Source organism: Rhinoraja longicauda, unplaced genomic scaffold, assembly GCF_053455715.1.
Source record: "Rhinoraja longicauda isolate Sanriku21f unplaced genomic scaffold, sRhiLon1.1 Scf000563, whole genome shotgun sequence".
Lineage (NCBI taxonomy): Eukaryota > Metazoa > Chordata > Chondrichthyes > Rajiformes > Arhynchobatidae > Rhinoraja > Rhinoraja longicauda.
Genome location: NW_027601779.1, coordinates 3408 through 75000, shown reverse-complemented (window position 1 = coordinate 75000; position 71593 = coordinate 3408). Strand labels below are relative to the sequence as shown.

General features: G+C 47.4%; 2 protein-coding genes and 1 long non-coding RNA gene across 3 annotated transcripts; all 3 read right to left on the bottom strand.

Moving 5' to 3' along the window:
* Positions 1-135: 135 nt before the first annotated feature.
* On the bottom strand, positions 136-5836 carry LOC144591089 (uncharacterized). The gene is made up of 2 exons (XM_078395410.1): positions 5749-5836; positions 136-3596 (listed from the first exon to the last, which is right to left on the bottom strand). Exons 1-2 carry the CDS (start codon positions 5834-5836, stop codon positions 136-138), a joined length of 3549 nt encoding a protein of 1182 aa, XP_078251536.1.
* A 9486-nt stretch (positions 5837-15322) lies between these two features.
* On the bottom strand, positions 15323-19885 carry LOC144591087 (uncharacterized). Its single transcript, XR_013546690.1, has 3 exons — positions 19627-19885; positions 17354-17479; positions 15323-15498 (listed from the first exon to the last, which is right to left on the bottom strand). It is a non-coding gene; the product is annotated as an uncharacterized LOC144591087 (long non-coding RNA).
* Positions 19886-31966: 12081 nt separating this feature from the next.
* LOC144591088 (uncharacterized) lies at positions 31967-41151 on the bottom strand. Its single transcript, XM_078395409.1, has 3 exons — positions 41064-41151; positions 32968-35742; positions 31967-32913 (listed from the first exon to the last, which is right to left on the bottom strand). The coding sequence occupies exons 1-3, from the start codon at positions 41149-41151 to the stop codon at positions 31967-31969; spliced, it is 3810 nt and encodes a 1269-aa protein (XP_078251535.1).
* Positions 41152-71593: the final 30442 nt, after the last annotated feature.

Here is a 71593-nt window from a genome sequence, read left to right as displayed (position 1 = left end):
TAGTGACAAGCCACGGACCAGAGGGGTGGCAGCTAGCGGGTGAGGGTTGGGCAGCATTGAGGAAGCAAGGTGTGGTGTGAGAGGCTGTGGGAAGGTGAAGCAGGAGAAGGAGGGGGAATTAGAACAATGGATTGTTTATGGGTTGAGTGAAAGTGGTAGCAGTTTCTCATTGTTTGCTACCTTTTGTATTAACTCTGCTCGTTCCTTTACTTCCATCAGTGTCTGAATTCGCTCCATGAACCCAGGCTTCGCCTCTTCTTTCTCAGACTGAATAATGAGGTCAATGTAAGCTGGGGTGGATAATGGGTTTGGTCTCAGAGCTATTTCTTCAAGTCGTCTAATGCTGCCCGATAATTGTTCATTCAGCGCCAGAATTGTGTTCTCAACCTCAACAAACTCCTGCTCAAGTGATTCCATAATATTCTGCTGGGTCATCTTCGCACCACGGGTCTTCTCGATTATATCTTTCTGAAATATCAGTGGCAATAAAGGAGTTCTTTCCAATGCTTTATAAATATCCAGCTCGGTCTGGTGTTGGTCCAGAGCTTGTCGCGTTTTCCTTAGTTCTTCCAGTTTGGCGATACCAACTCGGATCTGCTTCTGCAATCCCACCACTGCAACTTCTAACTGCTTACGTTCCTTCAGAACCTCGCTCGTTAAACTCAAACTTCTGGTTCCCATTGTGTTCAGAGCTGTGAAGAATTTATTCATACTGTTTGCTCCCATCTTCCAAAACATTACATCAAAGTTATCATCGTTCACTCCCCCTACTCCGCTGTCATTGGATCTGCACTCGGTGCCACAGTTTCCAGAGGTTGGACGTTGGGCAAAAATGGCTGAATTGTTAAACTTGAAGTGTACTGGCAGATCCGTTTTGTCTTTGGGACACGGTACCTCAGCTAATTTCAGGGCATCCAGAACGGGGGGAAGCTGTCCGTCTGCGAACGTCACCAGGATCTGAATGTTCTCTGCAATATCTTTGCCAAAAATAGAAAGAATTGAATCAAAGGCATATTTCTGTGTGTGAGTCAGGCGAGGCAGGGAGGCTTGAGCAACAAAGCACACGGCGTCGATCTGATCAACACCCTGTGGGGAAGTGAAGAACTCACGGATTTGCTCAGTGATCTGTTGATCCCGGCCGATGCCCCTGGTGTCTCCGAATCCTGGCGTGTCAATGATGGTCAGAGAGTAATCGATGTTAAATCCTTCCTGATGGTGGAGCTGGTAGGCAGTGATGGAGGATGTCTGACTCTCAGCCTGGGACTTTCCTGTCTCTTCCTGTATTAACTTGTATCTGAAGTTGTCTCCCCATTCCACGCCCAAGATGTAATTGATCATCCCATTGATGAGGGATGTCTTTCCTGACCCAGTTGATCCCAGAACCATAATTGTCTTCATTGTGTGTTTTTTGGTGGGTTTTCCGAAGGAGCATTTCATAAGCTGTTTGAATTTATCAGCTACGTCCTTCTTTAGTTTGAGCTTGTAAATAGAAGGGTTTCCTTTGGATATTAATTGAGCTTTTCTGCGAAGTTTCAGGGCTATTCTGTTTGGTACATTTTCTATTTCTATTAGAACCTCGTCACTTGCTGCACTAGATCCTGTTTTTCCACACTCAGCAGACACTCGGAATCGGTAGACAGTCGTGGGTTTCAATCCCTCTAAACGATAGTAGCATTGTGTGTCTGTTGTCTTAACTTCCTCCCATGATCCACCTTTCTTGTTGAAATTAACTAACGGTTCTTCTCTATATTCAATGCTGTATCGAATTATGTTAACATCAGCTCCAATCTGACTTGGTCTGTCCCAGTGCAGTGTTGGATTGGGTGAACAATCCTGGAAGTCCGGATTACCAGGTGGGCTTGCCGGCCGGGTGAAGCTCTTGTAGCTCTCACTAGCCTTGCTGACCCCTACCTTGGTCACTGCTCTGTATCGAATGTGATACTCCTGGTGTGGCTGTAACCCAGGTATTGTGAAGGAGTGGCATTGACCAGGTGTGTCCAGAATTGTCCATTCCTCCTGCTGGCTAACTTTGTACTCTACCTTGTAGCCCACAATCTCACCGGCACCACATCTTGGTGGCTGTAACTGCAGCGTCACACTGTCATGAGTTGTTCCACTAACCGTCGGTATCTCTGGCTGTGACGGGGGTTCAAAGCACTGGTTCTCCAGAAACCCTCCCTCGTACAGGTAAATGGACGCTCCCACTTTGCTGTCATTCTGCACAGAACTTACAATGAATTTTACTTTCTCGTCTGCTCTATTTTCTGTGGCAAAATCCAGGAACGATCGGAATTGCTCTTTCATTTTCTGCGAGACAGACCGTGAATTAAACCAGTGCTCGCTGTGTCCTGTTGCACAGGCTCTGTCAGCAGGATTGGGTACCTGCATGTTCTGAGCTGTGAGAGATTGGAGGTGGTTGTTTGCCTGTGACAGGTAGAAGTCCTCCCGATATAATGTTGTAAATGTGAAGCAGACAACATAATCTGTTGCTGGATCCATCAACTTGTCATCCAACTCGCCCTTTGATTTCGCAATTGGTACATCTTTAAATACGCTGAGGTAACGTCTCATTACCTTCCTCTCTCGTTCCTTGTCATCCAGCCACGTGGTCAGTGCCTGGTGTTTGAATGGTGACTGTTCCCTGTTCTTCAGTATATTCTCCAGTAATCCTTCCTCCTCCCCGCCGCCCCGAATGGATGGCAGAACCCTCGCCAAATTCTCCTGGAAAACTAGTGTGTACTCCAGACACATTTCTCGAAAATGCAGTATCCTATTCCCGATCTCAGGAAACTGATCGGCGACGCAGTCTTTCATCAGGTCTTTGCTCCTCATCATGGCCTCACTGAGCTGTTCCATGACACTCTGACAGCGATTGACCAGTCCCGCACTGATCCCCCTCACCAGCTGGGCAGCTTTTGAGTCGAGTTTATTGAGCGGATAGAGCCAGACTGTGATGGGCACTGAATGCTCTCCATCAGGGCCGAGGAGGTATGGGAGGGTTGCGTAGATATTGATGGCATCTTTGAAGGTGGTGGGGTTGTTCTTCAGTGAGAAATCCCCATAAAAGGTGCAGCTAAATTTCTCAGAATGAGACTTTTGTTCTTTTGTCATTTTTACGGAGGCTTCGCTCTGAATCGCAATCTTAGGGAGATGTTTAACCATTGCCCCCATGTTACCCTGAATATCCTGTGTGTTCTCTGCTGATGAAGCCATTTGGTCAAACACAAAGAAGGCCTGGGCCCCATAGAGCACTGCTGTAATGACATGGGTCGCTGAGCCCTCATCAAACACACTCGGGTAGGTAATATTCTGTCTCCCTAAGTGACTCATTGTCAGTTGCTCAAACCTGGTTGTTGCTTTGTACTGAAGGGTAACTCGTGCTTGTTGCTTAGATTCCTTTGTGTCACTGAGATATTTTGCCGACCCTTTCACCTCCACTAACCCACCCAGGAGACTCACCTTCAGTGACCCTGACACATTGAGAGCAGCAGCTTTCTTCTTCATGGAGTCTGATGCAATGATGTGAAACTCGGTGCTGGGCTTATCACGACGATCAAGGTTGCTCTGCAGTGTCTGTAAGTCCCACAAGGTGACACCTATAGAATAAAACATTAAAAAAATTAGGGAAGTTGTGTGAGTTAATCTAAGTGAATGATGTTTATTTACTAATTTTTTCTCTCATTGGGTAGATTCTCTGCATTAACCCCCTCTTGATTGAAAGGATGTTCGAGAACAGGTACTTCTTTGTCGAACTGGGTAGTAAGAAGAGCAGATGGCGGAAACTCAAGAACGGACTATCACAAGGAAGTGTGCTTGCACCAATACTCTTCAAAATCTAACCTAACGACCAACCTAGAAATGAAGGTACATGTCACTTTATCTATGCAGCGACCTTTGTGTAGCTGCTCAAGACAGTGACTTCAGTGCAGCTGAAGAACCACTCCCAAATTCCCTCAACATACTAACACCTCATTATGAAGAGAACCACCTCCGGTCAAACCCATCAAAGACACAGTTGTGTGCATTCCATCTGCGCAACCGAGAAGCCAAACACTGACTGAGCGTCACCTAGTCTGGTACCCCTCTTGAAAACTGTGATCACCCAGTATATCTCGGAGTCACCTTAGAACGTTGTCTCTCCTTCAAGACCCATGTTGAAAAGACAAAAGCTAAAATCTGTGCAAGAAACAACATTGTCAGCAAACTTACTGGAACTAGATGGGGCGCAATTCCTGACACTATACGATCAACTGCCTTGGCTATTTGCTACTCAACAGCTGAGTATGCATGCCCAGTCTGGGAAAGATCAGCCAATGCTGAGAAGATTGATCCAGCCATCAATACCTGCCACCCTATCAACAAACATCAACTGATAGCCTATTCATACTATCTGGTGTAGCGCCACCACAGATTCGTTGCAGTGCAGCAAGCAATAGAGAACGCCATCGCCAGACCACAGGTGGATGACATCCCCTATCTGGCCATGAACCCGCAAAGAGTCGGCTAAAGTCCAGGAAAAGCTTCCTCAACGAAGTTGAACCAAATACTGAAGCTGAAGGTACTAGAGTTGCATTATGGGAAGAGAGATTAGCCATTCTCCCATCAACGACATCCATATCCATAAGTGCCAAAGAAGAACTTCCTCCTGGGGCCGAATCAAGCTGGGCTGACTGGAAATGCCTCAGACTAAGAGCTGGTACTGGTCGTTATAAAGCGATTCTCAAGAAGTAATACTCTGAAGACATCATCTGCATATGTGGCACTGAACCCCAAACAATGGAGCACTTATTGAGGTGTCCTCTATTAGAGCACGAATGCAAAGCTGAGGACCTCGCAGAGAACAATGATATTGCTAAGAGTTGTGTTCAGTTTTGGATGAAACACAATATCTAGCATGTGTGGACACGATAAGAAGCTGCTTAACCCCCACATTAACATTTTGCCGCCATCTTATCTGAGTTATTCACCTTGTCGTTTCCATCCCTTTCACACTTTCTCTGCGACTAAATTGTTTTCCCTCTTTCCTAGATGTGACGAGGATTCTCTGATCTGGAACATTTCTGGATTCTCTCTTGTAAGATGCTGTCTGATCCCACTGAGGCTAACACCTAACGTGTGATCCCTGTCTGGGACTCAGCTGCCTCCTCCCTCATCTCCCAGTGCCATCTTCGATACTGGCCATTAGAGCCACCCACTTTAATGCGGCGGGGCGAAGGCAGCGGCCGCCGGAGGCCCGCGGTAAGATGGTGGCGTCCACTCCATGGCCGACTCCGCCGCCGCCCGCTAACCGGACCGGACGCCCGCTTCCCTCTCCCTTCCTCGGGCTCCCGGTCTCCGGCTCCTCGATCAAGCGAACCCGGGGAGCCGCGAAAGGCTGCGACCGGGACCTGGGGCTGCGGAGCCCGCTAAAGTGTAGGCTCTACAATACAAAAGGTAGATGGAAAGTTGTACTCAATTATGGTTGTCACACCTGCCATTGTTTCCTCACAGCAGGGCGCTACAACACTCCCAAAGGCCGTACCATTCACTGTGAAGTTCCTGCCCAACGTTGACTCCCAAAATGCAGCAACTCGTAATAATGTTGAAATGTACCTTACCGCAGTTCAGGGAGTTAATTCACCAATCACCTTTATCCCACCGCAAAATGCACTGAATCTAACAGAGTTGTAGTCACTCTAGTCCGATTGGTAACCTAAACGTATGGCACCGCCTTGACAATCGCTTATTCGTCTGATAACATTCCAGTACCTGGGATCAGAGTGTCCGAGCGGCAGTCGTACAGCATTCCCAACTGGAAAGGACGGCCCAGAGTGGCCAGTTGGAAGGTTTCACTCATCACTGCACCGGGATTGGTGACTCAGAAAACGCCACTGACCTGAAACAGAAAGTGGGATGAAATATAACAAGCTACCTAGCAACGCAAATATAACGTAGCTACCCAGCAACGTGTTCTGATATAGCATCCAGTTGCACCGGTGATGCTCTATCAGAGAGAACTCAGAATCAGCGAAACTCCGATAATCGAGTATCGACACCCTTATTAGTTAATTAAATCCCCTCTGTCTCCAAATCTTTGGTGAGGCCGCGTTCGTAATATTGTGTGCGGTTCTGGTCTCCCCATTACGAGAATGATGTGAAGGCTTTAGAGCGTACAAAGCAGGGTTTCCAGAATGATGCTTAGATCAGGAGGTATTAGATACAGGGAGACGTGGAACAGACTAGGATTGTTTTATTTGGAACGCCGGAGGTTGCGATATAATTTTGCACCGCTTTTGTTTTCTACGTATATTGTTTAAAATTCTGAAGAATGTAAAATTATTTAAATAAACGAAAAACACTCGTCCACCAATGTCTGCAGGATTCAACCTCTTGTAACTCTACACCAACGCAGTCCTGGTCTCCCAGATACATCAGCGTAAGTAAATCAACGCCGACCCCTCCAGCAACGTGTTCTGAAACAGAAAGCTTCCATCGGAAGCGATAAGAGCAGATACCGAGGCATGGGTGTGTTCTAACTGGAAGCGTATTTCGATGGCGAAAGCAACATGAAACCAATTGAAACAATGCATCATGTATCCTCAGAGATCACAGTCCTGCTGTTCACTGCTGTAAAAAGCAACACGCCTACAATCCCTGCTTTAGCCGGTTATGTAGAGATATGTGAAGCTAATTAGTCTGAAGAAGGGTCTCGACCCGAAACGGCATCCATTCCTTCTCTCCTGAGATGCTGCCTGACCTGCTGAGTTACTCCAACAGTTTGTGAATAAATACCTTCGATTTGTAGAAGCATCTGCAGTTATTTTCTTACACTAATTATATTGCAAAGTTCTGATCATGTCACCACACGGAGTTACTATACACTGAGTGGAAGGACCATGGTCAGTGCTATGGTGGCGACGAATCAATGCATTTAGCAGTCAAAATCCAGCATGCACAGAGTTGGATACACACACCCATGATAGAGATACCCCTCCTCCCCCCCCCCCCCCCGTCAAATGCGCAGAACACAAAGTGCTGAAGGAACAGGAAGCAGGAAATGGACAGATGACGGACAGAGTTTCCCCAGCGTTATTATTTATAAGATTCCCGCAGGTTTACATTTTTGTGTTTCCTGGGAACATGCATCTGATTCACTCACCGGTCGAGGAAGCGTCTGTCTGCAGATGTAGGGGGGTTGCAACGTTGACGATGGGATGAACGGTCTCGCTGGGAGCCCCCTCCTGCACTGTCAGCGCTGAAGTCAGACCCTGAACCTCACTGGACTGACCACAAGCCCCGCGCTGGGAACTCCGATGTGCCCCGACGTCTTTAGCAAATCCTAGAGTCGATTCTAATGCCAGCGGTGATATCTGGAGGGGAAGGATATTCTGAACCTGTTCAAGTGCTGCCGCGGGTTTCTCTCCGGACCCTGGACTGAAATGCGGAAGGTATTCTGTGAGTTTCAGTGTTACTGACTGGAGAGACCGAGCAACTACTCACGTAGCATCAAACCACAAATGCCACTAATAAGATCTTCGGCGATAGAAGCAGAATTGGGCCATTCGGTCCATCGTCTACTCCGCCATTCAAACATGGCTGATCTATCTCTCCCTCCTGATCCCATTCCCCTGACACGGGTACTAATGGAGAATCTATCTATTTCTGCTTTTAAAATATCCATATACTTGGCCTCCACGGCTTTCTGTGGCAAAGATTTCCACAGATTCACCAACCCCTAACTAAACAAATTCCTCCGCATCTTCCTAAAGAAACATCCTTTAATTCTGAGGCTCTAACCTCTAGTCCTAGACTCTCCCACTAGTGAAAACTCTATCCAAGCCTTTATTTTCTACGTTTCAATGGGCCCCCTCCCTCTCCTCAACCTGCTAATCTCCAGCGCACAAACGCTCAAACTGCAGCGAACAGTGCCGTCAAACGCTCATCATATGTAAACCCACTCATTCCAAATAAGGGGAGTACGTGTGATACGCGACAGGAGGGGTAGCAATCTGACGGGAGAGTTGTGTGGACGCACTGACCCTCCATAGCCACTATACTCATTCGGCGCTGCCAACAACTAACGAGTGTTGAAAGACTGGAGCGACTAGGCTTGTATACACTGGAATTTAGAAGGATGAGAGGGGATCTTATCGAAACGTATAAGATTATTAAGGGGTTGGACACGTTGGAGGCAGGAAGCATGTTCCCAATGTTGGGGGAGTCCAGAACCAGGGGCCACACAGTTTAAGAATAAGGGGTGGGCCATTTAGAACAGAGATGAGGAATAACCTTTTCATTCAGAGAGTTGTAAATCTGTGGAACTCTCTGCCTCAGAAGGCAGTGGAGGCCAATTCTCTGAATGCATTCAACAGAGAGCTAGATAGAGCTCTTAAGGATAGCGGAGTCAGGGGGTATGGGGAGAGGGAAGGAACGGGGGACTGATTGAGAATGATCAGCCATGATCACAATGAATGGTGGTGCTGGCTCGAAGGGCCGAATGGCCTACTCCTGCACCTATTGTCTATTGGTCCTGAGCCACTATCCACCTCATTGGACAATGTCGCAATATCTAGACTGGACTTTATTTAGCACTAAATATTTTTTCACGTTCTTCCCTTTGTCACGTATAAGCTCGCTGCGAATGGCTCGATTGTAATCATGTATTGTCTTTCCGCTGACTGGTTAGCACGCAATAAAAGTTTTTCACATCCTCGGTACACGTGATAATAAACTAAACTCAAGTTAACAACTCAGATTTAGGTTACTTTGAATCAAGTTTATTTTTGAAATAAAGAAAAACACTCGCCCACCAATGTCCATCATTTGTTTCTCTATTCAACTCACTGCTCTGGGATCCCGTGCATGTCCGAGATATCAGCATGGGTAAACCAACACCCACCCAGATACCTGTTCTTAAACACGAAACCTCCATCTGAACCGACAAGAGTGGAGACTAGTTTATTCCCAGGTGTTATCCGGCAACCGAACCATCGTCTCACCAGCTGGAATGCGGCCCCGACCTACGCCTCCCTCATTGGAGACATTTTAACTATCTTTAATCGGACTATCGGACATTATCTTGAACTGAATACCTTTTATTCTGCATCTGTGCACTGCGGGCGGCTTGATTGCAATAATCTACAGTCTTGTCATTGACGATAGTACGCAACACAAAAGATTTACGCTGGTATCTCGGTACGCTTGACGGAAAACTAAACTAAGCAAGGCAGGGATGTGTTCGAACTGGAAGCTTTTTTTTGCATGGTGAAAGCAGTGTGAAATCAACTGAAATAAAAGAAACATGCACCCTCAGTCGGCGCAGAAGCAGAGATGGTTGAAAGCCATCTTGAGAAGATATCACCAACAACTTCTCTTGGACCACCCAGACTGAAGCAATGGCCAAGGAAGCACACCAACGCTCTACCTGCTCAGATGGCTGAGGTCGTTAGCTATGTCCCCAACAGATATTACTAACATCTAAAGGTATGCAGTAGAACGCATTTTATCGGGATGCATCTCAGCATGGTTTGGGAACAGCGAGAGCGCAAGACCGCGAGGAGATTGCAGAGAATGATGGACGCAGCCCAGTCCATCACTTAAACCAACTCTTCCATTGACTCCATTTACACCTCACACTATCTCAGCAAGACCAGTAGCACAATCAAGAACGAGTCGCGCCATGGCCACTCCTTCTACTCTCTCCCATCGGGCATAAGGCATAGAAGTATAAAAAGGCACACACCCAGATTTAAGGACAGTTTCTTTCCAGCTGTTATCCGGCAACTGAACCAACCTACCAACAACTAGAGAGCAGTGGTGAGCGACTATCCACTTAATTGGAGACCCTTTGACTACCTGTGATCGGACTTTACTGGACTTTGTCTTACACTAAATGTATCCCCATTTGTCGTGTTTTTCTGAGCAATGGATGTGGATGGCTCAGTTGTAATCATGTACTATCTTTCCGCTGATAGGATAGCACGCAACACGTTTTTCACTGTACCTCTGTATACATGTCCATAAACTAAACTCAAACTCAACTCAACAATACAGTTGGATCCACACTCACAATATTTCACACTGAATGATGAGCATTTAAATAGTCCGTTTAAAAAGAGCGCCAAAGGGACGCTCGCAGTCAGTCAGTAAGGGTCGGGAGAGCAGGAGCAAGGCCGACCGTTGGCTGAAAGAAAGTCTGTGTTAATTGCAGGTAAAGGTCCATTTAAAAAGGGCGCCAAAGGGATGCTGGCAGGCATCCAGTGAAGCCCATACCTCCAAGCACGTCAGAGGAAGGCAGGATAGGGGTGAGTACGTGGATTGGCTGAGCAATTAAGTTAGAAGTTTGGTAAATTGGCCAATTAGTCAATTTAGTGACTGATATAAACAAGGCTTGCACAAGGGGTTGATATAAGGTGGTTCCCTGTCGAGGGAAGTGCCCTGTGAGGAAAGTGCGAGTCAGTGCCCTGTGAGAAAAGTGCGAGTCTTCGGCTGCGAGTCTTCGGCGAGGACGCTGCACCTGTTTTTCAGCCTGATTTGCTTTTAGCCACTAAAGTAATGGCAGATAGGGTGGTGCCGTGTGTTTCCTGCAGGACGTGGGAAGGTAGGGACAACGCTGGAGCTTCTGGGAGCTACACCTGCAAGAACTGTGTCCGGGTGCAGCTCCTGAATGGACGTGTGGTGGAGTTGGAAAAGCAGCTGGATGACCTCAGGGCCATTTGGGAATGCGAGAGTTTCCTGGACAGGACCTACTGTGAGGCTGTCACGCCAAGGGTCCAGGTCGAGTGAAGGTGGGAGACTGTTTCAAACGGGAGTGAACGTGGACTACAGGAGACCCCGGTGGCTGTGCCTATTGCAAACAAGTACACCCTCTTGAGAGCTGTCGGGGCAGAACACGCTTCCAGTCTGAGCGGCGGACAGGTTGGTGGCTCTAATCCAGGCAAGGAGACTCAACCGGGGAGACCGAAGTCAGGAAGAGCCATAGTAGTGGGTGACTCCATTGTCCGAGTTACGGACAGTAGATTCTGTGGCGACAGGCGGGACTTGAGGATGGTCTGTTGCCTCCCTGGTGCCAGGGTTGAAGACATCACGGACCGGCTTCAGAACATGCTGCGAGGGAAGGCGATCAACCGGAAGTAGTTGTGCACGTGGGCACGAACGACGTCGGGAGGAAGATGAACTGCAACGTGAGTTTAGAGAGTTCGGAAGAAGACTGAGAAGTAGGAAGTCGAGGGTGGTTATCTCTGGACAGTTACCTGTACCTCATACTGGTGAGGGCAGCAACAGAGAGATCGGGGATATGAATGTATGGCTGAGGGGCTGGTGCAGGGAGCAGGGATTTCAATTTCTTGACCACTGGGATCTCTTCTGGGGTAGGGGCGACCTGTACGGAGAAATTGCAAAGGACTCGAATAAATGGGAAGGGAAGTTCTAGATGGGATAAGAGAGTAAGGTCAGGGCCAATTGTGACCGGTGTGAGAGGGGAGGTGAATACCGAAGTTAAAGTGTTGTATTTAAATGCGCGAAGTATAACAAATAAAGTGGATGAGCTTGAGGCTCAGTTAGACATTGGCAAGTATGATGTTGTGGGAATTACAGAGACATGGCTACAAGAGGACCAGGGCTGGGAACTGAACATTCAGGGGTACACAACGTATAGAAAAGACAGACAGGTGGGCAGAGGGGGTGGGGTCGCTCTGTTGGTAAGGAATGATATTCACTCCCTTGCAAGGGGTGACATAGAATTAGGAGATGTAGAATCAGTATGGATCGAAATGAGGAATTGTAAGGGTCAAAAGACCCTAATGGGGGTTATCTACAGGCCCCCAAACAGTAGCCTCGACATAGGGTGCAAGTTGAATCAAAAGCTAAAATTGGCATGTCGCAAATGTAATGCTACGGTGGTTATGGGAGATTTCAACATGCAGGTAGACTGGGAAAATCAGGTCGGTAATGGACCCCAGGAAAGAGAGTTTGTGGAGTGCCTCCGAGATGGATTCTTAGAACAGCTCTTGTACTGGAGCCTACCAGGGAGAAGGCAATTCTGGATTTAGTGTTGTGTAATGAACCTGATCTGATAAGGGGACTCGAGGTAAAAGAGCCATTAGGAGGCAGTGATCATAATATGGTAAGTTTTAATCTACAAATTGAGAGGGAGAAGGGACAATCGGAAGTGTCAGTATTACAGTATAGCAAAGGGGATTACAGAGGCATGAGCCAGGCGCTGGCCAGATTTCACTGGAAGGAGGCCCCAGCAGGGACGACGGTAGAACAGCAATGGCAGGTTTTCCTGGGAATAATGCACAAGTTGCAGGATCAATTTATCCTAAAGAGGGGGAAAGATTTTAAGAGGCACCCGTGGCTGACAAGGGAAGTCAAGGACAGCATAAAAATAAAAGAGAGGAAGTATAACATAGCAAAGAAGAGTGGGAAGCCAGAGGATTGGGATTCTTTTAAAGAGCAACAGAAGATAACTAAAAAGGCAATACGGGGAGAAAAGATGAGGTGCGAGGGTAAGCTAGCCAATAATATAAAGGAGGATAGTAAAAGCTTTTTTAGGTATGCGAATAGGATAAAAATAGTCAAGGCAAATGTGGGTCCCTTGAAGATAGAAGCAGGGGAATTTATTATGGGGAACAAGGAAATGGCAGACGAGTTGAACCGGTACTTTGGATCTGTCTTCACTAAGGAATATAGAAACAATCTCCCAGATGTTCTAGTGTCCAGAGATCCTAGGGTGTCGGAGGAACTGAAGGAAATTCACATTAGGCAGGAAATGGTGTTGGGTAGACTGATGGGACTGAAGGCTGATAAATCGCCAGTGCCTGATGGTCTGCAACCCACGGTACTTAAGGAGGCCTCGGCTCTAGAAATTGTGGACGCATTGGTGATCATTTTCCAATGTTCTATAGATTCATGATCAGTTCCTGTGGATTAGACGGTAGCTAATGTTGTCCCACTTTTTAAGGAAGGAGGGAGAGAGAAAACGGGTAATTATAGACCAGTTAGTCTGATAACAGTGGTGGGGAAGATGCTGGAGTCAATTATAAAAGACGAAATTGCGGAGCATTTGGATAGCAGTACCAGGATCGATCCGAATCAGCATGGATTTACGAAGGGGATATCATGCTTGACTAATCTTCTGGAATTTTTTGAGGATGTAACTAGGAAAATTGACAGGGGAGAGCTGGTGGATGTGGTGTACCTCGACTTTCAGAAAGCCTTCGACAAGGTCCCACTTAGGAGATTAATGGGAAAAATTTGAGCACATGGTATTGGGGGTAGGGTACTGGATAGAAAATTGGTTGGCAGACAGAAAGCAAAGAGTGGGGATAAATGGGACCCTTTCAGAATGGCAGGCGGTGACTGGTGGGATACCACAAGGCTCGGTGCTGGGACAGCAGCTATTTACAATATATATTAATGACTCAGATGAAGTGATTAAAAGTAACATTAGCAAATTTGCAGATGATACAAAGCTGGGTGGTGGTGCGAACTGTGAGGAAGGTGCTATGAGGTTGCAGGGTGACTTGGACAGGTTGTGTGAGTGGGCACATGCATGGCAGATGCAGTTTAATGTGGATAAGTGTGAGGTTATCAACTTTGGTGGTAAGAATAGGAAGGCAGATTATTATCTGAATGGTGTCAAGTTAGGAAAAGGGGACGTACAACGAGATCTGTGTGTCCTAGTGCACCAGTCACTGAAAGCAAGCATGCAGGTACAGCAGGAAGTGCAGAAAGCCAATGGAATGTTGGCCTTCATAACAAGAGGAGTTGAGTATAGGAGCGAAGAGGTCCTTCTGCAGTTGTACAGGGCCCTAGTGAGATCGCACCTGGAGTACTTTGTGCAGTTTTGGTCTCCAAATTTGAGGAAGGATATTCTTGCTATTGATGGTTTACTATGTTAATTCCCGGAATGGCGCGACTGTCATATGTTGAAAGACTGGAGCGACTAGGCTTGCATACACTGGAATTTGGAAGGATGAGAGGGGATCTTATCGAAACACACAAGATTATTATGGGGTTGGACACGTTAGAGGCAGGAAACATGATCCCAATGTTGGGGGAGTCCAGAACCAGGGGCCACATTTTAAGAATAAGGGGTAGGCCATTTAGAACGGAGATGAGGAAAAACTTTTTCAGTCAGGGAGTTGTAAATCTGTGGAATTCTCTGCCTCAGAAGACAGTGGAGGCCAATTCTCTGAATGCATTCAAGAGAGAGCTAGATGGAGCTCTTAAGGATAGCGGAGTCAGGGGTGTAGGGAGAAGGCAGGAACGGGGTTCTGATTGAGAATGATCAACCATGATCACATTGAATGGTGGTGCTGCCTCGAAGGGCCGAATGGCCTCCTCCTGCGTCTATTGTCTATTGTCTATTGTCTCTTGCCGCAACCGCTGGAAGATCACATCGGCTCAGGCAACATCTATGGGGGTAAATGGACAGACTATGTTCCCGGCCTCCCTCAATTGGAGTTCCTGCTCCGCTTGTTTTTGCTCAAAATTCCCGCATGTTTCGTTTCTTGTGTCTCCCTGGTGCACGGATCTGTTTCACTCGCCGGTCGAGGAAGTGTCGGTCTGCAGCTGCAGTGGGGTTGCAATGATTACGATGGGACGAATGGTCTCGCTGGGAGCCCCCTCCTGCACTGTCAGCGCTGAAGTCAGACCCTGAACCTCACCGGACTGACTCCAAGCCCCGCGCTGAGAGCTCTGGTTAGCCTTTGGCAAATCCCAGCCTCGACTCTAACGCCAGCGGTTATGTCTGTCGGGGAAGGATATTCTGAACCTGTTCAATCGCTGTCGCGGGTTCCTCTCCGGAGACTGGACTGGAATGCGGAAGATATTCTTTCACTTTCTTTGCGGAGAGCCCACGCAGTTAGTCACGTAGCATCAAACCACACAAGTGACACATAAGGGATGGTGGATGTGGGGGATGTGGGGGGTGGGGGGGGGGGGAGAGAGGGGGGGGGGGGGTGGGGGAGCAAGCTGACGACAGAGATGTGTGGACGCACTCACCCTTCACAGCCACAATAATCAGACGGCCCTGCCAACTACTAGAGAGCGGTTCTGGGCCACCATCTACCTCATTGGATACCCTCGGACTATCTGTAATCGGACTCTACTGGACTTTATTTTACACTTAACATTTTTCACGTTCTTCCTTTAATCATGGATGTGTACACTGCGAATGTCTCGGTGTATATTCTTTCCGCTGACTGGTTAGCACGCAATTAAAGTATTTCACTGTACCTCGGTACACGTGATAATAAACTAAACTCAGATTTGGGTTTCTTAGAATAAAGTTTATTTTTGAAATAAAGAAAAACACTCGCCCACCAATTTCCACCAATTGTTTCTCTACTCCATCCACTGCTCTGGGTATCCTCATGGGTAAACCAACACCCACCCAGAAACCTGTTCTTCAACACGAAACCTCCATCTGAAGCGGCAAGGGAAGAAGAGACCAGTTTATTCCCAGGTGTTCTCTGGCAACTGGACCATCGTCTTGTTAAAGTTCGTTTTTCTCTAGACGGACAACAATGCAACAGTTAGTGGTAAAAGAGTAAAGTCTTTATTACGCCAGGCAGGAGTGGGGAGGTCTTCCGACACCCAAGCTCAGCTCGTGTCCCACTCTCAGAAACAAGGGACAAAACGGTATAGTTACATATTTTTCTTATCCGTGAATGAGGTGGCACCACTCACATCATGCCCACACAAGGTAGAGAAATAAATAAGACCATGTCCATATAAGGTATTAAGAAATCATCAGCAGGTCCTTTTTTTTCAAAATAAAGCAATCTCATCTTATTCTTGATATTTCTTTTAGCAAAGCCAACGAAAGGTCAGTTTTTTCCTTAATAATGCAATCTCAGCCTATTCTTTTTTTCAGCAAGGCCAACTAAAGCTCAGGATTTTTTAAAGTACATGCTGCACTTCTCGCGGTTAGACACAGCTTTATTTTTTCTGCTTAGCTGCACTTCTCACGGTTAGACACAGCTTTATCTTTTTCTGCTGAGCTAAGCAAGTTACAACGTGCAAGAATAATAATAATAATAATAAACATTTATTTTATATAACGCTTTTCCAAATGCTCAAAGACGATTTACAAAAACAGTCATGACATAAAAACAAACAGACGAACTGTCCTGACGGAGAAGCGGCGAACAAATAGCGCCAGCGTCCTCTCACGTCAGGGTCCGGCAGGAGACAATAAAGAACACAAGACACACAATGACAATTTTAACACAAACAGCCATCACAGTGATTACTCCAAGCACACCCTCACTGTGATGGAAGGCAAAGAAAAGTCTTATCTCCTCCTCATTCTTCTCCCGTGGTGCCACGAGGCGATCGAGGCTCCCGACTTTTGAAGCCCCCACCGGGCGATGGAAAGTCCCAGGGCCGAGCCGAGCCGAGCAGGCCGATGAAGGTCCTGAGCCCCCACCGGGCGATGGAAAGTGCGGCGGCCAGGCCACGCAGGGCGATGAAGGGCCTGCGAGCGGGTCGATCAAACCTCGCGCTCCGGGGCGGTCGAAGCTGCTACGGCTGGAGCTCCCGAAAGCCGGTCGCCAGCCAGGGACCTGCGAACTCCAGATGTTGCGGTCTGCAGGGCCCACGGCCGAAGCCTCCGAGATGGTAAGTCCAGGCCCTGCGACCGGAGTCTTCAAGGTCGATCCCAGCTGGAGGCCGCCGACTCCACGGTGTTCGGCCGTAGCGCCAACGGAGATACGACATGATGAAGGCTGCAACCATTTTGCGACCTGTTACTTTTGTAAATACTTAAACTCTTTCAGTCTCACCTGCTGGAATACTGCCCCGATCTATCTCTCCTTCATCGGAGATATTTGAACTATCTTTAATCGGACTATTGGACTTTATCTTGCATTGAATACCTTTTGTATAAGAAAATAACTGCAGATGCTGGTACAAATCGATTTATTCACAAAATGCTGGAGTAACTCAGCAGGTCAGGCAGCATTCATTCTCTCCCGAGATGCTGCCTGGCCTGCTGAGTTACTCCAGCATTTTGTGAATAAATTGAATACCTTTTGTTCTGTATCTGTGCACCATGGACGGCTTGATTGTAATCATTGATATCTTCTCTTTGCATGGATAGCACGCAACAAAAAAAGCTTTACACTGTACCTCGGGACGCTTGACAATAAACTAAACTAGGCAATGGTATGGATGTGTTCGAACTGGAAGCTTTTTTGTGGATGGCGAAAGCCATGTGAAATCAACTGAAATAAAATATAACGTGCACCCACAGACGGCGTCAAAGTAAAGGAGGTTAAAAGCTTCAAATTCCCAGGAGAAGATATCACCAACACCTTCTCTTGGACCACCCAAACTGTAGGAATGGCGAAGAAATCACACCTACCTCCTCAGATGGCTTAGGAAGTTCGGCATGTCCCCAACAACTCCCATTAACGTCTACAGATGCGCGGTGGAAAGCATTTCATCGGGATGCACCACATCATGGTTTGGGAACGGCTCCATCATTGACCTCAAGGAAATTGCAGAGAATTATGGACACAGCCCAGACCATCGCACAAACCAACCTCCCTTCCATTGACTCCATTCACACTTCACACCACCTCAGCAAGGCCAGTAGCACAATCAAGAACGGGTCGCACCCTGGCCACTCCTTCTACCCTCTCCCATCGGGCAAAAGGCAAAGATGTATGAAAAGGCGCATTTCCAGATTCAGGGACAGTTTCTTCCCAGCTGTTATCCGGCAACGGGACCAACGTACCAACAACTAGAGAGCAATCATGAGATACTATCCTCTTAATTGGAGACCCTTTGACTATCTGTGATCGGACTTTACTGGACTTTCTCTTACACTAAATGTTATCCCCTTTATAGTGTATCTCTAAGCAATGGATGTGGATGGCTCGGTTGTAATCATGTATTATCTTTCCACAAATAGAATAGCACGCAACAAAAGTTTTTCACTGTACCTCTGTACACATGACAATAAAGTAAACTCAAACTCAACTCAACTCACACAAAGAGTTGGATCCACACTCCCACTATATTTCACACTGAGCGATGGCCATTACTGAAAGTGCTGGATGGACAGATCGGCTCAGGCAACATCTATGGAGGGAAATGGACAGACTATGTTCCCGGGGTCCATCAATCGGCGTTCCGGCAACACTTGTTTTTTGCTCAAAATTCCTGCATGTTTAGTTTCTTGTGTCTCCCTGGTACACGGATCTGTTTCACTTACCGGTCGAAGAAACATCCGTCTGCAGCTGTATTGAAAATGCAGTGATGATGATGGGACGAATGGTCTCACTGGGAATGCCAAGGTTACTTGAAATCAATATTCGTACCACTGGACTGTAAGCTGCCCAGGCGAAATATAAGACAAGATGCTGTTTCTCCAATTTGCGTTTAGCCTCACTCTGACAATGGAGGAGGCCTAGGACAGAAAGGTCAATGTGGGAATTGGGAGGGGAATTAAAGTGTTTAGCAACCGGGAGATCAGGTTGGTCCAGGCGGACTGAGCGAAGGTGTTGAGCAAAATGTGCACCCGGATAGTAGACAGTTAATTGAAAGACCCAGAACAGTATTAATGGGATATTGGTGTCCAAGTCCATTGCTTCCTGAAATTCTCAACACGAGCAGATAGAATGAAGAAGATGTTATGCTTGCTCTTATAATTTTCTGTACTCCTCCGACTCTCCAGAGAAAACAATCCAAGCTTTTTCCAAAGAATGAATATTGATTTCTCTAAGTTCAATAATCCTTGCATTCTCTTTCTCTCTCTCTCTCTCTCTCTCTCTCTCTCTCTCTCTCTCTCTCTCTCTCTCTCTCTCTCTCTCTCTCTCTCTCTCTCTCTCTCTCTCTCTCTCTCTCTCTCTCTCTCTCTCCTCTCTCTCTCTCTCTCTCTCTCTCTCCCTCTCCCCCTCTCCCCCTCTCTCCCTCTCTCCCTCTCCCCCTCCTATCACTTATCACCGGATGACGTTATAACTGCATTTGGAGACATTGACTGACTGAACAGTAAATGTTTACAGATGAATGGAAATAGTCCTGCCCCTAATCAGATGTGGAAAGCTAAAGTTCTGAGGAATGGAGAACTGAACAGGCACAGCGGTAGAGTTGCTGCCTTACAGCGCTTGCAGCGCCGGAGACCCGGGTTCGATCTTGACTGCGGGTGCTGTCTGTACGGAGTTTGTACATTGTCCCAGTGACCTTCGTAGGTTTTCTCCGAGATCTTCGCTTTCCTCCCACACTCCAAAGACGTACAGGTTTGTAGGTTAATTGGCTTGGTATAAGAATAAGTTGTCCCCAGTGTGTGTAGGTTAGTGTTAGTGTGTGGGGATAGCCAGTCGGTGCGGAATCGATGGGCCAAAGGGCCTGTTTCCGTGCTGTATCTCTAAACTAAATTAAACTGAAATAGAATATCTGGCCAAGCAGTTGTGATTGGAACAGAGAATTAGTTGGTGGCAATTTGTTCAATAACTCCCCATCATTGCGTTTAGAGAGGCTATATGCAAATTGGAGGAACAGCATCTCATATTTCGCTTGGGCAGCTTACACCCCAGGGGTATGAATATTGATTTATCTAACTTCAAGTTACCCCTGCATTCCCTCTCTCCCCATCCCTCCCCAACCCAAATCACACCAGTTTTTCGTTCTCACCTCGCAAACAGTGGCCTGTTTCCTTTATCATTGTTATTTTTTTGCATATCATTCATTGATTTGTTCTACATCATCGTCCATATCTCCCGTTTCCCTTTCCCGCGACGTTCAGTCTGAAGTAGGGTTTTGACCCGAAACGTCACCCATTCCTTCTCTCCAGAGATGCTGCCTGTGCCGCTGAGTTACCACAGCATTTTGTGTCCATCTTCGGTTTGAACCAGCATGTCCAGTTCCTTCTTCCACATCAATATATCTCTCTTTCCACTTTGGAGTACGAGAAGAAAAAAGAAACAATGAAGTTTTCAGCACTTCTCATTATAACCGTGTAAATAAGGTATTAATATCTGATCATTTGAATAGTTAAACCCAGATAGATGACATTTGTCGCCAGAGATTTGCTGCACCAGCAGAGGGCGATCTACTGCTGCCTATTTACAGCAGCAATCAACACTGACGCCCCACAAATTTAACATTTTGTGTGCTATTCCCTGTCTACAAATCATGAATAAATATGACCTGACGAATTAGGTGGAGCTGTGCATTTGATATCATATTAAGCCTTTACTTGCTCATGAACAGCTTTTTTTGAAAGTTTAAAGCACTTTATCTTACCTTAATCGATTTTATCTTACCTTAATCGACTCTCCCCGCCCCTCTCACCTCACTCCCCCCTCCACTTCTCTCCCTCCTCCCCTCGCCCCCCCCCCCCCCCCCCCCTTTCCCTCACTCCCTCCCCCACCCTCCCCCTCGGGGCTTGGGTCGGCCCGCCGCGGACGTTTCACCATCCGGCGAGGCCTGAAATAGGCCGTAGGATTTTCACCGCCCGGCGGGGGCTTCAATGTCGGGAGCCCCGACCGCCCCGATGTGGCAACTCCAACAGCCTGACCGCGGGAGAAGACGGCAGGGGAAGAGAAAAAGACATTCTGGCCTTCCATCACAGTGAGGAGGGGACTGGAGGAGACTCACTGTGATGGATGTTTCTTTTGTTTTGTGTTGGTTTATGATTGTATGTGTTATTGCATTTTTATTGATTATTCTTATTGGTCTTATTGTTGAACTGCGGGTAATTTTTCATTTCACTGCACATTTATGTGTATATAAATAAATTGACTATTGACTATTTACTTGCTCATGAACAGCTTTTTTTGAAAGTTTAAAGCCCTTATCAAACCTTAATCGATTTTATTTCGGGGAGATTAGGAATGTTTTTAACTGCCTGCTTTCCTCCAATTTAATTATCTAGTTTTTTCATTTACTCGACCGTGCCAAACGACTGCTTCATTGGTGCAGCACCCTCTCCCCCGCACTCTCCCCGCCCCTCTCACCCCCCTCCCCCTCTCCCCGTCCTCCCCTTTCCCCCTCTCCCTCCATTCCTTCCTCCCCATCTCCCGCACTCCCTTCCCCACCCTCCCCCCTCCCCGTACCTCCCTCTCTACCGCCCCCGCCCCTCAACCCCTCCCCCATTCCCCCCTCTCCCACCCGCCCCACCTCCCCCTTCCCCCCTCCCACCCTCCTCCTCTCCTCCCACTCCCTACCTCCCCTCCCCCCCAGTGCCTCTCCCCCTCCTTCCCCCCCTCCCTCCCACCCCCTCCATCCCTCCCTCTCCCTCCCCCCCTTCCACCCCCTACCTCCCTCGCTCCCCCCTCTCTACCCTCTCCCCCTCCCCCCTAGGGTTCCCTCTACTGCATTGGGGCAACACCCTCTCCTCCCTCACCCCTCCTCCCTTCCCGCTCCCTCCCTCTCCTCCCCCACCCCTTCTCCCCCTCCCGCCCTCCCCTCCCTCTCCTCCTCCACCACTCCCTCCCCAACCCCTTTCCCCCCACCCCCACACCCCGCTTCCCACACTCTTACTCCCCCTCCCTCCCCTTTCCCCCCTCCACCCTCTCCATCCCCCACCCCTCTCACTCCCAATCCCCTCACTCCCCCTCCCCCCTGCCTCTCCCTCCCCTCCCCTCTGCCTCTCCCTCCCCTCTGCCTCTCCCTCTCCTCCCCTCTCCCCCAACTCTATCCCCTCCTTCCCACCCCCCCGGCTCCCCTCCTATACTCCCCTCCTCACCTTCCCCTCCCCCTCCTCTATCTACGCCGCACATCTGAGATACCGTGGGCGGCACGGTAGCGCAGCGGTAGAGTTGCTGCTTTACAGCGAATGCAGCGCCGGAGACTCAGGTTCGATCCTGACTACGGGTGCTACACTGTAAGGAGTTTGTACGTTCTCCCCGTGACCTGCGTGGGTTTTCTCCGAGATCTTCGGTTTCCTCCCACACTCCAAAGACGTACAGGTATGTAGGTTAATTGGCTGGGTAAATGTAAAAATTGTCCCTAGTGGGTGTAGGATAGTGTTAATGTACGGGGATCGCTGGGCGGCACGGACTTGGTGGGCCGAAAAGACCTGTTTCCGGCTGTATATATATGATATGATATGATATGATGTCCTCATTCTTTAGAGAATGGGGGTTCCATATATAACATATAACATATAACAACTACAGCATGGAAACAGGCCTGTCCGGCCCTACCAGTCCACGCCGACCATTCTCCCTGACCTAGTCTCATCTACCTGCACTCAGACCATAACCCTCTAATCCCCTCTTATCCATATACCTATCCAATTTACTCTTAAATAATAAAATCGAGCCAGCCTCCACCACTTCCACCGGAAGCCCATTCCATACAGCCACAACCCTCTGAGTAAAGAAGTTCCCCCTCATGTTACCCCTAAACCTTTGTCCCTCAATTCTGAAGCTATGTCCCCTTGTTGGAATCTTCCCCACTCTCAAAGGGAAAAGCCTACCCACGTCAACTCTGTCCGTCCCTCTCAAAATTTAAAAAACCTCTATCAAGTCCCCCCTCAACCTTCTACGCTCCAAAGAATAAAGACCCAACCTGTTCAACCTCTCTCTGTAGCCTAAGTGCTGAAACCCAGGCAACATTCTAGTAAATCTCCTCTGTACCCTCTCCATTTTGTCGACATCCTTCCTATAATTTGGCGACCAGAACTGCACACCATACTCCAGATTCGGCCTCACCAATGCCCTGTACAATTTCAACATTACATCCCAACTTCTATACTCGATGCTCTGATTTATAAAGGCAAGCATACCAAACGCCTTCTTCACCACCCTATCCACATGAGATTCCACCTTCAGGGAACAATGCACAGTTATTCCCAGATCCCTCTGTTCCACTGCATTCCTCAATTCCCTACCATTTACCCTGTATGTCCTATTTTGATTTGTCCTACCAAAATGCAGCACCTCACACTTATCAGCATTAAACTCCATCTGCCATCTTTCAGCCCACCCTTCCAAAAGGCCCAAGTCTCTCTGTAGACTTTGAAAATCTACCTCACTATCAACTACTCCACCTATCTTAGTATCATCTGCATATTTACTAATCCAATTTGCCACACCATCATCCAGATCATTAATGTAAATGACAAACAACAGTGGACCCAACACAGATCCTTGGGGCACTCCACTAGACACTGGCCTCCAACCTGCAATACAATTGTCAACCGTTACCCTCTGGTATCTCCCATTCAGCCATTGTTGAATCCATCTTGCAACCTCACTATTAATACCCAACGATTTAACCTTCTTAATCATCCTTCCATGTGGAACCTTGTCAAATGCCTTACTGAAGTCCATATAGACAACATCCACAGCCTTGCCCTTATCAATTTCCCTGGTAACCTCTTCAAAAAATTCAAGAAGATTAGTCAAACATGACCTTCCAGGCACAAATCCATGTTGACTGTTTCTAATCAGGCCTTGATTATCCAAATAATTATATATATTGTCCCTAAGTATCTTTTCCATTAATTTTCCCACCACAGACGTCAAACTAATAGGTCTATAATTGCTAGGTTTACTTTTAGAACCTTTTTTAAACAAAGGCACAACATGCGCAATGCGCCAATCTTCCGGCACCATCCCTGTTTCTAATGACGTTTGAAATATTTCCGTCATAGCCCCTACTATTTCTGCACTAACTTCCCTCAATGTCCTAGGGAATATCCCTATCAGGACCTGGAGACTTATCCACTTTTATATTCTTCAAAAGTGTACGTACCTCCTCTTCTTTAATCCTCCTAATTTCCATCACTACTCTACTTGTTTCGCTTACCTCACATAATTCAATATCCTTCTCCTCGGTAAATACCGAAGAAAAGAAATTGTTTAATATCTCCCCCATTTCTTCCGGCTCAGCACATAGCTGTCCACTCTGACTCTCTAATGGACCAATTTTATCCCTCACTATCCTTTTGCTATTGACATATCTGTAGAACCCCTTGGGGTTTACTTTTACATTACTTGCCAAAGCAGCCTCATATCTTTTTTTCGCTTTTCTAATTTCCTTTTTAAGATTCCTTTTACATTCTTTATATTCCTCAAAAACCTCATTTACTCCCTGCCGCTTATATTTATTGTATATCTCCCTCTTTTTCCGAACCAAGTGTCCAATTTCCCTGGAAAACCACGGCTCTTTCAAATTATTATTCTTTCCTTTCCACCGAACAGGGACATAAAGACTCTGTACTCTCAAAATTTCACCTTTAAATATCCTCCATTTCTCTATTATATCCTTTTCATAAAACAACAATTTCCATTTCACTCCTTTTAAATCCTTTCTCATCTCCTCAAAATTAGCCTTTCTCCAATCCAAAATCTCAACCCTTGGTCCAGATTTGACCTTCTCCATAATGATATTGAAACTAATGGCATTATGATCACTAGACCCAAAGTGCTCCTCAACACATACCTCCGTCACCTGACCCATCTCATTTCCTAACAGGAGGTCCAACACTGCCCCTTCTCTGGTAGGCACCTCTACGTATTGCTGCAAAAAACTATCCTGCACACATTTTACAAACTCCAAACCATCCAGCCCTTTAACAGAATGTGATTCCCAGTCTATATACGGAAAATTGAAATCACCCACAATCACCACTCTGTGCTTACTACTAATATCTGCTATCTCCTTACATATTTGCTCTTCCAATTCTCGTTCCCTATTTGGCGGTCTATAATACACCCCTATAAGTGTTGCTAAACCTTTCTCATTTCTGAGTTCCACCCAAACAGCCTCCTTAATCGAGCCTTCTAGTCTGTCCTGCCAAAGCACTGCTGTGATATCCTCCCTGACAAGCAATGCAACACCCCCACCTCTTGCCCCTCCGATTCTATCACATCTGAAACAATGAAATCCTGGAATATTTAATTGCCAATCGCAACCCTCCTGCAACCATGTTTCACTGATCGCCACAACATCATACTTCCAGATGTCAATCCAGGCTCTAAGCTCATCCACCTTTCTTACAATGCTCCTAACATTAAAATATACACATTTAAGGGACCCATCATTTCTTATTCTCAGTTTATTTATTTTCCCTTCTTTCTCTCCTACATATTGGGTCTGAGTGTTTCCCTTTTCTGCCTCCTGCCTCACACACTGCCTATTAGCTATCTGTGTTTGAGTCCCTCCCCCCAACCGTACTAGTTTAAAGTCTCCGCAGTTATTTTAGCAAATCTCCCCGCCAGGATATTGGTTCCCCTCGGGTTCAGATGCAACCCGTCCTTTTTGTACAGGTCATACTTCCCCCAGAAGAGGTCCCAATGATCCAGAAACTTGAAACCCTGCTCCCTGCACCAGTTCCTCAGCCACGTATTTATCCTCCACCTCACTCCATTCCTATTCTCACTATCGCGTGGCACAGGCAGTAAGCCTGAGATTATTACTTTGGAAGTCCTTTTTTTTAACTCTCTTCCTAGCCCCCTGAATTCTCCTTTCAGGACCTCTTCCCTTATCCTACCTATATTGTTGGTACCTATATGTACCACGACCTCTGGCTCCTCTCCCTCCCCTTTCAGGATATCCTGGACACGCTCAGACACATCCCGGACACCGGCACCAGGGAGGCAAACCACCATCCGGGTCTCCCGACTGCGTCCACAGAAACGCCTATCTGACCCCCTCACTATAGAGTCCCCTATTACTACTGCTCTCCTCTTCCTTTCCCTACCCTTCTGAGCAACAGGGCCGGACTCCTTGCCAGAAGCCCGGGCACCGTCGTTGCCCCCAGGTAGGCTGTCCCCCCCAACAGTACTTAAACAGGAGTACTTATTTCCAAGGGGTACAGCCACCGGGGTACTCCCTAGTCCCTGCCTCTGTTCCTTGCCCCCCCTAACAGTGACCCACTTGTCTACCTCCCGTGGTCTAGGAGTGACCACCTCTCTGTAACTCCTATCTATAATCTCCTCACTCTCCCTGATCAGACGGAGGTCATCAATCTGCCGCTCCAGGTTCCTAATACGGTCCCTTAGGAGCTCCATCTCGTCACACCTGGAGCAGATGTGGATGTCTGGAAGACTATCAGACTCCCAGATTCCCCACATCCGACACCCAGAAAAAAAAACTGCCCTGGCAGTCATACTCTCCAAACAAAGCCCCGCGCTCGGTTACTAAACCTACCGCCCGGCCGCTACTCCAACCGCTCCAACCGCCCACCCAAAAGAACTGAGTGATCTCCTGGGAGAGGCGAAAAACCGGATAAAAAACCCAGGCCAATTTGGGAAAAAATCCGGGAAATTCCTCTCCGACCCCAAGCTAGGGGATCGAAACTTGTCCGGGAGATCACACAGGTCTTACACCTTACTATCCCCACACAATCCCCACACACTACTTCCCAAGCAACACAGCTTGGTGCTGCTGCTGCTACTGCTGCTGCTTCTGCTGCTGTTGATTGCTGCTGATTGCTGCTGCTACTGCTGCTGATTACTGCTGCTACTGCTGCTGATTGCTGCTGCTACTGCTGCTGATTGCTGCTGCTACTGCTGCTGATTGCTGCTGCTATTGCTGCTGCTGATTGCTGCTGATTGCTGCTGCTACTGCTGCTGATTGCTGCTGCTACTGCTGCTGATTGCTGCTGCTACTGCTGCTGATGCTACTGCTGCTGATTGCTGCTGCTACTGCTGCTGATTACTGCTGCTGATTGCTGCTGCTACTGCTGCTGATTGCTGCTGCTTCTGCTGCTGCTACTGCTGCTGATTGCTGCTGCTACTGCTGCTGATTGCTGCTGCTACTGCTGTTGATTGCTGCTGATTGCTGCTGCTACTGCTGCTGATTGCTGCTGCTATTGCTGCTGCTGATTGCTGCTGATTGCTGCTGCTACTGCTGCTGATTGCTGCTGCTACTGCTGCTGATTGCTGCTGCTACTGCTGCTGATGCTACTGCTGCTGATTGCTGCTGCTACTGCTGCTGATTACTGCTGCTGATTGCTGCTGCTACTGCTGCTGATTGCTGCTGCTTCTGCTGCTGCTACTGCTGCTGATTGCTGCTGCTACTGCTGCTGATTGCTGCTGCTACTGCTGCTGATTGCTGCTGCTGCTGCTGCTGATTGCTGCTGCTGCTGATTGCTGCTGAAGGCTTTGTAACAGGAGTACTGGAAACAGTGTGGAAACAGGCCCTTCACCCCAACATGGCCACCTGTCCCAGCTACACTAGTCCCACCTGCCTACGTTTCGTCCATATCCCTGCAAACCTGTCCTTTCATGTACCTGTCCAACTATCTCTTACATGTTAGAATAGTCCCTGCCTCAACTACCTCCTCTGGCAGCTTGTTCCATACACCCTCCACTCTTTACGTGAAAAAGTTGCCCCTCAGATTCCTATTAAATCTTTTCCCCTTCGCCTTAAACGTACAGTATGTCCTCTGATCCTCGACTCACCTACTCTGGGTAAGAGACTCTGTGCATCTACCCGAACTATTTCTCGAACGATTTTATACACCTCTATAAGATCACCCCTTATCTTCCTGCTCTCCAAGAAATAGTTTCCCAACCTACTCACTCTCTACCCTCTAGGCCTGGCAACATCCTTGTAAATCTTCTCTGTGTGCTTTCAGCCTGACAACATCTTTCCTATAATCCACACGATCTCTCATTCTGTTTCCTCGTGTGGATAACTATCTCTCCAGACGTGATAGAGGAAATTTTGAAGATTATAAGGTAGATGAGTAGTTTTTAATCCGTTTAACCCAACAGAATGCACAGTGGCGAATCAAGATAAGAAAAATTGTCCCACAAGGCGGTGTGGCAGCGCAGCGGTAGAGTTGCAGCCTTCCAGCCCTTACAGCGCCAGAGACCCAGGTTTTCTGCGAGACTTGGGTTGTCCATGTTTGGTTTAGTTTAGTTTAGTTAATTTAGTTTAGAGATACAGCGTGGAAACAGGCCCTTCGGCCCACCGAGTCCACACCGACCAACAATCCCCGCACACTAACACTATCCTACACACTAGGGTCAATTTACAATTATACCGAGGCCAATTAACCTACAGGCCTGCACGTCTTTGGAGTGTGGGAGAAAACCCATGGAGGCCACAGGGCAAACTCCGTGCAGAGAAGCACCCGTAGTCAGGACCGAACCCGGGGTCTCTGGCACTGTAAGGCACCAACTCTACCACTGCGCCATCATGCAGCCCAAGTTGCAAAGGTCTATTGCACAGATGCTGGCCATTTGTCCCAAGTTGACGTTTATGCTTCACAAGCCCCTACTCCACACTTGTTAAATTACCTTATCAGCGTATGATAGCATTCCGTTCACTCCAGTGTACTTTACGTTTCTTATATGTTGGGTTAGTCCCTGCCTTAACTACCTCCTCTGGCAGCTTGTTCCATACACCCACCACCCTTTGTGTGAAAAAGTTACCCCTCAAATTCCTCTTAATCTTTTCCCCTTCACTTTAAACCTATGTCCTCTGGTCCCCGATTCACTTTCTCTGGGCAAAAGAGACTACACCTCTCATGATTTCATACACCTGTACAAGATCACACTATATCCTGCTGCTCTACAAAGGGTAGAGTCCCAACCTGCTCACCCTTTCCCTACAGCTCACACCCACTAACCCCGTCAATATCCTTGTAAATCTTCTCTGTATCCTTTCCAGCTTGACAACATCTTTCCTACTGTTCACACGATCTCTCATTCTGGTTTCCTTGTGTGGATAAATATCTCTCCAGACGTGATGTAGGACATTTGAAAATTATAAGGAAGATGAGTAGTTTTTGATCCGTTTAACCAAAATAAAAATGCATAGTGGGGAAGCAAGATAGAAAAAACTGGTCAATAAAGCGTAATGGCAGCGCAGCGGCAGAGTTGCAGCCTTCCAGCCCTTACAGCGCCAGAGACCCAGGTTTTCTGTGAGACTCGGGTTGTCCACGTTTAGTTTAGTTTAGAGATACAGCATGGAAGCAGGCTCTTCGGCCCACCAAGTCAGCGATCCCCGCACTTTAACACTACCCTACACACACTAGGAACAATTTACACTTATACCAAGCCAATTAACCTACATACCTGTACGCCTTTGGAGTGTGGGAGGAAACTGAAGATCTCGGAGAAAACCCACGCAGGTCACGGGGGGAATGTACAAACTCCGTACAGACAGTACCCGTGGTCAGGATCGAACCCGGGTCTCTGGCGCTGCAAGTGCTGCAAGGCAGTGTTTTGTAATCAATCCAATACAAAGTATTCAGTGAACCATAAAGCATTTATTAAACCCATGCAGAGTGAGCAATACATACTGTTGAGTTCCTGGCTTAAGCTTACAGTCTAACCAGCAAGGGAACAAGCAACAAGCTGAATATATCAGTGACTCCCGTCCTACCTAAACACTGGACTGGATTACATAGTGGAATGTGTATCATGCATACGATATGTGGTGAAGGTTATATAGACAGGGATAAATATGGTTGATCTGCAGGCAGCGACTCTACCGCTGCGCCACTGTGCATTATGCTCCATGCACGTGCAACAACAGCCCTGGTTCACCGCTGTGAGAAGCTCAGACAGGACGAAGAACTTCTGAAAGTCTGTCGAAGCCAGAAACATGCAGACTCTTTGTGTATTGCCCAGGATTTCAAGATCAATTTATTGGCACATGTACCAATTAAGGTACAGTGAAATTACCATACAGCCATACTAAGTGAAAAGCAACAAGACACACAGCCACATAAAATAAAATGTTACATAAACATCCACCACAGCGGATTCCACATTCCTCACTGTGATGGAAGGTAATAAAGTTCAATCAGCTTCCTCTTTGTGTTCACCGGCAGTCGGGGGTGTTTAACCATCCGCAGTCGCCGCTGCCAACTGTCTGAAGCTTTGCGTCAGTATGATCGAAACTCCCTGCGTCGGGACGGTTGAAACACTCCCCAGCATGGAGCTCCCGAGTCGGCCTCTTCTTACCAGAGACCGCGGGCTTCACGGTGTTAAAGTCCACAGGCCCCGAGGTTGGAGCTCTCCACAGTCGATCCTCGGCAAAGGATTGCAGCTCCGTGATGTTAAAGTCCGCGCCGCACCCGCGGCATGAAGCGCCGGGCCGGTCTCCAGGATAGGCCGCCAACTCCTCGATGTTAGGCCGTAGTGGGGACCGAGATAGATTGAAAAAAAGTTTCCCCCAACTCCCCGCCCCCTCACCCCCACATTAAAAACCCCCAAGAAACTTACTTTTAACACAGACTTAAAATAATAAAAACATTAGAAAGGACAAATGGACTGTTGGCGAGGCAGCCAGTGCCAGTACTGGTGGCGCCACCTGGTGGAATACAAAATATAAATGAGAAGTCTGCTGTGTGATGACGGATTGTACACCAAAATCAAAGAACTTCATTGTACCTAGATGCGTGACAATAAAATATCACTGAATCATTGAATTGAATCAAAAACATGATAGATGCAAAGGGAAGTCTTTTCTGCATCGTAGACATTTAAATTAAAATCTACAAGGGGTAAGCAAAGGTGATTTATTTTGTTGAACCCCATCCCAGAGCTTGGTTAGATTCTACCTGGCCATATTCTTGGTGATCACACTGGTTCTCGTGTTTAACGCTCTGTTGGTACAAGGTGAGTATTCATTCTCTGGTAAAACTTTGTCCTTGTATGTGGTGGTGTGGAGTCAGTCAGAGGGTGGTGAATCTGTGGGATTCATTGGCACAGAAGGCTGTGGAGGCCAAGTCAATGGATAATGCATGGGTCGGTGCCATGGAGATGTCCAGAGGGGACCCAGCGGCAAAAGAGCAGAGGTCCGCGCAGCCGTCGATGATGGCGTTGACCAACGGACGAGGATGGACCATGTGGAAGTGAGGACTTGCCGAGGAAAGGAATAAAGGAGGACCCGGCGTGGGGGGACCGCCATGAGGGGTGGGAGAACAATGGAGGACCCGGCGTGCATGGACTGCCATGAGGGGGAGGGGGGGAACAATGGAGGACCCGGCGTGGGGGGACCGCCGTGAGGGGGGTGGGGACAAGGGGGGACTTGCCGCACGGGTACTTTGTAAGCGCCCTTTATAGGCAACTATTTGCATACCTTGGGTATGCAAGCAAAGAATTTGACTGTGACTTGTCACATGTGACAATCAAGTATTCATTCATAAAAGCTCATTCACAGGGAACCATCTGCAGATCAGGGAGATGTCAATTCTCAACCATCTGTCTCCCCATTGCTCAAATGTGCACCTTGCTCAATGTGCGAGTGCAGAAATCGGAGCTTCTCTTTTTGGAAGGCAGATGGAAAACAGTGTAGCAAACTGTGCAGTCATGCATTTTAACAGTAGACCATAAGGCGTAGACTTTTTTTCTTAATGGGGATTGGATTCAGAAATCGGAGGTGCAAAGGGGCTTAGGAGTGCTGGTGCAGAATTCCCAAAATGTTAATTTGCAAGTTCAATCGCTAGCGCAATGTTAGCATTTATTTCGAGATGACTAGAATATAAAAACGAGGATGTAATGCTCACACTTTGAAAGGTGCTGGTCAGATCGCACTTGGCGCATTGTGAGCAGTTTTGGGTCCAGGACCGTACAATGTTTCCCCCTCTACCCTCAAGCTCTGTGCCGAACAACAGGCACCAGATTACACAAACATTTTCAATCGGTCCCTGCAAACCTGCACTCTGCCTGCCTGCTTCAAAGTCTCCACCATTGTTCCTGTACCCAGGGGTTGGGGAAGATGGTTAGGAACTGGTGCTGGGGATAGCCTGTCTCGTGAAGAAATGGGCGCTGTGATTTAGGTGAGCTTTCCGCGCAGGGACGTGGAACGGGAAGGGTTGTGGATAGATTCTTCAGGCTCTACTGAAGTACTGACGTGGTACTTGGATGAGAAGCCACTCCAAGTAGCGCCTGGTAGTGACAAGCCACGGACCAGGGGGGTGGCAGCTAGCGGGTGAGGGTGGGGCAGCATTGAGGAAGCAAGGTGTGGTGTGAGAGGCTGTGGGAAGGTGAAGCAGGAGAAGGAAGGGGAATTAGAACAATGGATTGTTTATGGGCTGAGTGAAAATTTGCACCCTCTATTGGGAACAGTTGGCATGTTTATCTTCTACATTGGGAGTGAACCAATGTTTCACATTAGAAAATATTACTTCTGGCTTTTTTCCAGCACTTTTCCCAACCATTGGACCTCCCTCATTATTTGCTACCTTTTGTATTAACTCTGCCCGATCCTTTACTTCACTCAGTCTCTCAATTCGCTCCATGAACCCAGGCTTCGCCTCTTCTTTCTCAGACTGAATCATGAGGTCAATGTAAACTGGGGTGGATAATGGGTTTGGCCTCAGAGCTATTTCTTCAAGACGTCTAATGCTGCCCGATAATTGTTCAATCAGCGCCAGAACTGTGTTCTCAACCTCATCAAACTCATGCTTAAGTGTTTCCATAATATTCTGCTGGGACATCTTCGCACCATAGGCCTTCTCGTACTTTTCTTTCAGCACACTGTATGCCTTCTTCTCCTTTTTCGTAACATAATCAAACTTGTACTTTTGGTTGAAGTGAACTTTCCAGATGCACTTGTCCGGGCAGACCGTACAGTTCCCTTTTCGGTCCATTATAGAACAACAACGTTTACGATTGTCGTTAGGAATGGCGCAGGGATAATGGCAGGTAAAGAAACATTTCTGACAGTTGGTTATATAAGTACCAGTCCTGCTGATATCTATCTTTACTGGAATTGTAACATCAATCACATATTCAAAATCTTTATTTGCATCCTGCTCGGTCTGGTGTTGGTTCAGAGCTTGTTGCGTTTTCCTGAGTTCTTCCAGTTTGGCGAGACCAATTCGGATCTGAATCTGCAAACCCACCACTGCAACTTCTAACTGCTTACGTTCCTTCAGAACCTCTCTCGTTAAACTCAAACTTCTGGTTTCCATTGTGTTCAGAGCTATGAAGAATGTCTTCATACTGTTTGCTCCCATCTTCCAAAACATTGCATCAAAGTTATCATCGTTCTCTCCCCCTACTCCGCTGTCATTGGATCTGCACTCGTTGCCACAGTTTCCAGAGGTTGGACGCTGGGCAAAAATGGCTGAATTGTTAAACTTGAAGTGTACTGGCAGACCCGTTTTGTCTTTGAGACACGGTATATCAGCTAATTTCAGGGCATCCAGAACGGGGGGAAGCTGTCCGTCTGCAAACGTCACCAGGATCTGAATGTTCTCTGCAATATCTTTGCCAAAAATAGAAAGAATTGAATCAAAGACATATTTCTGTGTGTGAGTCAGGCGAGGCAGGGAGGCTTGAGTAACAAAGCACACGGCGTCGATCTGATCAACACCCTGTGGGGAAGTGAAGAACTCACGGATTTGCTCAGTGATCTGTTGATCCCGGCTGATGCCCCTGGTGTCTCCGAATCCTGGCGTGTCAATGATGGTCAGAGAGTAATCGATGTTAAATCCTACCTGATGATGGAGCTGGTAGGCAGTGATGGAGGATGTCTGACTCTCAGCCTGGGATTTTCCTGTCTCTTCCCGTATTAACTTGTATCTGAAGTTGTCTCCCCATTCCACACCCAAGATATAATTGATCATTCCATTGATGAGGGATGTCTTTCCTGACCCAGTTGCTCCCAGAACCATAATTGTCTTCATTGTGTGTTTTGTGGTGGGTTTTCCAACGGAGCATTTCATAAGCTGTTTGGATTTATCAGCTACCTCCTTCTGTAGTTTGAGCTTGTAAATGGAAGGGTTTCCTTTGGATATTAATTGAGTGTCGTTGAGAAGTTTCTGGGCTATTCTGACTGATGTGGTTTCTATTTTTATTGAAACCTCCTCACTTGCTGCACTAGATCCTGTTTTTCTGCACTCAGCAGACACCCGGACTCGGTAGACAGTCGTGGGTTTCAGTCCCTCTAAACGATAGGAGCATTGTGTGTCTGTTGTCTTAACTTCCTCCCATGATCCACCTTTCTTGTTGAAATTAGCTAACGGTTCTTCTCTATATTCAATGCTGTATCGAATTATATTAACATCAGCTCCAATCTGACTTGGTCTGTCCCAGTGCAGTGTTGGATTGGGTGAACAATCCTGGAAGACCGGATTACCAGGTGGGCTTGCCGGCCGGGTGAAGCTCTTGTAGCTCTCACTAGCCTTGCTGACCCCTACCTTGGTCACTGCTCTGTATCGAATGTGATACTCCTGGTGTGGCTGTAACCCAGGTATTGTGAAGGAGTGGCATTGATCAGGTGTGTCCAGAATTGTCCATTCCTCCTGCTGGCTAACTTGGTATTCTACCTTGTAGCCCACAACCTTACCGGCACCACATCTTGGTGGCTGTAACTGCAGCGTCACACTGTCATGAGTTGTTCCACTAACCGTCGGTATCTCTAGCTGTGACGGGGGTTCAAAGCACTGGTTCTCCAGAAACCCTCTCTCATACAGGTAAATGGATGCTCCCACTTTGCTGTCATTCTGCACAGAACTAACAAGGAATTTTACTTTCTCATCTGCACTATTGGCTGTGGCAAAATCCAGGAATGATCGGAATAGCTCGTTCATTTTCTGCGAGACAGACCGTGAATTAAACCAGTGCTCGCTGTGTCCTGTTGCACAGGCTCTGTCAGCAGGATTGGGTACCTGCATGTTCTGAGCTGTGAGAGATTGGAGGTGGTTTTTTGCCTCTGACAGGTAGAAGTCCTCCCGATGTAATGTTGTAAATGTGAAGCAGACAACATAATCTGTTGCTAGATCCATCAACTTGTCATCCAACTCGCCCATTGATTTCACAATTGGTACATCTTTAAATCCGCTGAGGTAACGTCTCACTACCTTCATCTCCCGTTCCTTGTCATCCAGCCACGTGGTCAGTGCCTGGTGTTTGAATGGTGACTGTTCCCTGTTCTTCAGTATATTCACCAGTAATCCTTCCTCCACCCTGCCGCTCCGAATGGATGGCAGAACCCTCGCCAAATTCCCCTGGAAAACTAGTGTGTACTCCAGACACATTTCTCGAAAGTGCAGTATCCTATTCCTGATCTCAGGAAACTGAACGGCGACACTTTCTTTCATCAAGTCATTGCACCTCATCACGGCCTCACTGAGCTGTTCCAGGACACTCTGACAGCGATTGACCAGTCCCACGCTGATCTCCCTCACCAGCTGGGCAGCTTTTGAGTCGAGTTTATTGAGAGGATAGAGCCAGACAGTGATGGGCACTGAATGCTCTCCACCTGGGCCGAGGAGGGTTGGGAGTGTTCTGTAGATATTGATGGCATCTTTGAAGGTGGTGGGATTGTTCTTCAGTGAGAAATCCCCATAAAAGGTGCAGCTAAATTTCTCAGAATGAGACTTTTGTTCTTTTGTCATTTTTACGGTGGCTTCGAGCTGAATCGCAATCTGAGGGAGATGTTTAATCATTGCCTCCATGTTACCCTGAATATCCTGTGTGTTCTCTGCTGATGAAGCCATTTGGTCAAACACAAAGAAGGCCTGGGCCCCATAGAGCACTGCTATAATGACATGGGTGGCTGAGCCCTCATCAAACACACCCGGGTAGGTAATATTCTGTCTCCCTAAGTGATTCATCGTCAGTTGCTCAAACCTGGTTGTTGTTTTGTACTGAAGGGTAACTCGTGCTTGTTGCTTAGATTCCTTTGTGTCACTGAGATATTTTGCCGACCCTTTCACCTCCACTAACCCACCCAGGAGACTCACCTTCAGTGACCCTGACACATTGAGGGCAGCGGCTTTCCTCTCCATGGAGTCTGATGCAATGATGTGAAACTCGGTGCTGGGCTTATCATGACCATCAAGGTTGCTCTGCAGTGTCTGTAAGTCCCACAAGGTGACACCTATAGAATAAAACAGCGATCAAAACTGTAAAATTGGATCAACCAGTAGAAATTAATCAAAGAAAACAATGTTTATTCAGTAGATTCATTCTCTGTGTTTTGTGGTTAGAAACAGAAACATAGAAAATAGGTGCAGGAGGAGGGCATTCATTGTGATCATGGCTGATCATCCACAATCAGTGACCTGTGCCCAACTTATCCCCATATCCATTGATTCCACTAGCCCCCAAAGCTATCTAACTCTCTCTTAAATTCATCCAGTGATTTGGCCTCCACCGCCCTCTGTGGCAGAGAATTCCGCAAATTCACAAATGTCTGGGTGAAAAAGTTCCTTCTCACCTCAGTTTTAAATGGCCTCCCCTTTATTCTAAGACTGTGGCCCCTGGTTCTGGACTCCCCCAACAGGGGAACATTTTTCCTGCATCTAGCTTGTCCAGCCCTTTTATAATTTTATATGTCTCTATAAGATCCCCTCTCATCGTTATAAACTCCAGTGAATACAAGCCTAGTCTTTTCAATCTTTCCTCATATGACAGTCCCGCCAACCCAGGGATCAATCTCGTGAACCTACGCTGCACTGCCTCAATAACAAGGATGTCCTACCTCAAATTAGGAGACCAAAACTGTACACAATACTCCACATGGGCCTTACCAGGACCCTATACAACTGCAGAAGAACCTCTTTACTCCTATACTGAAATCCTCTTGTTATGAAGGCCAACATGCCATTAGCTTTCTTCACTGCCTGCTGTACCTGCACGCCAACATTCAGTGACTGGTGTACAAGGATACCCAGGTCTCGCTGCACTTCCCCCTGACCTAACCTGACTCCATTGAGATAATAATGAGCCTCCTTGTGTTTGCTGCCAAAGTGGATAACCTCACATTTATCTACATTACACTGCATCTGCCATGCATCTGCCCACTCACTCAACCTGTCCAGGTCACTCTGCAACCTCCTAACATCCTCTTCGGAGTTCACACTGCCACCAAGCTTTGTGTCGTCTGCAAACTTGCTGGTGTTACTTCTAATTCCTTCATCCAAATCATTAATATACATGGTAAATAGTTGCGGCCCCAACACCGAGCCTTGCGGCACTCCGCTCGCCACTGCCTGCTATTCTGAAAAGGACCTGTTTACTCCTACTCTTTGCTTCCTGTCTGCCAACCAATTCTCTATCCATGTCAACACTCTACCCCCAATACCATGTGCTCTAATTTTGATCACCATTCTCCCATGTGGGACCTTATCAAAGGTTTTCTGAAAGTCTAGATACATGACATCCACTGGCTCCCCTTCATCCATTTTACGTCATATCCTCACAAAATTCCAGAAGATTAGTCAAGCATAATTTCCCTTTCATAAATCCATGTTAATTGACTCCTGCATCTTACCCACCACCGATGTTAGGCTAACTGGTCTGTAATTCCCTGTTTTCTCTCTTGCTCCTTTCTTGAAAAGTGGGATAACATTAGCTATCCTCCAATCCACAGGAACTGATCCTGAATCTATTGAACATTGGAAAATGATCACCAATGCATCCACTATTTCTCGAGCCACCTCCCTGAGTACCCTGGGATGCAGACCTTCAGGTCCTGGGGATTTATCAACCTTCAGTCCCATCAGTCCACCCAATACTATTTCTCGCCTAATGCAAATTTCTTTCAGTTCCTCTATCCCCCTAGATCCTCTGTCCTCTAGTATATCCCACATATATTCTTTGTCCCAACCCTATCAGATACACAGAATCTCTTGCCTGGAGTGGGGGAATCAAGGACCAGGGGACCATAGGTTCAAGGTGAGGAGGAAAAGATTTAATTGGAAACTAAGGGGTAACTTTTTCACACAAAGAGTGGTGGGTATATGGAACAAGCAGCCAGAGGGGGTAGACGAGGCTGGGGCTACCCCAACGTTTAAGAAACAGTTAGACAGGTACACGGATAGAACAAGTTTGAAGGGATATGGACCAAACGCAGGCAAGTGGGACTAGTGTAGCTGGGTCATGTTGGCCGGTGTGGGCAAGTTGGACTGAAGGGCCTGTTTCCACATTATGACTATGACTCTATCAGAGATATTCTCTTTGTCATTTCAATCCCTCTCAAACCTTTAGATTAGTTTAGAGATACAACACAGAAACAGCGTGTCCGCATCGACCAGCGATCCCCGCATATTAACACTACCAAACTGCACACACCCGGTACAATATTCACATTACACCAAGCCAATTATCCTACAAACCTCTACGTCTTTGGAGTGCGAAAGGAATCTGAAGATCTCGGAGAAACCCTACGCAGGTCACGGGAGAACGTACATACCCCGTACAGACAGCACCCGTAGACAGGATGGAACCCGGGTCGCTGGTGCTGTAAGGCAGTAGCTCTATGGCTATGTCACCATGCCATGTCTTTTCTGCATCTAGATTGTTTTCGCCCTGTCGCAGATCTGATGAGTAATCTCTGACCTGGAACATTAACGGCTTCTCTCTTGCAGATGCTGGCTGGTATGCTGAGGATGGCACCTTACCTGTGACCACAGTCTGGGACCAAATTGCCTCCTCCCTGATCTCCCACTGCCTCTCAGATACATCAACTGGCCATTATTATTCACTTTTGTGACAGTGAGACATCCTTTCTCATAATAAAGTCCTAGAATGTTACTATCAGAATAATTGACTTCTCTGCCATGTGCTTCTCTTTGTTAAATACGGATAAGAGCAATTAATTTCAGAACCCCCGACTTGTTCTAACTCCTTGAACAGTTTTCAATTTGGAGTCATAGTCATAGATTCATACAGCTTGGAAACAGGCCCTTTGGCCCAATTTCCCCACACTGGCCAACATGTCTCAGGTACACTAGTCCGATCAACCTGTGTTTGGCCATATTCCTGCCAAACCAGTATTATCCATGTTCCTCTCAAACTTTATTAAATATTGCAATAGTCCCTGCCTCAACTACCTCCTCTGGCAGCTCATTCCACACACCCACCAACCTTTGTGTGAAAACGTTATACCTCAGATTCCTATTGAATCTTTTCCCTTTAACCTTAATCCTTTGTCCCCTGATCCTCAATTCACCTACTCTGGGCAAGATACCCTGTGCATCTACCCAATCGATTCCTCTCATGATTTTATACACTTCTATAAGGTCTTTTCTGCATCTCCAAGTAATCCTGCCCTCCAAGTAATGGAATCCCAGCCTACTCAACCTCTCCCTATAGCTCAGACTTTTGAGTTCTGGCAAATCCCTGTAAATCTTCTTTGTACACTTTCCAGCTTGACAACATATTTCCTATAACATGGTGCCCAGAACTGAACACAATACTCTAAATGTGATCTCACCAACATCACATATAACTGCAACATGACCTCCCAACTTCTATCCTCAATCCTCTGACTGCTGAAGGCCAATGTGCCAAAAGCCTTTTTGACTACCTGCAACTCCACCTTCAAGGAACCATGCACCTGCACTCCCAGACCACTCTACACTACAACACTCCCCAGAGTCCAACCATACACTGTTTCGGTCCTATCCATGTTAGACTTTCCAAAATGCAACACCTCGTATTTTTCTGTATTAAATTCTCAGCCCGCCTGGCCAACTAATCAAGACCCTGCTGCAATGGTTCACAGCCTTCTGGGCCTTATTGGTTGTCTGGTTACCCTCCCGCCCTTAATATAACCTAATCTGCTTGTGATTTTCCTTAACCTAGACACCCTCCCTACACAAATCACTTTTTCAAGTTTGTCCCCCCACGACACTTTGGACAATCCAGAGGGAAATCCTCCCTCACTATCTAAGCTGGTCTAACATTTTGTGTCCAATGTTCTATTCTCAGTAATCTGACTGCTGAAATCCAATGTACCAACAGATTCTTTGCCCCCCTATCTATGTGCAATGCTTTTCCATTCCTATCATATGCTTTCTTATATCCAACCTCCATTACGCCTTAATAACTGGGGTACTTTTGAATTGCTGTCCTTACCTTTACCTGCCATGGGAACACATTGGCCCTGATTGACTCCCACTAACCAGATGTGGAGTAACTTGCAAGTAGGTGATCCCAGTGTACTTTTTACCAGATTCTGTCTAATAATCATAGAGCAAAATTGTCCATATTGACCAACATGCCCTATCTAAGCTAGCCCATTTTCTCATAACCTTGTGAAGGAAAGAACTGCAGATGCTGGTTTAAATCGAAGATAAACACAAAATGCTGGAGTAACTCAGAGGGACAGGCAGCATCTCTGGAGAGAAGGAATGGCTTCTCTCTGGAGATGCTGCCTGTCCCGCTGAGTAACTCCAGCATTTTGTGTCTATCTTCCTCAAAATCTTTCCTATCCATGGACTTGTCCAAGTGTGTTTAAAATGCTGTAAGAGTACCTGCCTCAACTACCTCCCCTGGCAGCACATTCCATATACCCATCACCCTCCGGGTGTAAACATTGTCCCATAGCTTCGAATTAAATCAGGCTCCTCTCACCTTAAACCAAAGTCCTCTGGTTCTTGATTTCCCTACCCTGGGGAAATGTCTCTGAGCGTCCAATTTATCTATTCCCCTGATGATTTTAAACACATCTGTATGACCACCCTTCTGTGTCCTGCGCTCCAAGGAATAAAGTCCTAGCCTGTCCAATAGCCAAAGCCTTCAGGTTCTAGCAACATCTCGTAAATCTCTGCTTCTTTCCAGCTCAATGGCATGCTTCCTCGAACAGTGACCAGTTCTCCTTCAGAGTACTCCAAATGTGGCCTCATGAATGTTTTGTACAATTGCAACATAACAGACACAATTCTATGTGTCTGAAGGAACTGCGGATGCTGGTTTAAACAGAAGATAGACACAAAAAAAGTTGGGAGTAACTCAGCGGGTCAGACAGCATCTCCGGAGAAAATGAGCACCTACTCCTTTTCTCTATAGATGTTGGCTGACCTGCTGAATTACTCTAACATTTTGTGTCCAATGTTCTGTTTTCAGTAACCTGACTGGTGAAATCCAATGTACCAACAGCATCCTTTGCCCCCTTATCTATGTGTAATGCTACTTTCAGGGAAATATGTACCTGTACTGCTGGATCCATCTGCTCTACCATGTTCCTCATGGCGCTCTGAGGTCCAGTCCTCGTTTGACTTCCCAAAATGCAACATCTGGCAATGATATTGTAAATCAGCCTTCCCAGGGTTCAGCAACTTAATTTGCAAACCATCCTTATCCCATCGGGAAACTGCACTGAAACTCAGAGTCAAAGTCACCATGGTAAGATTGGCAACCTGAACGTATGACACCGCATTGACCATACTGATTTGTGTGATGACATTGCAGTACCTGGGATCAGAGTGTCCGATCGGCAGTCGTACAGCATTCCCAATTGGAAAGGACGGCCCAGAGTGGCCAGTTGCAAGATCTCACTCATTGTTGAACTGGGAGCGGACACTCAGGAAACACCAGTGACCTGAAACAGAAAGCGGAATAAAATATAACAAGCTGAGTTCCAGATATATATTAGATTAGTTATTTATATGGCTTCCTTAGATGTGGCCAAGTACCAAGAGGGGGATGGTGTCGGAAGTAACTGCAGATGCTAGTTAAAACTGAAGATAGACACAAAATGCTGGAGTAACAGCTGTACAGGCAGCATCTCTGGATAGAAGGAGTGGGTGATATTTTGCATCCCCATTGCTTCTATCCAGAGATGCTGCCTGTCCAGCAGAGTTACTCCAGTATTTTGTGTCTACCAAGAGGGGGAAATTTGACGTAGTAAATTATGCAAATTACAAAGAAGATGAGTTGTTTGCAATATTTTTGACCTAAGGTCTTGCATGATGGAGAGGCCAACATACGAATTGAATTGAATTGAAACATTTATTGTCATTCAAAATAAATTTGAATGAAATGTCGCTGACGTACAGTCATGACAGTAAAGAACACAAAGCACACAATTACATAAGTTTAACGTAAACAACCATCACAGTGACTCCTCCAGGCACCTCCTCTGTGATGGAAGGCAAAAAAAGTCATATCTCCTCCTGTTTCCACGCTGTATCTCTAAACTAAACTGTCATGTCGCGTGCATATAAAAAATGCAGTTGGTGATGTGTAGCTTTGAAACACTGTGTTCTCTCAGAGTGTTTGCCCGTGCACACTGTTAAACCCTTGCATAAACCGACTTCTTTGAGAAATGCACCACAGCTCCACGAGATGTTCTTTGTGTCTGTTCCTAACTGAGCCGTAATTAAGAGCACAGCTACACCCTATGTGAATGCCAGATTCAGGGTACAGGTTAAACATAAAATTCTCTCCAACATTTTGCGCTGCCAACAAGGTCTGACACAGGACAATCGTCAACAATGTGGCTCCTAATCGGGTAAGTGGGTTCAATTTTACCAGCCATAGAGTAGATCCTATATTGTTGTCAGGCGACCGGAAGTTGTGTCACCAAAAGAACAAAGTGGAGGAAAAAGTAAACGTGGTGACTTTGCTGGGCAAGATGGGTGAAGAGTTAAGACATTGTGTACAAATGCAGCTTAAGGCGTCAGAGACAGTTGCGATGCAATATGTAAGACAATAAGTACTAACACAGTAAGGTACCAAAATATCACTTACTCTCACGATGGGATGTGTAAGACAGGTGCTGGTACAGTGAGGTAAGACACAAGGTTAAGGGCATCACAGTGGCACAGCAGTAGTGTTACTACCTTACAATCCAAAGATCCAGGTTCGATCCTCACTATGGGTGCTGTGTGTACGGAGTTTGTACGTTCTCCCCAAGACCTGCGTGGGTTATCTCCCCGTGCTCCGGTTGCCTCCCACACGCCAAACACTTACAGGTTTGCAGGTTAATTGACTTGGTAAAATTGTACATTCTTCCTAGTGTGTGTACGATAGTGTTAGTGTGCGGCGATCGCTGGTCAGCGCTGACCCGGTGGGCCAAAGCGCCTGTTTCCGCGCTGTAACTCTAAACTAAATTAAACTAAACTACAAAGGACAGGAAACGGATACAAAGGAAGAGCACAGAGTAGAATGAGCCCCTTTACAATCACCATAAAGTTGAGCACCAGGAAGATGTGTTTATGTTAATAGACTGAATTAATGACCTCGGACAATGGCCACTGATAGTGGGTGATGATTCATTGAACTCCTATCCTCTTGCAAGACCAACTGGGTGGGGTGTCTAGTTCTGTTATCACTTCTAAAAAACTATTGTATTCGGTGTATAAAAATGCTGCTCAAACACTCTGTGGGTGAGTGGGGTCTTCGAGTGGCTGTAATATGCAAGCATACTAGTTGCAGCTCTCCCACTCCCGCTGGCGTGATAAAGACTGATATTTTACCACTTTATGGTATTGGTGTCTGTCTAGTAGAATTCGAACTTTAACACATGTGATGATAATAAACAACACTAAAACATGTATATACAGTATATTCGGGATTTAAAGTTGCCATTTTGGACTATAGATTGGAACAATTGGGGAATTATTTTAAACGTTGCTTTTGGGAACAAGAATATATTTCCGACGGTGTTAAAGATATTGCTCAAGAGTTATGGATTACTGCCTTTGCGCTTTCAGCTCTTTTGGGTAAGCTGGCTTTGATGTACTGACAGTGTTTGTGGGACTCCCAAAATTGAATACACTCTTGCATTTGTACATTGATTACCGAAGAAGTAGGGGTTTGCAATTGAACCAAAATAGTTTGGAAGTACATGCAGGAGTTAGTACGATACGATAGAGCTTTATTTATCCCAGGAGGGAAATTGATCTACCAAGAGTTATAAAACACAAAATACATTAAAAAATGAAATTGAACTGACGAGTGGAAAAGATTGGGGATGTGCAAAGATTTGGGGGGGGGGGGGGGGGGGGAGGAGAGTCAGTCTACCCCACGACAGAAAGGGGAACAGTTGTGTAGTTTGATAGTCACAGGAAAGAAAGATCTCCTGTATCGTTCTGTCCTGCATCTTGTTGGAACTAGTCTGTTGCTGAAGGTACTCATCATGTTGACCAGCGTGTCATGGAGGGGGTGAGCTGTATTGTCCAGGATGCTCTGCAATTTGAGGAGCATCCTCCCCTCTTAGACCACCTCCCATGAATCCAACTCTGCCCCCAGGCTGGAGCCAGCCTTCCTGATGAGTTTGTTAATCCTATTGGCGTCTGCGTCCTTCGCCCTGCTGCCCCAGCACACGGCAGCGGAGAAGAAAGCACTGGCTTCCACCGATTGCATGGATTTAAGAATAAGGCCATTGATCAGTGGAGGATCAAAGATTGGAAAAAGGAGAAAATGTATTGAAGGATGGAAATGAGGAAATAGGAAATAGTTAAAATCCTCCTCGAAAGGGTTGGCCTCCAGCCCAGATGGGTGGAACCGTTTAATGTTATTGTAACTGGATGTTTCTCAGACGTACCCCATTGGACATGAGAGGGATTGCAAGATGGAAATATTGCACCTAATTGAAGCACTATAAAGAATTATAACTAACACTACCAGTAATTGTGTAGGAAACAACGGCAGATAGAAAATAGGTGCAGGAGTAACAAAACATAGAAAATAGGTGCAGTCCCTCTACCCTGACCTCGTGTGAAGAAGGGTCTCGACCCTAAACGTTACCCATTCCTCCTCCCCAGAGACGCTGCTTGTCCCCGAGTTACGCCAGCATTTTGTGTCTATCTCCGACTATACTTTACACTGAATTGTGACCAGAAACAAAAATACTGGGGTTACTCAGCGGTACAGGTCACATCTCTGGAGAGTAATGGACATCGCCTCCTTCCGTATGAGATCCTCCACCGTTTTATTTTTGCTCAATGTTCCCGCGTGCTTAGTTTCTTGTGTTTCCCTGGGACATTAATCTGTTTCACTCACCGGTCAAGGAGACGTCCGCCTGCAGCTGGAGGGCGGTTGCAACGATGACGATGGGACGAATGGTCTCTCTGGGAGCCTCCTCCTGCACTGTCAGTGCTGAAATCGGACTTTCAACCTCGCCGGACTGACGACAAGCCCCGCGCTGGGATCTCTCATGTGCCGAGACACCTTTAGCAAATCCCAGAGTTAACTACAAGCCCGTTTAATGTTATTGTAACAGGATGTTTCTCAGACATGTACCCCATTGGACATGAGAGGCTTTGTGAGATGGAAATATTGGACTTAGTTGAAGTACTATAAAGAATTATAACTAACACTACCAGTAATTGTGTAGGAAAGAACTGCAGATGCTGGTTTAAATTGAAGGTAGACACAAAATACTGGAGTTACTCAGTGGGCCACGTGGCATCTCTGGAGAGAAGGAAACATAGAAAAATGAGTGCAAGAGTAGGCCATTCGGTCCTTCGAGCCAGCACCGCCATTCAGTATGATCATGTCTGATCATCAAAAATCAGTACCCCATTCCTGCTTTTTTCTCATATCCCTTGATTCCTTTAGCCCGAAGAGTTAAATATGACTCTCTCTTGAAAACATCCAGTGAATTGGCCCTCACTGCCTTCTGTGGCAGAGAATTTCACAGATTCACAACTCTCTGGGTGAAGAAATGTTTCCTCATCTCAGTCCAAACAGCCTACCCCTTATTCTTAAATTGTGACCCCTGGTTCTGGACTCCCCCAACATCGGGAACAATTTTCCTGCATCGAGCATGTCAAATCCTTTAAGAAGTGTATATGTTTCCAGAAGACACCCTCTGATTCTTCTAAATTCCAGTGAATACAAGCCCAGTCGACCTATTCTTTCAACATATGTCAGTGATGGGTGACATACGACAGAATCGGTGACATTTCGGGTTGAGACCCTTCTTCAGACTACCAATAATTGTCTGGATTTGTTTCTGTTTCTTTGCATGTTTCTAATATGCATGCATTAGGCTGGAAACACGAGTGCTCCGAATAGACCACATTTAATCAGACGCACTATTAGAATAAGGATCAAAAGGGCGGACTGGATACATTCGTAAACAGTGGTAGGAACACAACCACCTGAACAAATGGAGCCACACTACGATAGGACAAACGGTGGAATGTGTAGGGGGAAATATTGCCTGGACATTTTGGAATTGTAGTGTTTGGGGTTCACTTCCCGGAGATGAAAAGGGAGAGACACAAATGAGGTTTATGTCTTGTAGTAGTTCAGGGACCCAATTAATGTAATATGTGGAGATCGATGCTGTATGCTTTAGTTAAATGGGTATTCGACGTACCTATCACTGACCACAACTATAGAGAACCCAACCCAATTAGTTTGGTTTGGAGATACAGCGCAGAAACAGACCTTTCGGCTCACTGAGTCCGCACCGACCAGTGATCTCCGCATATTAACACTATCCAACAAACACTCGGGACAATTTACATTTATACAAAGCCAATTAACCGACAAACATCTACTTCTTTAGAATATGAGCGGAAGCCGAAGATTTCAGAGAAAACCATAGTGGTCACGGGAGAACGTACCAACTCCGTGCTGACAGCACCCCAAGTCGGGATCAAACCCGGGTTTCTGGCGCTGAAAGCTCTGTAAAGCAACAACTCTACCACTGTACTGCCCCGACGTGATGATATTACGGTTGTAAATGGTCATAGGTTAGTGGTAACCCCGAATGAAGAAAAAGTAATCTTTGTTTTCCTTTATCGTCACTTTCAGGCGACGCTTAACCTTAAAGGGTTGGCCACTCAGAATAGTGCTCTGCACTTGCAAAGGAATTAATGCATTTTCGTTAAGGGGGCAGTTATTGGAGAAGGGATTAACAAGACTAGTAGAGATAAAGGGAACAGGATATGCAGCACGGAAATCCACAGTTAATATGATATTTGTTGCAGGGAAGAGTGAACAATTAGAACAGCTGAAAGAGAAGATAGAAAAGGTACAGAGAATCACATCAATGATATTTGAAGAAACATAGCAAATAGGTGCAGGAGTAGCAAAACATAGAAAATAGGTGCCGTCCGTCTACCCTGACCTAGTGTGAAGAAGGGTCTCGACCCTAAACGTCACCCATTCCTCCTCTCCAGAGATGTTGTTTGTCCCCGAGTTACGCCAGCATTTTGTGTCTATCTCCGACTATAATTTACACTCAATTGTGATCAGAAACAAAAATACTGGGGTTACTCAGCGCCGCAGGTCGCATCTCTGGAGGGCAATGGACATCGGCTCCTTCCGTATGAGAACCTCCAGCGTTGTATTTTTGCTCAATGTTCCCGCGTTCTTAGTTTCTTGTGTTTCACTGGGACATTAATCTGTTTCACTCACCGGTCGAGGAGACGTCCGTCAGCAACTGTAGGGGGGTTGCAGCGATGACGATGGGACGAATGGTCTCTCTGGGAGCCTCCTCTTGTACTGTCAGCGCTGAAGTCGGACTTTCAACCTCGCCGGACTGACGACAAGCCCCGCGCTGGGAGCTCTCATGTACCGAGACGCCTTGGGCAAATCCCAGAGTTAACTACAAGTCCAGCGACCAACGATCACGGCACACTTACACTCTCCGAGTTACAGTAAGGACAATGTACAATTATGCCAAGCCAATTGACCTACAAACCGAAGATCTTGGAGAAATCCCCACGTAGGTCCCGGGGAGAACGTACAAACTCCGGACAGACAGCACCCGTATTCAGGATACGCCCTAAGATGTCAAGTCAAGTCAAGTTTATTTGTATAGCACATTTAAAAACAACCCACGTTGACCAAAGTGCTGCACATCTGATTAGGAAAAAAAAAAGAAACATACAGTGGTGGCGACTTGTTCAAGCCTACCGTGGGTTCTTTTCTTGAGACTGTGATTGATTCCAAGAAGCACTTCCAGTTTCAGTGTAATTTCTCAGAAACATTCAGCAATCGCAAAAATAACAATCAAGGCGGTGCACGTGATATGCAGCAATCAGCGAGGCTATCAGATCTCCCTGCAACCTCGGGCATTCCAGAGAAAACTATTCAAGTCTGTCCAACCTCTCCCAATGGCGAATATCCCCTAATCCAGGCATCATTCTGCCAAACCTCTTCTGCACCCTTTCCAAATGTCCATGTTCTTCCTGTAAGGGAGGCGACCAGAACTGCACTGATACTCCAAATGTGGCCGAATCAAAGTCCCAGAGCGACGTTGCAGAAAGACAGGCTCGACCTGCCCCACAGCGGACTGCGGAGAAGCCGAGCGGCAAAGCCTGAATGGGCCGAAGGAGCCTCGGCAGCGGTGGGGCCTAAAGGGGGGAGGGAAAGACGGGAAGACAATGAATGACCCGGCCTGGGGTTGACAAATTGTGAATATGAAGATGAGGTAAAAAAAGGGAATACAGGAGATATTGCAAAAGACTCTCGGAAGAATGGGAACAGAAGTTCTAGAGGGGAAAAGAAATTAAGGGCAGGGCCAATTGTGACCGATGTGAGAGGGGAGGTGAATACAGAAGTTAAAGTGTTGTACTTAAATGCGCATAGTATAAAAAATAAAGTGGATGAGCTTGAGGCTTAGTTAGTCATGGGCAAGAATGATGTTGTAGGGATCACTGAGACATGGCTACAAGAGGACCAGGGCTGGGAACTGAATATTCAGGGGTACACAACGTATAGAAAAGACAGACAGGTGGGCAGAGGGGGTGGGGTTGCTCTGATGGTAAGGAATGATATTCATTCCCCTGCAAGGGGTGACATAGAATCAGGAGATGTTGAATCAGTATGGATAGAAATGAGAAATTGTAAGGGTAAAAAGACCCTAATGGGAGTTATCTATAGGCCCCCAAACAGTAGCCTCGACATAGGGTGCAAGTTGAATCAGGAGATAAAATTGGCGTGTCAAAAATGTAATGTTACGGTGATTATGGGAGAATTCAACATGCAGGTAGACTGGGAAAATCAGGTTGGAAATGGACCCCAGGAAAGAGAGTTTGTAGAGTGCCTTCGAGATGGATTCTTAGAACAGCTTGTACTGGAGCCTACCAGGGAGAAGGCAATTCTGGATTTAGTGTTGTGTAATGATCCTGATCTGATAAGGGGACTAGAGGTAAAAGAGCCAATTAGGAGGCAGTGATCACAACATGATAAGTTTTACTCTGCAAATGGAAAGGCAGAAGGGAAAATCGGAAGTGTCGGTATTACAGTATAGCAAAGGGGATTACAGAGGCATGAGGCAGGAGCTGGCCAAAATTGACTGGAAGGAGGCCCTAGCAGGGAAGACGGTAGAACAGCAATGGCAGGTATTCCTGGGAATAATGCAGAGGTTGCAGGATCAATTTATTCCAAAGAGGTGGAAAGACTCGAAGGGGAGTAAGAGGCACCTGTGGCTGACAAGGGAAGTCAGGGACAGCATAAAAATTAAGGAGAGGAAGTATAACATAGCAAAGAAGAGTGGGAAGACAGAGGATTGGGACTCTTTTAAAGAGCAACAAAAGTTAACTAAAAGGCAATACGGGGAGAAAAGATGAGGTACGAGGGTAAACTAGCCAATAATATAAAGGAGGATAGCAAAAGTTTTTTTAGGCACGTGAAGAGGAAAAAAATAGTCAAGGCAAATGTGGGTCCCTTGAAGACAGAAACAGGGGAATTTATTATGGGGAACAAAGAAATGGCAGACGAGTTAAACCGTTACTTTGGATCTGTCTTCACTGAGGAAGATACACACAATCTCCCAAATGTTCTAGGGGCCGGAGAACCTAGGGTGATGGAGGAACTGAAGGAAATCCACATTAGGCAGGAAATGGTTTTGGGTAGACTGATGGGACTGAAGGCTGATAAATCCCCAGGGCCTGATGGTCTGCATCCCAGGGTACTTAAGGAGGTGGCTCTAGAAATAGTGGAAGCATTGGAGATCATTTTTCAATGTTCTATAGATTCAGGATCAGTTCCTGTGGATTGGAGGATAGCAAATGTTATCCCACTTTTTAAGAAAGGAGGGAGAGAGAAAACGGGTAATTATAGACCAGTTAGTCTGACATCAGTGGTGGGGAAGATGCTGGAGTCAATTATAAAAGACGAAAGTGCTGAGCATTTGGATAGCAGTAACGGGATCATTCCGAGTCAGCATGGATTTACGAAGGGGAAATCATGCTTGACAAATCTACTGGAATTTTTTGAGGATGTAACTAGGAAAATTGATAGGGGAGAGTCAGTGGATGTGGTGTACCTCGACTTTCAGAAAGCCTTCGACAAGGTCCCACATAGGAGATTAGTGGGCAAAATTAGGGCACATGGTATTGGGGGTAGGGTACTGACATGGATAGAAAATTGGTTGACAGACAGAAAGCAAAGAGTGGGGATAAATGGGGCCCTTTCGGAATGGCAGGCAGTGACCAGTGGGGTACCGCAAGGTTCGGTGCTGGGACCCCAGCTATTTACGATATACATTAATGACTTAGACGAAGGGATTAAAAGTACCATTAGCAAATTTGCAGATGATACTAAGCTGGGGGGTAGTGTGAATTGTGAGGAAGATGCAATAAGGCTGCAGGGTGACTTGGACAGGTTGTGTGAGTGGGCGGATACATGGCAGATGCAGTTTAATGTAGATAAGTGTGAGGTTATTCACTTTGGAAGTAAGAATAGAAAGGCAGATTATTATCTGAATGGTGTCAAGTTAGGAGGAGGGGGAGTTCAACGAGATCTGGGTGTCCTAGTGCATCAGTCAATGAAAGGAAGCATGCAGGTACAGCAGGCAGTGAAGAAAGCCAATGGAATGTTGGCCTTCGTAACAAGAGGAGTTGAGTATAGGAGCAAAGAGGTCCTTCAACAGTTGTACCGGGCCCTGGTGAGACCGCACCTGGAGTACTGTGTGCAGTTTTGGTCTCCAAATTTGAGGAAGGATATTCTTGCTATGGAGGGCGTGCAGCGTAGGTTCACTAGGTTAATTCCCGGAATGGCGGGACTATCGTATGTTGAAAGGCTGGAGCGATTGGGCTTGTATACACTGGAATTTAGAAGGATGAGGGGGGATCTTATTGAAACATATAAGATAATTAGGGGATTGGACACATTAGAGGCAGGAAACATGTTCCCAATGTTGGGGGAGTCCAGAACAAGGGGCCACAGTTTAAGAATAAGGGGTAGGCCATTTAGAACGGAGATGAGGAAGAACTTTTTCAGTCAGAGAGTGGTGAAGGTGTGGAATTCTCTGCCTCAGAAGGAAGCGGAGGCCAGTTCGTTGGATGCTTTCAAGAGAGAGCTGGATAGAGCTCTTAAGGATAGCGGAGTGAGGGGGTATGGGGAGAAGGCAGGAACGGGGTACTGATTGAGAGTGATCAGCCATGATCGCATTGAATGGCGGTGCTGGCTCGAAGGGCTGAATGGCCTACTGCTGCACCTATTGTCTATTGTCTATTGTCTATTGTCTATTGACAGCTACTATACTTATTTCAAGCAATTCCGATCTATCTTCCAAAAAAGTTTTTTTTTTAAATGGATTCAATTATTACTAATTTTATTTGGGACTACAAGACTCATAGAATAAATAAAAGGCATCTATGTAAGTCTAAAACTAATGGAGGAATTGCTTTACCTAACTTCTTATTTTATTATTGGGCGGTTAATATTAAAAATATAACCCGCTGGTTGGATGACACTGATCAACAACCGGATTGGTTAAAGATGGAGAAAGAGGATTGTTTACCATTTGATATTGGTGCGATCCTCTTAGCTCCAATAAATTTAAATTAAAAAACATATGGAGGTAATCCGATTATACACAGTGTTATCCGTACCTGGAAACAATTAAATCTTACTTTAAAACTGAGTAAATTATCTGCTTTCCTCCCTATTGCGAATAACCCTTCTTTTAAACCGTCTGTCTTAGATAGAGGATTTGCTCAATGGAAAAGTTATGGAATTAAAAGGGTGGGAGATCTTTATCATAAGGGAACTTTTCTTTCTTTTCATGATTTACAGCAGAAGTATGGATTACATGTTAATAATTATTTTAGATATTTACAACTTAGAGATTATGTAAAATTACACATGCAAGAATATAAATTTAGAGGTCCAGAAACTCTTGATGTATGCCTGAATCGACATTATAATTCAAATAAATTAATATCCTTTATTTATAATACTCTCCTAGATACTGACATTCCGTCATCAGAATCATATAGACGAGCCTGGGAGGACGAATTGAACCAACTCATAATGCAAGATATATGGGATGAAAGTTTACAACATATACACCAATGTTCATTAAATACTAGACATTCCTTAATACAATTTAAAATAATACATAGATTACATTATTCGAAGACGAAATTAAATAGGATTTTTCCTAGTATCTCTCCTATTTGTGATAAATGTCAATTTCAAGAAGCTAATTTAACTCATATTTTCGTAACTTGCATAAAAATGCAAATTTTCTGGCTGGATATTTTTAAATAGTTTCTAAAGTTATCAACAAACAATTGGATATGGATCCAAAATTAATTATATTAGGATTATCAGAACATACTACAAACTTTACAACAAGTCAGGTACATTTTCTTGATTACAGTTTAATAACTGCGAAAAAATTAATACTTAGATTTTGGAAAAAACCAATAACCCCCACAATTAAAATGTGGACTACAGAAATGAGAGACCCTGCATTTGGAAAAAATAAGATTTGCCTAAATTGACAAACCTGATTTATTTTTTAAAATATGGTCTCCATTTATTGAATTTTTAGAAAAGTAAATGGGTTTGACACAGGACTAAAATAAAAATATAAAATTAAAAGTTGAAACTTGAGTTCAGGGTTGGATGTACAACTGTGGTTATTGTCTCCCGGATCTACCCCCTTTAATTTTTATAGTTATACTTTTTAATTTTTTTAAATATTCTCACTTCCCAATAGTTTATAGTTTTTTTCTCTTTCTTCTTTATTTTTTATTTTCTCTCTTTAAAAATTTTAAAATTGAAGCTATGTAAGAACTTTGTAACAAATTTGTCTTTTATTTCTATCTGTACATATGCTTTTCAACAAAAAAGAACAAAAAAAAGAATAGTGTAAGGCTTGGGTCGAGTGGATGTGGAGAGGATGTTTCGCTACTGGAGAGTCTAGGACAGAGGTCATAGCCTCAGAATTAAAGGACATTCTTTCATGAAGGAGATGAGGATGAGAGCCAGAGGGCGGTGAATCTGTGGAATTCATTGCCACAGAAGGCTGTGGAGGCCAAATCCGTTGATATTTTTAAGGCAGAGATAGATTGATTCTTGATTAGTGCAGGTGTCAAGGATTATAGGGAGAAGGCAGGAGGATGGGGTTATGAGGATGGGATAGATGAATCATGATTGAATGGCAGAGTAGATTTGAGGGGCCGAATGGTCTAACTCTGCTCCTATCACATATCACCGGATGACGTTATAACTGCATTTGGACACATTTGGAGGCAATCTACTGACTGAACAGTAAATGTTTACTGATGAATGGAAATAGTCCTGCCCCTAATCAGATGTGGAAAGCTAAAGTTCTGAGGAATGGAGAACTGAACAGGCACAGCGGTAGAGTTGTTGCCTTACAACGCTTGCTGTAAGGGAGACCCGGATTCGATCCGGAATGCAGGTGCTGTCTGTACGGAGTTTGTACATTGTCCCAGTGACCTGCGTGGGTTTTCTCCGAGATCTTCGCTTTCCTCTCACACTCCAAAGACGTAGAGGTTTGTAGGTTAATTGGCTTGGTATAAGAATAAGTTGTCCCCAGTGTGTGTAAGGTTAGTGTTAGTGTGCGGGAATCACCAGTCGGTGCGGAATCGATGGGCCAAAGGGCCTGTTTCCGTGTTGTATCTCTAAACTAATTTAAACTGAAATAGAATATCTGGCCAAGCAGTTGTGATTGGAACAGAGAATTAGGAATGTTTAACTGCCTGATTTCCTCCAATTTAATTATCAAGTTTATTCATTTACTCGACCAAGTGCTAAACCACTACCCCCCTGACTCTCCCTCTCTCCCTCCCCTCACCTCCTTTCTCCCCCCACTCCACCTTCCTCCCAACCCCCACCCCCCTCCCCCTACCCTCGCTCCCCTCCTACACCCTCTCCCCTCCTCACCCTCCCCACCCCCTCCCCCATCCCCCTCTATTCCCAATTCCTCTATCTACGCCGCACATCTGAGATGTCCTCATTCTTTAGAGAATGGGGGTTCCCCTCCACATCATAGATGAGGCCCTCACCAAGGTCTCCTTGATATCTCCGCTCTTGCTCCCCCCCCTACCCCCAGTCAAAACAGCGACAAGAGTCCTCACCTTTCACCCCATCAGCCTTTGTATTCAGCACCTATTCCTCCGACATTTTCGCCACCTCCAATGGGATCCCACTACTGGCCTCGTCTTCACATCTTCACCCCTTCCTGCTTTCTGCAGTGACCGTTCCCCTCCGCAACTCCCTGGTTGACTCGTCCCTTCCCACCCAAACCACATCCTCCCCAGGTACTCCCCCTGCAACCGCAGGAGATGCATCATCTGTCCCTATATCTCCGCCCTCGACCCCATCCAAGGACCTCGACAGTCTTTCCAGGTGAGGCAGAGTTTCACTTGCACCTCCTCCAACCTCATCCACTGTATCCGCTGGTCCAAGTGTGGACCAAGAGTTGCTGCTTTACAGCGAATGCAGCGCCGGAGACTCAGGTTCGATCCTGACTACGGGTGCTGCACTGGAAGGAGTTTGTACGTTCTCCCCGTGACCTGCGTGGGTTTTCTCCGAGATCTTCGGTTTCCTCCCACACTCCAAAGACGTACAGGTATGTAGGTTAATTGGCTGGGTAAATGTAAAAATTGTCCCTAGTGGGTGTAGGATAGTGTTAATGTACGGGGATCGCTGGGCGGCACGGACTTGGAGGGCCGAAAAGGCCTGTTTCCGGCTGTATATATATGAAAAAAAAAATGAAATATATCGGCGAGACCAAGTGAAGTTTCGGCGATCATTTCGCTGTGCATCTCTGCTCAGTCTGCCTGAACATACCTAATCTCCCGGTTGCTCATCATCACTCTAACTTCCCCTCCCATTCCCACACTGATGTTTGTAAGCTCCTCACATTTCGCTTGGGCAGCTTACACCCCAGGAGTATGAATATTGACCTCTAACTTCAAGTAACCCTTGCTTTCCCTCTCTCTCCACCCCTCCCCCTTCCTAGTTCTCTGACCAGTCTGACAGTCCCCTGATAAAATTTGATCTCTGCATGCTTCGTTGTCACCTTCTACTCGATAAGAATGATCTGTTCTATATTTTGTGTAGGATGGACCTGCAGATGCTGGTTTAAAGCTTTTCTTCCCTTCAGGTTAGGCAGAGGTTCACTTACACTTCCTCCAACCTTATCTACTGTGTCCATTATTCAAGATGAGAACTCTTATACATCGGCTAGACAAAATGTAGACTGGGCGATCGTATCACTCAACACCTTCTCTCAGTCTGCCTGGACCTACCTGATGTTCCGTTTGCTAAACACTTTAATTCTCCTTCCCATTCCCATACAGACCTTTCTGCCCAAGGTCTCCTCCATCGTTTGAGTGATGCCAAATGCAAATTGGAGGAACAGCACCTCATATTTTGTTTGGGCGGCTTACAGCCTAGTTCAGGGGTGGCCAAACTTGATTAATGTAAGAGCCACATACGATAAAGTTCAGATGTTTGAGAGCCGCAAGACATGAACAAAATTTACACACACGTTTTTATTGTTACATACACATTTTGTTACAAAAATTTTATATAAATATTAAGAAATGCATGTATACAATAATATTTATTCATGTTTTATTCATGTTTCTGATTTAGGTGGATAACCATACGAAAAGTTTTTGTGATTTGTTTCATAGTGGCGTTTCAAGTTACTGGCTTTGTAATGACTGAGTGACACATGGCAGATAAGGCACAAAGGTTTACCTCCTTTAACGGTGAATGCAAAATCTTCCTCCCACTCTGGCTTAAAATTTCTGTTTTCATTTTCATATTTTCGTCTCTTACAATTTGATGACGCCATCTTCCTTCACAAAAGTTTCACAGACACTTTAAATACAACTTGTATCCGAAGTGTACCAACTAGGTCTGCACAGTTCAACGTCTTGTGTTACACTGACGTGAGTGCGGTCAGGCCTAGACTCATTAAGTCACCTGTGACCATTCTCACTCCCCGGAGCACCCAAATCTTTAACCCCCTTACCCATGACCTCAGTCTGTAACCCTTGCTGACCTGAAATTTCTTTAATCCCTCTGCCTCCCACCATTCCCTCCCCCACCACTAAAGAACAATGCCTCACTCAGATTTAGCATTAAAATCAGGATTTAAATTCTTAAATATTTTTATTAACCATGAACATTAAACTTACGTTTTATTCCAATGGGGTCTCAATTCAGACCCAGTAAATAATTATAAAGCTTGAAATTTTTTCTTATTTATATTTATATTTTTATACTTTTATATTAACTGTGATGAAAAAAGGAACTCAGCCAACATATTTCCACGAGCCGCTTATTAAAGGTCAAAGAGCCTGTTATTAAAGGTCAAAGAGCCGCATGTTGCTCGCGAGCCGCGGTTTGGCCACCCCTGACCTAGTTGTTGATTTCTCTAACATCAAGTAACCCGGCATTCCTGCTCTCTCCATCCTTCCCCCACCCAAGTCGCACTAGCTTCTCGTTTTCACCCAACAAACAGCTAACAATGACCAGTTTCCCTTTACCATCATTACTTTTTTGCATATCTTTCATTCATTGTTCTCTATCTCTCTTGCCTATATCTCTCATTTCCCTTTTCACTAACTAGTCTGAAGAAGGGTCTCAACCCGAAACGTCACCCATTCTTTCTCTCCTGAGATGCTGCCTGAACTACTCCAGCATTTTGTGTCTGCCTTCTTATACTATTTTCTATCATCTTCAAGGGAATCTTCAAACCATTACATACGAGGTCAGTGCCCAATGAGCCCACATTGTACATTAATTGTATATTTACCCCAGACCTGTGTACCGTTCCTGCTCTGCCTTAGCTGGTTTGATGCCAGATGTTGGTTTAAGCTTAGCTGCCTTAGCTGCCAGATGCTGGTTTAAATCGAAGGTAGAAAAACAATTATGGGAATGCCTTTCATTTCTAGATATAGAAACATAGAATCATAGAAAATAGGTGCAGAAATACCTTCCATCCAGCACCACCATTCAATATGATCATGGCTGATCAACCAGAATCAGTAATCCATTCCTGCTTTCTCCCCATATCCCTTGATTCCGTTAGCCCTAAGAACCACATCCAATTCTCTCTTGAATACATCCAGTGAATTGGTTCTCACTGCCTTCTATGGCAGAGAATTCCACAGATATGGCAACCCTGACAATTCCTCTCCCGTTCCCTTATTTTCCCGCGATTGTTTTTTCTCATGATTAGATAAGCATCCCTCTCCTCTCTTTCTCATAGAGTGATAGAGTGATACAGCATGGAAACAGGCCCTTCAGCCCAACTTACCCACAGGCTAATATGCCCAGCTACACTAGTCCCACCTGCCCGCGTTTGGTCCACATTCCTCCAAACCTGTCCTATTCATGTACCTGTCTAACTGTATCTTAAACGATGGGATAGTCCCAGCCTCAATTACCTCCTCTGGCAGCTTGTTCCATCCACCAACCACCCTTTGTGTGAAAAAGCTACCCCTCAGATTGCTATTAAATCTTTCCACCTTAACCTTAAACCTATATCCTCTGGTCTTCGATTCACCTACTCTGGGCAAGAGACTCTATTCCTCTCATGATTTTATACACCTCTATAAGATGACTCCTCATCCTCCTGCACCCAAGGGATAGAGTCCCGGGCTACTGTACAGCTCCCTACAGCTCACACCCTCTAGTCCTGGCAACATTGCAATAAATCTTCTGTCCCCTTTCCAGCTTGACAACATTTTCCCTGTAACATGGTGCCCAGAACTGAACACAATACTCTAAATGCGGCCTCACCAACGTCTTATACAACTGCGACATGACCTCCCAACTCTCTCTTCGATTCCCCCTTTTTGAGCCTCCTAATCGATTCGATTTAAGTTATGAAGGAAAGTAAACTGCAGATGCTGGTTTAAATCGAAGGTCGACACAAAATACTGGAGTAACTCAGCGGGTCAGGCAGCATCTCTGGAGAGAATCAGTCACATCAGTCTGAAGAAGAGTCTCGATATGAAACCTCACCCATTCCATCTCTCCAGAGATGCTGCCTGACCTGCTGAGTCACTCCAGCATTTTGTGTCTACCTTCGATTTAAGTTTAAATTGTTTCCATTAATTCCATCACATTGTCAGCGTCGCAGACCCGTGGGGTGTTGGGGAAGAAAGAAGACCAAAAATGTCAAACGCTGCAAGTTGTAACACTGGACATTTTTGTGGCATCAACTGAAAACCGTGCCCGCCCATATCCTTCACTGTTTACTTCACACTTCACAGACGAAATTAAAGGCCCCTTTGTTTTTTTAAAGGGGGTGGGACTTGGGTTGTTTTGTGCCAAATGGAAGCGAAGCGAGAAACGGGGGGAACTTGCTGAAGCCGTCTCTGCGCACACACCGACACACGGGACAATCTACACTCATACCAAGTGTAAATACTCCGTACAGAAGACCACCCGTAGTCAGGATTAAACCCGGCCGTGCAGAAGAGCCCCCATACCCGCGGATCACTGGCCCTGCAAGGCAGCAACTCTACCGTGCCGCCCACCGGAGACGCTGGGACTTGTAACCCGAGACAAGGCAGAGTCGCGGTCAGTCTCCTGCCGCAGAGTGGCTGTATATTCCAAACGGCGATGTGCTTTTTCAGGTCGGACACACGTGCAACTCTATCTCACGGACTAGACTTCCTCGCCAGCGAGCTGGACAAGCGGGTGTAAAGGTTTGCAGCAACCAAGATTCCGGGGGGCATCGAATCTGGCGAACAAATGTTGTAGAGAGGTAGAGAGGTAACAAATGCCGTAGAGAAGAAAGATATATCCTTTTTGTTGTCTGTGAGTTTGATGTGAATTTTGCAAACGGCTTTCATCACGTGTCTTTAAGAATTCGGCTTTCAACGAATGCAAAACGTAATTGAATTTCGCGCCCCCGAGGGCAAGGAAAGGCGTGTTCTGCTTCTGGTTTTTATTCACAAAATGCTGGAGTAACTCAGCAGGTCAGGCAGCATCTCGGGAGAGAAGGAATGGGTGACGTTTCGGGTCGAGACCCTTCAACCGTCACCCATTCCTTCTCTCCCGAGATGCTGCCTGACCTGCTGAGTTACTCCAGCATTTTGTGAATAAAAACCTTCGATTTGTACCAGCATCTGCAGTTATCTTCTTATATTATTCTGCTTCTGGTTGATTACTGCACAAACACCTCGTTAGTGGTTATCCCGCTCAGGTCGGAGTGAGTAGAGTAGCGATTAAATTTTGAAGTGGACCTTTTTGAAATAATAATATATTTCTTTATTTGTCCCACACCGGGGAAATTTAGTGTTACAGCAGCAAAGTGGATAGCAAGAGATCATTCATTATAAATAAAAGTAAAGACAAGGATAAATTGTCATCAATTTACTGTGTATTCCTTAACTGTTACTGTTGACTCGTCTGCTGGGAGCAGTGCTGGTTGTGCAATCTCACAGCAGCGGGAAGCAAGGACCTCCTATATCTCTCCTTCAAACACTTGGGGTGAAGGAGTCTGTCACTGAAGGAACTACTCAGTGGAGTGACAGTGTCCTGCAGGGGTTGGGAGTCGTTGTCCTGCAGTGATGTTAGCTTTGCCATCATCCTCCTCTCTCCCACCACCTGCACTGAGTCGAGGGGGCAACCCAGGACAGAGCCGGCCTTCCTGACCAGCTTGTCAAGTCTCTTCCCCTCCGCCGCTGAGATGCTGCTGCTCCAGCAGACCACTCCAGAGAAAATGGCCGATGCAACCACCGTGTTGTAGAAGGTCCTTAGGAGTGCCCCCTGCACTCCAAAGGACACGAGGCACCTCAGCAGATAAAGTCTGCTTTGGCCCTTTTTGTATAGCACATTGGTATTTTCAGTCCAGTCCAGTTTATTGGTGAGGTAAACACCCAGGTACTTATAAGAGTTCACCCTCTCGATGCCCATTCCCTGGATGTTCACCGGTGTCGGTGGGACCTGGTTGCTCCTGCAGAAATCCACCACCATCTCCCTGGTTTTCCCCGCGTTGATCTGGAGGCAGTTCCGCTGGCACCAGTCCACAAACTCCTTGATCAGTTTTCTGTACGCCCTGTCATCGTCGCCTGTGATGAGGCCGATGATGGCAGAGTCGTCAGAGAACTTCAGTAGACAGGAGTCTGCAGAGCTGTGCCTGAAGTCCGCAGTCTACAGGGTGAACAAGAATGGACTGTTCCCTGCGGAACCCCAGTGCTGCAGACCACTCTGTCCAAGACCAGGTCCTTTGTCCTCACATACTGTGGTCGGTTGGCGAGGTAGTCCAGAATCCAGGATGTGAGGTGGTGATCCACTGCAGTGCGCTCCAGCTTGACCCCCGCTGAGTCATCACGGGGGGGAGGGGGCGGGGTATCAGGCTGTGTCATCGCGGAGGCGGGCCCCTGTGTGCGTCATCGCGCGGGCGGGATCTCGGGGTTTGTCATCGCGGGGGACTGGATCGCGGTCTGCGCCCTCGAGGGGCGGGGTCTTGGCCTGCGTCATCGCGGGGCGGGGTCCCAGGCTGCGTAATCTGACGAGGCGGGGACTCGGGAAGATAGTGAAATCTTGCAGAGGCTGCAAACCTGAAATAAAGCAAAAGTCAAGAGTGTTTTATTGTCATATGTCCCAGATAGAAAAGCGAAAATAGTTAACGCCCTTCTGACAGTTGTTTCACAAATGTTGCGTTAACCATCTGGCTGTTTTCGTGTGTTTCTGTTTGATTCCTATTTTGGAGCAGGTGTTGGCAAAATGTCGTCATATTCTCCTTCTTTCTTGTATCCCTGAAACTACACCGATTGTCCAGCCTGTGCAAAATCCCAAATTTAAAAATGTCCTTGTGTTCAAGTAATCGTGATCTCACCCTTTGTTTCTTTGTCTTTCCTTCCTTAACACCAGTTTTGGCTTTAAAAGGTCTCCACTGTGCTCAGAAGGTAGACACAAATTGCTGGAGTAACTCAGCGGGACAGGCAGCATCTCTGGAGAGAGGGAATGAGTGAGTTTTCTGGTCAAGACCCTTCTTCAGACTGAGGGTCAGGGGAGAGGGGGGCACAGAGATATGGAAGGGTAAAACGAAACATCAAAATAGTTGCAGATCAAGGAAAATGTAAAGTATATCATTGTTAGCTTGGAGAAGCTGACAACAAAGCAAACAGAGATAAAATGTCAGTAAAATGTCAGTCAGACTGGTCGAGAACTGGGAAGGTAGAGAGAGGGAATTAGGGGATTGCATGTAAGGTCGTACGGTTTAAGTGCGTGATGCACGGAGTCGCTCAAGCCATCTGGAGGACATGGCAGCTTATAGCAGACACTAACAATACATGCAACAGGTACATTCTTACCTTGAAAAAAATGCCAATCTTCCCGCATCTAGCCTCTCCAACCCCTTAAGAATTTTATATGTTTCTATAAGATCCCCCCTCAGTCTTCTAAATTCCAGCGAGTATAAGCCTAGTCTATCCAGTCTTTCTTCATATGAAAGTCCTGCCATCCCAGGGATCAATCTGGTGAACCTTCTCTGTACTCCCTCTAAGGCTAGAATGTCTTTCCTCAGATTAGGAGACCAAAACTGTACACAATACTCCAGGTGCGGTCTCACCAAGGCCCTGTACAACTGCAGCAGAACCTCCCTGCTCCTATACTCAATCCTCTTGCTATGAATGCTAACATACCATTCGCTTTCTTCACTGCTTGCTGCACCTGCACGCTTGCTTTCAATGACTGGTATATTCACGTTGCATCTCCCCTTTTCCTAATCGGTCACCATTCAGGTAATACTCTGCTTTCCTGTTCTTGCCGCCAAAGTGGATAACCTCACATTTATCCACATTATATTCCATCTGCCATGCATTTGCCCACTCGCCTAATCTATCCAAGTCACTCTGCAGCCTCCTAGCATCCTCCTCGCAGCTAACACTGCCACCCAGCTTCGTGTCATCTGCAAACTTAGAGATGTTGCATTCAATTCCCTCGTCCAAATCATTAATATATATTGTAAATAACTGGGGTCCCAGCACTAATGGGACTGAAGGCTGATAAATCCCCTGGGCCTAATGGTCTGCATCCCAGGGTCCTCAGGGAGGTGGCTCTAGAAATAGTGGACACATTGGTGATCATTTTCCAATGTTTAATAGATTCATGATCAGTTCCTGTGGATTGGAGGATAGCTAATGTTATCCCACTTTTCAATAAAGGAGCGAGAGAAAACAGGGAATTACAGACCAGTTAGCTTGATTTCGGTGGAGGGAAAGACGCTGGAGTCAATTATTAAAGAGGTAATAACGATGCATTTGTATAGCAGTAAAAGGATAAGTCCAAGTCAGCATGGATTTATGAAAGGGAAATCATGCTTGACTAATCTTCTGGAAATCTTTGAGGATGTGACAAGTAAATTGGATGAAGGGGAGCCAGTGGATGTAGTGTATCTAGACTTTCTGAAAGCCTTTGTTAAGGTCCCACATGGGAGATTGGTCAGTAAAATTAGAGCACATGGTATTGGGGGTAGGGTGTTGACATGGATAGAGAATTGGTTGGTAGACAGGAAGCAAAGAGTAGGAGTAAATGGGTCCTTTTCAGAATGACAGGCAGTGGCCAGCGGAGTGCTGCAAGGCTCGGTGTTTTGGCCGCAACTGTTTACCATGTATATTAATGATTTGGAAGAGGGAATTAGAAGCAACACTAGCAAGTTTGCAGATGACACAAAGCTGGGTGGCAGTGTGAACTGTGAAGAGGATGTTAGGAGTTTGCAGGGTGACCTGGACAGGTTGAGTGAATGGGCAGATGCGTGGCAGATGCAGTATAATGTAGATAAATGTGAGGTTATCCACTTTGGCGGCAAAAACAAGGAGGCGGATTATTATCACAATGTTGTTAGGTTAGGTAAAGGGAAGGTGCAGCGAGACCTGTGTGGCCTTGTACACCAGTCACTGAATGTTGGCGTGCAGGTACAGCAGGCAGTGAAGAAAGCTAATGGCATGTTAGCCTTCATAACGAGAGGATTTCAGTATAGGAGTAAAGAGGTTCTTCTGCAGTTGTATAGGGCCCTGGTAAGACAACATCTGGAGTATTGTGTTCAGTTTTGGTCTCCTAATTTGAGGAAGGGCATCCTTGTAATTGAGGCAGTGCAGCGTAGGTTCACGAGATTGATCCCTGGGATGGCGGGACTATCATATGAGGAAAGATTGAAAAGACTAGGCTTGTATTCACTGGAGTTTAGAAGGATGAGAGGGGATCTTATAGAGACATATAGAATTATAAAAGGACTGGCTGGACAAGCTAGACGCAGGAAAAATGTTCCCAATGTTGGGGGAGTCCAGAACCAGGGGCCACGGTCTTAGAATAAAGGGGAGGCCATTTAAAACTGAGGTGAGATGGAACTTTTCCACCCAGAGAGTTGTGAATTTGTGGAATTCTCTGCCACAGAGGGCAGTGGAGGCCAAATCACTGGATGGATTTAAGAGAGAGTTAGATAGAGCTCTAGGGGCTCGTGGAATCAAGGGTTATGGGGAGAAGGCAGGCACAGGTTACTGATTGTGGATGATCAGCCATGATCACAATGAATGGCGGTGCTGTCTCGAAGGGCCAAATGGCCTCCTCCTGCACCTATTTTCTATGTTTCATGTAGTTGGGAACTGCAGATGCTCGTTTACACTGGAGATAGACACAAAGTGCTGGAGTAACTCAGCGGGACAGGCAGCATCTCTGGAGAGAAGAAATGGGTGACGTTGGGGAAGCTGGAGGGATAGACAGAGAGGAAATGCCAGGGTGATCTTAGACCTGTAACAGTCCTTGTAGCAAAGACCAGAACAAGAAAAAACAGATTATATCAGTCATAGTCATACAGCGTGGAAACAGGCCCTTCGACCCACCTTGCCCATGCCAACCAATGTGTCCCATCTCTACGAGTTCTACCTGCCTGTGTTTGGTCCATAGCACCAGGGCCTGTTTCCCTTCTGTATGACTCAATGACTATAATTGGGCCAAAGGGCCTGTTTCCAACCCTTATGTTCCTGTGACTCTATAAAAGTGTATTAATAGAAATAATATCCAAAAATCCCAAGGCGCCTGTCCACCACCATCAAAGTCCAGAACATTCTGGATTATTGAAATGTTACTGTATGAATTCGGGCGGCACGGTGGCGCAGCGGTAGAGTTGCTGCCTCACAGCGCCAGAGACCCAGGTTCGATCCCGACCACGGGCGTTGTCTGTACGGAGTTTGTACGTTCTCCCCGTGACCTGCGCGGTTTTCTCCGAGATCTTCGGTTTCCTCTCGCGCTCCAAAGACGTGCAGGTTTGTAGGTTAATTGGCTTGGTATCAGTGTAAAATTGTCCCTAGTGTGTGTAGGATAGTGTTAGTGTGCGGGGATCGCTTGTCGGTGCGGACTCGGTGGGCCGAAGGGCCTGCTTCCGCCCTGTATCTCTACATAGAAACATAGAAAATAGGTGCAGGAGGAGGCCATTTGGCCCTTCGAGCCAGCACCGCCATTGAATATGATCATGGCTGATCATCCAGAATCAGGATCCAATCTCTGCTTTCTCCCCACATCCCTTGATTCTGTTAGCCCGAAGAGCTAAACTAAAGTAAACTAAAGATATTGTCAAGCTGGAAAAGGTTCAGAAAAGATTTACGAGGATGTTGCCAGGACTAGAGGGTGTGAGGTATAGGGAGAGGTTGGGGCAGGCTGGGTCTCTATTCCTTGGAGCGCAGGAGGATGAGGGGTGATCTTATAGATGTGTATAAAATCTTGAGGGGAATAGATCGGGTAGACGCACAGAGTCTCCTGCCCAGAGTAGGGGAATCGAGGACCAGAGGACATGGGTTTAGGGGGGAGGGGGGGAAAGATTTATTAGGAATCTGAGGGATAACTTTTTCACACAGAAGGTGGTGGGTGTATGGAACGAGCTGCCAGAGGAGGCAGTTGAGGCTGGGACTACCCCAACATTTAAGGAACAGTTAGACAGGTACATGGATAGGAGGAATATGGACCAAGCTCGGGCAGGTGGGACTAGTGTAAATGGGGCATGTTGGCCGGTGTGGGCAAATTGGGCCGAATGGCCTGTTTCCAAGCTGTGTCACTATGACTCTATTCCGGTAAAGGTCAATGATTAGAATCTGCAATTTTTTTGTCCGTTGTAGATAGCGATCAATGTTGCGAAGGATAAATATTTACCCGATGAGACCACACATATAACGATTGAAATGGGAGATGAGGGACAAGCATCTCTTGCCATGGTGGACAGTGCGATCTACATCCTCAACAGCAAGAATAAACTTACAGCCAAACAGGTACGTTTAGTTCGGTTTTGTTTATTGCCACATATTGCCATATAGTCATACAGCATGGAAACAGGCCCATCGGCCCAACTTGCCCATGCCGACCAACGTGTTCCATCTCTACGGGACCTACTTGCCTGTGTTTGGTCCATACCACCAGGGCCTGTTTCCCCTCTGTATGACTCAATGACTATAATTGGGCCAAAGGGCCTGTTTCCAACCCTTATGGTCCTGTGACTCTATAAAAGTGTCTTAATAGAAATAATATCCAAAAATCCCAAAACGCCTGTCCACCACCATCAAAGTCCGGAACATTCTGCGTTATTGAAATGTTACTGTGTGTATTAGGGTGGCATGGTGGCGCAGCGGTAGAGCTGCCGACTCACAGCGCCAGAGTCCCGGGTTCGGTCCTGACCACTTTTTTTTCTTTCTTTTTTTTGATATAAAAGTTTTATTCCAAAGAAAAACATACAAACATACTAATCAAAATGTGATCAAACAAAAGCCGCCTGTATCGGCAGTTTACAAATTAAACAATTATCACATTAAAATCCCGCCATCTCTGTCGACAATATACATTCAACCCCCCGCGGCGACCAGCGTTCCCGGAAGGCCTCCAGAGTCCCCGTGGACACCGTGTGTTCCCTCTCCAGGGACACGCGGGCACGGACGTAAGCCCGGAACAGGGGTAGGCAGCCGACTTCTGTGAGGCCGTCGACTGCCCGCTGCCTGGACCCGCGAATGGCCATCTTGGCCAGGCCCAGGAGCAAACCGACAGGGAGACCCCCTCCTCCCTCCTGACCCTCCCCCCTCTGTACCGGGTGCCCAAAAATTAAAAGCGTAGGGCTAAAATGGAACCAGAACATGAGGAGCAGCCCCTTCAGATACTGGAACAGGGGCTGTAACCTCACGCACTCTGTATACAAATGGTACACGGTCTCCTCCTCGCCGCAGAAGCGACAGGCGGCAGACGAGACCGTGAACCGGCTCAAGTACCTGTTACAGGCTATAGCCTTATGCAACACTCTCCACCCCAGGTCCCCGATGTAAAGCGGGAGGACCCCCTTATTTAGAGACCTCCACTGGGGACCGCTCCCGCCATCAGGTGGTAACACGGACCGCCAGGGCGTGTCCGGACGGAAGACGAGAGCGAGGAAGTGGAGAGTGTGCAGGAGCAGCCTGTACAAAACGCGCCTCTCCGCGTCACGGAACGGCACGCTGGGCATCTGGGAAAGGCGGCTCATATTGCATGGGGCCGGCTCTCGGGAAGGGACCCGGGCCGTGGGCCCGATGAGCAATTCCGACGGAGCGGGGTTAAGCCCGGTCGGAATCGCTCCACGCACACGCCTCTCCTCGACACCCACCGTGACAGGGTGAGGACCGGCCCCCCTCACAACCACAGCACCCCCCTCCCCCTGAGGAGCAGCGCCCTGGCTGAAGGTGACCAAATTCCTGGCTCTCAGGAGATCACGGTAAAAACCAGGCAACTCCCGCCTAGCGCGCTGACTCATGCCCGCTACCGGGAGCCGTGATCCCTCCTGGAGGCAGCGCCCCCGGCAGAAAAAGTACGTGGCCAGCGAGTGCCATCTGGGAGGGCACTCGGAGTACACGTACCTCTGCAGGGTCCTGAGTCGGAGGGCCGCCACCTGAGTGCGGACGCAGACCAGCGCCTGACCGCCCTCCTCCAACGGGAGACTCAGAACCCCAGCAGAGACACAGTGGTTCCTCTCACCCCAGAAGAAGTTAACTAACCTCCTCTGTCTCATGGCGATGAAACGAGAGGACGGGACCAGAGTGGCCAGCCGGTACCACAGCAGAGAGGCCACCAGCTGGTTTATGACCAAAGCCCTACCCCGATATGATAACACACCAAGGAGGCCTGACCAGCGCCCCACACGGGCAACCACCTTCGCCTCCAGCTCCTGCCAATTCGCCTGCCAAGCCCCCTCAGTGGGACTCAGGTAGATCCCCAGATAGAGGAGGTGCGTGGTGCTCCACGCAAAAACTGCCATCTCCTCCGGCAGGGAGTCCACCTGCCACTGACCCACCAAGAGCCCAGCACACTTCCCCCAGTTGATCCTGGCGGAGGATGCGGCTGAGAACACCCGCTGGCACTCACGCATCCTCCGCAGGTCAACCGGGTCGGTGAACATTAGTAGCACATCATCGGCGTAGGCCGAGAGAACCACCTCCACCCCCGGCCCCGGCAAAGCCAAACCTGCCAGCCGCCTCCGTAGGAGGCACAGGAATGGCTCCATACAGAGGGAATAAAGCTGGCCGGACATGGGGCATCCCTGACGAACCCCCCTCCCAAAGTGAATGGGAGCCAACAAAGAGCCATTGACCTTGACCAGGCACTCTGCAGCAGCGTATAGGAGCCGGACCAGGGCCACAAAATGGGGTCCGAATCCAAACGCCCGCAGAGTCCCGAGAAGGTAGTCGTGTCCCACCCGGTCATACGCCTTCTCCTGGTCAAGGGAGAGAAAGGCGACTGACTGACCAGCCCTCTGGCACAGATGGATCAGGTCCCATACCAGATGGATATTGTCCTGGATGGACCGGCCCGGGACTGTGTAGGACTGGTCAGGGTGGATCACATGCGACAGCACGGGCCCCAGGCGATTGGCCAATGCCCGTGCAAAGACTTTGTAACCCGTACTGAGAAGAGAGACAGGGCGCCAGTTCTTCAAGAGGCGGAGATCGCCCTTCTTGGGCAGCAAGACCACGACTGCCCTGTGCCACGAGAAGGGCATTTCCCCGGTCGCCAGGTTCTCCCCCAACACCTTCATATAGTCGCCCCCTAGGACATCCCAGAAGGCTCGAAGAAACTCCACAGTCAGCCCATCCAGCCCCGGAGACTTGCCCCTCCTGAGCTGGTGCAGGGCACCAGTCAACTCCTCCAGAGTTAGGGGATCATCAAGGCGCTCGGCCACCTCTTTGCACACTACGGGTAAGCCCTCCCACAGCACCCCTTGTGCCTCCCCACTAGATGTTCCTCGGAGAACAGAGTGTCATAGAACGACCAAACTGAGGCACCGATCCTCTCCGGATCCGTGACGGAGGGGCCATCGTCTGCAAGCAACTCGACAAACTGCCTGCGGGCACCTCGGCACTTCTCCAGGGAGAAGAAAAAGGGGGAGGCGCGGTCCAGATCGTTCAACATCCGGACTCGCGACCTCACATACGCGCCCCGGGACCTCCTCAGCTGCAAGTCCCTCAGTGCCCCTTTCTTCTCCTGGTACTCCTCCCACTCACACGAGTCCCCCTCCGTCTGACCCAGGCGAGACTCCGAGTCGAGCAACTCTCTCTCAAGCCGTCCGATCTTGGAGTCCTGCCCCTTGGTCGACCCCCTCGTGTAGTCCTGGCAAAACAGATGGACGTAAGCCTTCCCTACATCCCACCACTGCCTTAGGGAAGGGAAACGCCCCTGCTTTTCCCTCCACTCCGCCCAGAACTGCTTGAATGAATCCCGGAACCGGCGTTCCTCCAGCAGCCGGTTGTTGAAGTGCCAGTACGCGGACCCTGCCTGTGTGCGCGTCGGGATAAAGTCCACTCGCACCAGGCAGTGGTCCGAGCACGGCTCCAACCGCATGGAGGCTGCCGAGACACAGGACACATAAGCCTTAGACACATATACACGGTCAATACGGGAACCACCCCCCTTAAACCTGTACGAGAAGGCACCGGAGTTGGGATGGAAATTCCTCCAAGCATCTACTAGCTCAAAAGAATCCACCAACTCCCTTAATGTCTTGACCGCTGCCGGATCGCGCTGAATGCCAGAGCGATCTCTCGCCTCAAGGGTACAATTAAAATCACCCCCCAGGAAAACACACTCCCCCCGATCGATAGTGTTCAACAGCTCGGTCACTTCTTGTGTTAACCGCGTCTGCATAGCACCGCTCTTGGGTGCGTACACATTAATAAAGTGTAACGGCACGCCATCCAGGCACACGGCCAGATACAACAACCGGCCTGGTACTATGTCCTGCACCTTGACGATCTCCGGCTGGAAAGATGGGGCCAACAGGAAGGCCACTCCACTCGAAATGGAGGTGAGATGGCTCATGTAGACTCCCCCTTCCCACTCCAGGAGCCAGGTGGGCTCGTCACTAGCCACAGTGTGTGTTTCCTGCAGGAAGCTCACCGCGTACCTCCCGTCCCTCAGCACCGAGAGATGGTGAAACCTACGGAGAGACCCCCTGCCCCCATTAATATTCAGGCTGGCTATAGTGAGCTTCATTTTGAAAGCGCACAAGAACTTTTACCAGCCCCCCGTGATGGAATGGAGCCTCCCCGAGCCCTCTGCCCTTTCTTTAGGGACTTAAAAAGCTCTTGGAGCTGGCGCCGCTCATTTTTCAATACACCTGCCTCGTTCTCCTCCTCCTGAAGGATGGCATAAATGGACTGCAAGGGTACCGTCAGGTCCGACCAGCGGTCAACAGCCAGATCTGCCTTATTCCTCTTCCCTCTGCTGTCCCTCAGAAAGCTCCGGGGTTCCCAAATATCAAAAGCCGACACATGGGGCTGCGGGTGGGACAGTCCATCAACTCACTGTCGCTGGACTCCACGTCCCCTCCTCCTCCCACTCAATGTCTGAGCCCGAGTCTGGATAGTTCTGACTCCCAGCCGCCTCGCTCACCCCTCCCTGTGAGGTGGGCGGGTCGGCCACATCACCCGGTCCCTCCTCCGTCACCATCCCACCCCCAGGATCAGTGACAGGGGCAGGTACCGGTACCTCTAACTGTGGCAAGCTGCCTGGTAAATGGCCAGGCTCCTGCACACCCCCACCGCCCTCTGTAACCGGATTGGGGGCAGTGATGTCGGAGGAAGTCTCCGGGGCGGGCAGTGAGAGGGCACGTCTGGAGTCCGACCGAAGGACCCGATCCGAAATGACCCTGTCCTCCTTCGCACACAGGGCACCCGCCCCAGCACCGTCACCCAGAGAGTCCCCGTCCCCCACCACCAGGGGAACCACCTCGCTCTGGCCCTCAGGGGGCGATGTTCCCGGAGTCTCCCCTGCTCCCTCAGCCGGTGGGGCAGCACACCCCTCAATAGGACTCGTAGCCTCAACAGGGAGCATGGGCTGGGGACCCACCCCCACACTCAAGTCCCCCCCATCATTCTTCCCCTGGTCACCCTCTAAGCCAGCGGACGCAATCCCTGGGGGAACAGCCCCCTCGGGTAGTGTGTCACCACTCTCAGGTGGTCCGTGCACTACAGAGGCATCCTCCTGCCCACAGGAAGCGTGCACTGGGTGCTCTGCCTCAACAGGGGAGAAACGCCTCCCTTCAGGTCGCCCCTGACCTTCAGGGCCGTTCTCCGTGTCAGAGGACGCACGCCTCCTCCTCTTATAACCACTAGGATGCGGTGGTACAGTCAGCTCCATTGCTGAAGCCTGTTCCTCCGCCCCACCGTCTACCTCCTCATCCTGGGCCACCTTGGTAGAGCTGGCAGCCCGGGGCTTGGGACAATTCCTGCGGAAATGCCCCACCTCTTTGCATGCATGGCAGCGTGCTTGGCCCGTGTTACAAAACACGCGATAGCAGAATCCTTCCCATTCAACCTCAAAACTCCCCTCCATATCAATCCCCTGTGCCAGCTGTATGTACACGTGGCGATTGAACGTTAATACATGCTGCATCTCGGGATCATCCAACCTATGCAACAGTTTGGTGGGCCCAGACCGCACCTCCCCCAGCTTAGTTACATGTGGGAGCAGGAGCGCGTCCGGAACATAAGTGGGAACGTTGGACAGCATGACCGGCAGCACGGGCCGTCCCCATGGGTCCACCGCCATGTAAATCCCAGCCACCGTGATCCCCCTTTCCAGTGCGGTAGTCACCGACTGCTCAGTCTTTAGGATGACAACAGCCTTCCCACTGACCTGCGATTATGGCCTTCTTGCCAACAGTCTCCCCCAGCGCGGTTAGCACAGCCTTGAAGGTAATGTTGCCCTGCAAGGTCACTTTCACCTCATATATACGCCCCAATGACTCATGGCCCTTAGTCACGGAGACTGCCGACTGTACGGCAGCTGCATAATTCTTAGGGGCCGCCATCTTTAGGGCGTGGAGCAAAACAAAACGTCTCAGTATTTTATAAGTCAAAGCAGTCTTTCTGCTATTGCTGCACCTCCACGCATTTGCAGCAGTTTAAAGTCTTGTGAAGGTTTTCCTGGCAAAGCAACAGAAGCAGTCTCCTCCTGATAAGATAGGGAAAAGTCCGTGCCAATCCTCCCGTCGTAGAAAATGGAGCTTCCGGAGGCTTCTTCCCCAGGTCTCGGTCGCCCTCCCGGCTTCAACGAAAATCCAATGCACTGTTGCCGTACTTACCCGGCACACCTGGACCGGGCAAAGTCGGTGTGGGAGGGAGCTTTCCGATGCTAAAGACCACAAACACCGCTCCAGACTCAGCTCCCACCAGTTCAAGTGCAACTTGGCCTTCCGCCAGCCACTGCCGCTCCTACGATTTTCAGAAACACGAACAAATCCTCCCTAATTAGAGGACTCTTTCAACAAAGAGAGTCTCTGCTTTCCGACAGAACTC

Excerpts from the sequence above, each read along its gene's own strand:
- LOC144591088 (XM_078395409.1), bottom strand. The coding sequence starts at position 41,151 with ATGAGTGAGATCTTGCAACTGGCCACTCTGGGCCGTCCTTTCCAATTG. Across the intron at positions 35,743-41,063 it reads ATCGGACACTCTGATCCCAG|GTGTCACCTTGTGGGACTTA; the intron begins GTACTGCAATGT and ends TTTATTCTATAG. Across the intron at positions 32,914-32,967 it reads TTCAGCCATTTTTGCCCAGC|GGGGAGAGAACGATGATAAC; the intron begins GTCCAACCTCTG and ends ACAGCGGAGTAG.
- LOC144591089 (XM_078395410.1), bottom strand. The coding sequence starts at position 5,836 with ATGAGTGAAACCTTCCAACTGGCCACTCTGGGCCGTCCTTTCCAGTTG. Across the intron at positions 3,597-5,748 it reads CTCGGACACTCTGATCCCAG|GTGTCACCTTGTGGGACTTA; the intron begins GTACTGGAATGT and ends TTTATTCTATAG.